The 63,190-nt window shown below is 33.1% G+C and overlaps 12 protein-coding genes and 2 pseudogenes across 12 annotated transcripts; 10 read left to right on the top strand and 4 right to left on the bottom strand.

Moving 5' to 3' along the window:
• Positions 1 to 560: 560 nt before the first annotated feature.
• LOC108818803 (BURP domain-containing protein BNM2A-like) lies at positions 561 to 1,827 on the top strand. Its single transcript, XM_018591736.2, has 2 exons — positions 561 to 635; positions 1,042 to 1,827. Exons 1-2 carry the CDS (start codon positions 576 to 578, stop codon positions 1,825 to 1,827), a joined length of 846 nt encoding a protein of 281 aa, XP_018447238.2. The 5' UTR covers positions 561 to 575.
• Positions 1,828 to 4,935: 3,108 nt separating this feature from the next.
• On the top strand, positions 4,936 to 5,601 carry LOC130499096 (ras-related protein RABG3e-like; the record flags this gene model as incomplete). Its single annotated transcript, XM_056992999.1, has 3 exons — positions 4,936 to 5,085; positions 5,168 to 5,394; positions 5,471 to 5,601. Coding segments are annotated over 3 exons (444 nt in total), but the record flags the coding sequence as incomplete, so codon positions are not given.
• Positions 5,602 to 9,204: 3,603 nt separating this feature from the next.
• On the bottom strand, positions 9,205 to 9,685 carry LOC108837570 (uncharacterized). Its single transcript, XM_018610602.2, has 2 exons — positions 9,585 to 9,685; positions 9,205 to 9,492 (listed from the first exon to the last, which is right to left on the bottom strand). Exons 1-2 carry the CDS (start codon positions 9,639 to 9,641, stop codon positions 9,304 to 9,306), a joined length of 246 nt encoding a protein of 81 aa, XP_018466104.1. The 5' UTR covers positions 9,642 to 9,685; the 3' UTR covers positions 9,205 to 9,303.
• A 1,493-nt stretch (positions 9,686 to 11,178) lies between these two features.
• On the top strand, positions 11,179 to 12,442 carry LOC108821785 (BURP domain-containing protein BNM2A). The gene is made up of 2 exons (XM_018594778.2): positions 11,179 to 11,253; positions 11,657 to 12,442. The coding sequence occupies exons 1-2, from the start codon at positions 11,194 to 11,196 to the stop codon at positions 12,440 to 12,442; spliced, it is 846 nt and encodes a 281-aa protein (XP_018450280.2). The 5' UTR covers positions 11,179 to 11,193.
• A 3,507-nt stretch (positions 12,443 to 15,949) lies between these two features.
• Positions 15,950 to 17,206, top strand: LOC108820344 (myosin tail region-interacting protein MTI1-like). The gene has a single exon (XM_018593298.2). It carries the CDS (start codon positions 16,093 to 16,095, stop codon positions 17,146 to 17,148), a length of 1,056 nt encoding a protein of 351 aa, XP_018448800.2. The 5' UTR covers positions 15,950 to 16,092; the 3' UTR covers positions 17,149 to 17,206.
• Positions 17,207 to 20,886: 3,680 nt separating this feature from the next.
• Positions 20,887 to 21,435, top strand: LOC130498663 (uncharacterized). Its single transcript, XM_056992211.1, has 3 exons — positions 20,887 to 21,003; positions 21,141 to 21,221; positions 21,309 to 21,435. The coding sequence occupies exons 1-3, from the start codon at positions 20,920 to 20,922 to the stop codon at positions 21,384 to 21,386; spliced, it is 243 nt and encodes an 80-aa protein (XP_056848191.1). The 5' UTR covers positions 20,887 to 20,919; the 3' UTR covers positions 21,387 to 21,435.
• Positions 21,436 to 25,149: 3,714 nt separating this feature from the next.
• On the bottom strand, positions 25,150 to 31,160 carry LOC108821984 (secretory carrier-associated membrane protein 4-like; annotated as a pseudogene).
• A 1,015-nt stretch (positions 31,161 to 32,175) lies between these two features.
• LOC108820345 (indole-3-acetic acid-amido synthetase GH3.15-like) lies at positions 32,176 to 34,523 on the top strand (annotated as a pseudogene).
• Positions 34,524 to 34,785: 262 nt separating this feature from the next.
• LOC108819287 (cytochrome c biogenesis protein CCS1, chloroplastic) lies at positions 34,786 to 37,306 on the top strand. The gene is made up of 8 exons (XM_018592295.2): positions 34,786 to 35,218; positions 35,293 to 35,512; positions 35,595 to 35,706; positions 35,792 to 36,064; positions 36,154 to 36,419; positions 36,511 to 36,667; positions 36,756 to 36,839; positions 36,914 to 37,306. The coding sequence occupies exons 1-8, from the start codon at positions 34,876 to 34,878 to the stop codon at positions 37,043 to 37,045; spliced, it is 1,587 nt and encodes a 528-aa protein (XP_018447797.2). The 5' UTR covers positions 34,786 to 34,875; the 3' UTR covers positions 37,046 to 37,306.
• A 599-nt stretch (positions 37,307 to 37,905) lies between these two features.
• LOC108819155 (uncharacterized) lies at positions 37,906 to 39,457 on the top strand. The gene is made up of 3 exons (XM_018592144.2): positions 37,906 to 38,515; positions 38,642 to 38,837; positions 39,086 to 39,457. The coding sequence occupies exons 1-2, from the start codon at positions 38,354 to 38,356 to the stop codon at positions 38,834 to 38,836; spliced, it is 357 nt and encodes a 118-aa protein (XP_018447646.1). The 5' UTR covers positions 37,906 to 38,353; the 3' UTR covers position 38,837; positions 39,086 to 39,457.
• A 28-nt stretch (positions 39,458 to 39,485) lies between these two features.
• On the bottom strand, positions 39,486 to 40,316 carry LOC108819154 (CASP-like protein 5C3). The gene is made up of 3 exons (XM_018592143.2): positions 40,062 to 40,316; positions 39,856 to 39,988; positions 39,486 to 39,784 (listed from the first exon to the last, which is right to left on the bottom strand). The coding sequence occupies exons 1-3, from the start codon at positions 40,190 to 40,192 to the stop codon at positions 39,593 to 39,595; spliced, it is 456 nt and encodes a 151-aa protein (XP_018447645.1). The 5' UTR covers positions 40,193 to 40,316; the 3' UTR covers positions 39,486 to 39,592.
• Positions 40,317 to 41,412: 1,096 nt separating this feature from the next.
• Positions 41,413 to 42,419, bottom strand: LOC108820840 (mitochondrial import receptor subunit TOM6 homolog). Its single transcript, XM_018593859.2, has 2 exons — positions 42,150 to 42,419; positions 41,413 to 41,569 (listed from the first exon to the last, which is right to left on the bottom strand). Exon 1 carries the CDS (start codon positions 42,327 to 42,329, stop codon positions 42,165 to 42,167), a length of 165 nt encoding a protein of 54 aa, XP_018449361.1. The 5' UTR covers positions 42,330 to 42,419; the 3' UTR covers positions 41,413 to 41,569; positions 42,150 to 42,164.
• A 1,050-nt stretch (positions 42,420 to 43,469) lies between these two features.
• On the top strand, positions 43,470 to 44,729 carry LOC108820346 (mitogen-activated protein kinase kinase kinase 20-like). The gene has a single exon (XM_018593299.2). The coding sequence runs from the start codon at positions 43,596 to 43,598 to the stop codon at positions 44,679 to 44,681; it is 1,086 nt and encodes a 361-aa protein (XP_018448801.1). The 5' UTR covers positions 43,470 to 43,595; the 3' UTR covers positions 44,682 to 44,729.
• Positions 44,730 to 60,384: 15,655 nt separating this feature from the next.
• On the top strand, positions 60,385 to 62,501 carry LOC108822973 (protein JINGUBANG). The gene has a single exon (XM_018596188.2). It carries the CDS (start codon positions 60,530 to 60,532, stop codon positions 61,934 to 61,936), a length of 1,407 nt encoding a protein of 468 aa, XP_018451690.2. The 5' UTR covers positions 60,385 to 60,529; the 3' UTR covers positions 61,937 to 62,501.
• Positions 62,502 to 63,190: the final 689 nt, after the last annotated feature.

A 63,190-nucleotide genomic window follows, 5' to 3' on the forward strand; every position in this document is an offset into this window, starting at 1 on the left:
TGACATATTTTCAATTTTATCAACATTCTACTTTTTCTTTTTTTTTCATAGGTAGTTTCTTTAGTCGGGTTAGATTGTGGAAAATACTCTTTTTTCATCGATTCAAGTTTCGTATATTAATCCCCATATTGTGGAACAGGTGAGAACAAAAAATGAATGGATCAATGCATCAGAGAACGAAAATGCAATTATTATTTTGTACAAAAGATGAAAACTTAGTTTTGGCTACACCTTATAAATATTTTCATTATTATTCAGAACTTTTAAATTTTTATTTTTAATATAAGAACTTGTATGTATAATTAATAGCTTGGATTCTAATTGAAATTATATTTCTCATTATTATTTTAATTTTTGAAATTGGTTTGTTTTTATCACTATTTAAAATAAAATTAAAACGTTAAAAGTCTAATTAATGTATAGGTATAAACTAATAAGTCAGTATAAACATAATTAAGTAGATTGATTATTATAAAAAAGTAGAATGATCATTATATATAGAGAGAGAACTGGGTGTGTGCATACTTCATTGGCATAAAGTAGAACTCATTACTCTCTGCAAAGAAAAATAAACTATGGCTTCTCTGCGATTCTCTGTCACCTTCCCCGCCCTCCTCTTCCTCCTCCTCTCTCTGGTATGTTTATGCACCTCTCTATGAGTATGTGTGTTTTATAAAAAAAAAAGCCTTTTTCGAAAGAATTATTCCTGGGCTGCTTAACCGGATAACAGTATATAAATTCTACACAATGACAAATCTTGCAACATATCAGATCATTCGCAATAAGTTTTTTCATGGCTCTTATATTGTTTTAAGAACTTTTTGTTTGCTCAATTGGAAAAAAAATAATCTAGATATAGTATAATAATCTTAGTATATATATATACATTCTGGGAAACATATTAGTATTAGAAATATTGTAAACCACCTTTTTCTTGAAAATTCTAGAAGATGATTTTTGAATTTTAATTGAAAGTAAAAATTTCAGTATTTTTCTTTTGAAGTTTTCGTCTCTAAATACCTTGAAATGGTTTTGTGTTAGTGGGTTGTGGAGGCACACACGTCAAGAAAGCTGATATCAAACAATGATCAAGAAGGTCAAAATATCAGCCATTTGTTTAAAGATGGTGTATTCGAGGATCCTACTATGTACATGTTTTTCAAAATCGATGACCTAAAATTAGGAACCAAGTTGCCCATTTACTTCGACAAAAACGATCTTCGAAAACTTCCTCCATTTCTCACAAGACAAGAAGCTGATCTGATCCCTTTCAGTGAGTCTAAGCTTGACTTCCTTCTCAACCACTTCTCTATCTCCAAAGACTCTCCTCAAGGGAAAGCCATGAAGGAGACTTTGCAACGTTGTGATTTCAAGGGTATTGAAGGAGAGTACAAGTTTTGTGGTATTTCTTTGGAGTCAATGCTTGATCTTGCCAAGAAAACAATAGCGTCTAATGCTGATATCAAGGTCATGACGACTAAAGTAACGGTGCCGGACCAAAACACAATAAGCTATGCTTTGCTAAACTACACATTTGCCGAGGCTCCTAAGGCGTTACATGGGATTAAGGTCTTGGGGTGTCATAGAATGCCATACCCTTATGTAGTTTACTATTGCCATGGTCATAAAAGTGGAACAAAAGTCTTTGAGGTTAATCTGATGAGTGAGGATGGGATACAACGAGTTGTGGGACCTGTTGTTTGCCACATGGACACGTCGATGTGGAACGCTGATCACGTGGCTTTTAAGGTGTTGAAGATAGAGCCAAGGTCCGCACCGGTTTGTCACTTCTTCCCTCTTGATAACATTGTGTGGGTAGCTAAGTAGCTCTAGTGGATATGAGTATTTTGTATTCAAATAAGTAATAACTATGGCTTTAAATAAAATAAAAGCCTTGTTGGCTTTGGTAATGCCTCTTTCGTGTGATTTGCATCTTCTAACGTTAAAATATTAGTTCGATAATTAATGTAAAAACACATGTAAATCTTGTGTCCAGATACACTAAACATCTAACTAATTTAGTAATGAACAATACTTAGGTTCACCCCTGGGGTGAACTTTTTAAATTCACCTCACTTCTATTAGCCAATTAAATTGCCACATAGGATTAATGACAAAAAATATTAAATACATTTTTTAAAAGCCAAAAAATCTTTTAAATGTCAATTTTAACAAAACTAATACCGCAAACTAAACTCTAAATCCAAACCGTAACCCTAAACCTAAACCCTATTCCCTAAACCCAAATCCTAAACCCTAAACCCAAATCATATACTCTAAACTCTAGACTCTATACCCTAAAATAAAATTCTATATCCTAAACCCCGGGGTTCGTCCCCGGTCAATATTAGATCAAACAAAACAAGCAATAGGGAGCGTAGCACTGACGCTCTAGTAACAAAGGTCAGGACTTCTCGCTTTTAGCAGTCTTCAAAACACTAAACCCAAACCCTATACCCTAAATCAAACCCTATACCCTAAGACGAAGCTCTAAACCCAAACCCAAACCCTTGGGTTTAGAATTTACAGTTTAGATTTAGAATTTAGCGTTTGATTTTTGGGTATAGAGTTTGGGTTTAGGATTTAGGGTTTGGGTTTAGGGTTTGGGTTTAGGGTATAGAATTTGGGTTCAGGATTATGGTTTGGATTTAGGGTTTAGTTTGTGGTATTAATTTTGTTTAAAATTGACATTTAAAGATTTTTTGGCTTTTTAAAAATGTATTTAATATTTTTTGTCACTAATCCTATGTGGCGATTTGATTGGTTAATAGAAGTGAGGTGAATTTAAAAAGTTCACCTCAGGGGTGAACCTAAGTATTGTTCGTTAGTAATATACTAATATATCGCTAAATTATCCAAAATATTTCTTAACCGAAAATTATAGTATTAGTTTATCAGATATTAATTTATACTATTTACAACCAAAACTATTAATTAAGCAGATATATTCTCTCTGTTTTAAAATAATATATAGTGTATGTTTTAGAATTTTCACACTTTTGAATAAAATATATTAATAAAACTTAGTTATAAATGCATAATTTTCTGTTATTCTATATTTCCTATATTTTTAAACCAATAAGACTTTATAAAATGCAATTAATGTTTTTAAATTTTACAAATTTTTATTAGTAGTTGTCAAAAATTGCATTGAAAATAAAATAAAATATATTCTTTAGAACATTCATCTTTTTTAAACAGATGGAATATGTTAATTTATTAAAGTTGTGAATATGGTTAATGATATTTATATCTGATCTAGAAGTTTTAAAATTTTGGGGTCGGGATTATTTTTGTGAGAGGAACTATTATAAATTACTCAATAAATGACATTTACCTGACGATCAAAGTTCCAACTACGACTTCTCATTTCTCGCATATTACTTCTCAGTGTATTGCTACTTTTCGTAAGAAGTTATCACAGTTAAACCGAAAAAAAGGTTACATCAAGATCCTTAACAACAATCTAGAGTAAAAAGTAACAATTCCAACCAGCACTTCCAATTTCATAGTATTGTTATTTCAGTTTGGCGTGTAATTGGTATATAATTAAGGCCAGACTAAGCCCACTCGCATGTTAGGACTCTCTTCTCTTAACTATTAGATGGGCTGAATCAGACTACCAGTTGACTTATCTTTGTTTTTGGTTTTTCCACCTTATTTAAAATTAAACAAATTTGAATGATCTAAACCAGATACCAATTTTTAATCCGAATTAATATGTTCAAGAAAATTTTCCTATAGTTAGGCTAATAAGAAAAATCGCTTTCAACTCAATTTTTCGTTTACAAGTTTTTAGTAAGAGTATTCATGATGGAGAATGAGTTTCTAAAACTTTTCGAGGTTTTCAAATTAATGAAAAAAGGTGACCATTTTATCCCTTTTTAGTACTTAGTTATCATTTCATTTTAAAATCTAAATTTATTTTAAAAAAACTCTTTCTCGTTTTACTATTCGTAATAGATTATACATTTTAATTTAATTATATTTAAATAATAAATTATTGATCAAACACTCAAAAATATCAAATCTATGTAAGTGGTACTCAGTGCCGTTCCTGGCCATTTAGTGGCCTAAAACAATTTTAAGATAATAGCCTTAATATTTGGTCAATTTAATATCTTATTTTATTATTTTACTTTTATTCTAATAAAAAAATATTTTTTCTGTAGGTTTTCATTTACATGATAATGATAGGAAAAAAGAAACCACACACTCATATATATATATATATATATATATATATATATATTATAACTATAATAATATGTTAATATATAAATAAAGTATGGTGTCAAAAAGATAAATATAAGTATATTTAATCAATTAAGTTAGATGAAAATGCTTCATATAAAGCAAAATTTTAAATATAGTTCTAGCACACAAAAAATATGAAAAGATTCAAAAGAAAAATAAATTTCCACAAAAGTAGTACCAAAAACATTTAAACAAAAATAAAAACAGATTTGTTGAAAACAAAACAAAAATCCCAGAAATGTAATTATTTAGGTTTCTTACGCATTGATCTATTACCAATCTTATTTGAATTATTTTGCTACACTAATATCAAAATTATAGTGTGCCCTAAAAAATAAAATATTTAGATGTGGCCTAAAGCTACTGTTTCACCTGCCTTATGGTCCGGACGGGCCTGGTGGTACTTGTAAAAGCATAAAGTTTCTCATAAAAGAATAGCATAATATCCATAGAATTGGATGAGACGTAGTCAACGACCTAAGTATTTTATAAGAAATATTGTTCAATAAGTTTCAAAAAAAAAGTGTGTGATTGATCAAAGTACAATTTACAACCATTGGGTTGAAAAAACTCTCAAAACTTAAGACAAAAGGTTCATTACTCTAATTATCATGGGTTAAAAATGAATATTTTTGAATGAAATAAGAAATACCGAGATACAATGTCTTGAATTTTTAACAGATATGGGACACGGCTGGTGAAGAAAGGTTCCAGAGCCTTGGAGTAGCTTTTTATCGCGGTGCTGATTGCTGTGTACTTGTCTATGATGTCAACTTCGCCAAATCATTTGAGGATCTCAATAACTGGAGGGAAGAGTTTCTGATCCAGGTATGTGTGTGTATACACAGATTCATGCTCCATTGTCTTTACTCAATGCAACTAATGCGTGGTTTATTGGGGTTTTTTGCAGGCGAGTCCATCTGATCCAGAGAACTTCCCCTTTGTTGTCATCGGTAACAAAATCGATGTGGATGGTGGAAACAGCCGTGTTGTTTCAGAGAAGAAGGCTCGAGCTTGGTGTGCTTCAAAAGGAAACATCCCATACTATGAAACTTCTGCTAAAGAAGGCACCAATGTTGAAGACGCATTCATGTGTATTACCAAGAATGCAATGAAGAGTGGAGAAGAGGATGAAATGTAAGTTTCAGTGCTTTGATGGATCAGTTGATTGTTTCTTACAACTTGTGTTGATTGTTTTGATGATTCGTCTTAGGTACTTGCCGGACACAATCGATGTCGGAACCAGCAACCCACAGAGGTCAGCAGGATGTGAATGCTAAAATGATTCTTTTACCTTTGCTCTCTGACCACCAGTTTATCTCTTCTCCGAGGTTTTTTACCTTCTTGTAAATCTGTTGTTCTGTGGTAAATTATTCAAATAAAAAAATAAACCCATAACGTTGTTTACCGCCGTTGTTGCTGTCTATCACATTTATGAAAATACTATGGTTTCATACATTTTAAATTATTTCATTACATATGATAGTACAGTCAAAAGTTCCATAATATTACGTAGTTTGAGTTTTCCACTCTACCCCTTTTTGCTAGATTATCAGCTATGTCATCTCACATTGGGGTACATCAACAAGGTTCAGAATGTTATCAATGTATGTCTGGTGGTGCATGAGTTGATCTTTGTGCTCATCCCCTTCCTGTTAGATAGGCAATCGTACAACATTGAGGAGTCTCCACAGAATATTACCTTGTTGAAACCCATTCTCTTGATCTGTACTACAGCCATGCGTAGTGCTTCAGCTTCTGTCTCTAATGCTGAGTTTATAGAATCGATTGCAGCCCTTCCTTGTACAAGGAGTTTGCAGTCTCTGTTGTAGAGTGCCCATCCAATCCCTGCTTTTTAAAATGAGGATGTCCATGAGTTATCTACAAAACAACAGAAGCTATTAGTTTGCTGGATTACATCCGAGGCAGTATTTGTTTTTACATTCACAGATAAACTATCATTCAGCTTTATATATATATTTCCTGTTTAAGCATTCCGTGTCTTTCCAAACATTAAAATCCACCAAAGATTTGCTTATAGTTTCTGGTAAAGACCATCTTTTTCCTTCAAATATAAGATCATTTCTCATCTTCCAAATTCTCCAACCATTGAAAGAGAAAATAACTTACATCCTCTCTTTGGCTTTTGGTTATGCACAACAGGGATTCAACATTGTCTCTGATCTCGTCATGGCTAATATGATTTGGTGCTGCATTGTAAATAGGCATTCAACATTGTTTCTGATCTCGTCATGGCTAATATGATTTGGTGCTGCATTGTAAATAGGCCCCATGTTTCATATTTTCCATGTTGACTCTACAATGGAAGAGGAGATGATTTACAGTTTCTGGATGGTCTTCACATCTTTGGCAGGTTGCATCAATCTTTATAACCACATTCACTCCATGATTTATGTTTCTGCGATGTCATTGTGAGTATCTTCACTCCATCATTTATAGATCATCAACGTTTCTTACTCGCATCCTAGAGAAACATGAGAGTTAAAAGAGAAGACAAACTGGCTTTAACAAAAATGAATCATTATTGGATCGATATATACAATCCAGCAAAAGAAAAGCCAAAACAAAATGATGGAGTATTCTCTACAACAAACGGAGTAGAACCAGGAGTCCTGCGTCCATAATCTGATTCTTTTTCTTATGTTTTTATTTAATATCTATTTTATTTTGTCGCCTTAGCTTGAAGAAATTCCATCTGTCAATAATTAAAGATATGCTACAGCTTTCAAAAGAAGGAAAGAAAACAAAAACTTAACACTCTACCTGGGGAAAAGAGTATTAGCAACTGGGTATTCGCAAATCTGTATGTTATGATCTGAGTGTTCCACAATTTTTAAAAAAATTATAATAGAGCATATCGAGTCTATTATATACAAGTTTAATCTTCTATTTTACCAAAAAAGGTTGAAAAAGAAAAGTTGAATATTCTAAATATATCGAGTCTATTATGTTTAGTTTCATTGTTTTTATTTTTCATTGTATCAGATCTAAGGAAATTTATATTTTAAAGAAGACTTATTTTCAAAAAATACAAATTTAACTGAATAGATCAAACATAATATTTTTGAACTACATTTATGCATGTTCGTATATATCTAAATGACAAGACTTGGGTTCACCCCCTATGGTGAACCTTCAAATTCACCACCTCCCTAATAACCAATCAAAATGCTAACTAGATTAATGTTTAAAAATATTAAATAATTTTTTCAAAAATTAAAATAATTTAAAAAAAATAGTGTCAATTTTAATAATGCTAATGTCACTATCTAATCCATAAACTCAAACTCTATACCCTAAATCCAAATTCTAAACCCTAAATTCTAAATTATAAACCCAAATTCTATGCCCTAAACCCAAATTCTATACCCTAAACCCAAACCATAAATCATAAACCCAAAAACTTGAACTCTAAACCCAAACATATACCCTAAACCCAAATCCTAGACTCTAAACCCAAAACGTAAATACAAAACCCAAACCCTATACCCTAAATATTTGGATTAATATTGATGTTGTTCTTTTGAAATTTAAGGTTAAGAATTAAATTTTGGATTTAGAGTTCATGGTTTGGGTTACAGTCTAGGGTTTGAGTTTAGGGTCTATGGTTTGGGTTTAGGGTTTATGGTTTGGTTTTAGAGTATAGGATTTGGGTTTAGAGTTTATATGGTTTGAGTTTAGGGTATAATTTTGGGTTTAAAGTTTAGATTTCTTGGTTTATGATTTATGGTTTGGGTTTAGGGTTTAAGATTTGGGTTTAGAGTATAGAGTTTTGATTTAGGGTATATAATTTGGGTTTAGGGTATAAATTTTGGGTTTATAATTTAAAATTTAGGATTTAGAATTTGGATTTAGGGTATATAATTTGAGTTTAGGGATTAAATAATGACATTAGAATTATTAAATATGATATTATTTATTTTTTTAATTATTTTATTATTAGTCTAGTTGACACTTTGATTGGTTATTAGAGAGGTGGTGAATTTGAAGATTCACCATAGGGGGTGAACCCAAGTCTTGTCCATATCTAAACTTTCTATGAAAATTGATTCCAGGTACTCTCTGAAAATCATAGTAATTTTTATAAGGCTTCAAACTCTTTGTCTGAATGCATCCACTTCTAATTTTAGATGCTGGCGTGTGTGACTAACAAAAATTTTCGTTTTAATGATGCAGGTGTGTGTTTGTGACTAACAAAATGTTTCGTTTTGATGAAAACAAAAATGAAACAACATTGGAATCGTATAACAAAAAGATCGTATAAGTGCAATCTTTCAAAAACAATTTTTTTTAAGTGCAAGCAAAATATGGTCCCGTGTATAACACTAGTTCAATTTGATTAAACTCTTTAGTATAATGATTAACCATTCCCAGTAAAAGGTTCGAACATCACATTAACACAATTTGCTTACTTTTTCTTTATGAATTTTTAATTCCCTTTTCTATATTCAATTATATAAGAGAAACAATTCAATTAAAATAAACAAATATCATTTTGTCTTTGGATACACTTGTAACGTTTCTTCAATTTCTTCTTATTCAATTCTTCTTTCTGAGTTTTAGTTGAAATCACCACCAGATTCTGTCCCTTATTGATTGCACTTTGTCTTTTTCCCCGTCTGTGTTCTTCTTTACTTGATTCAGAATTCAGAAAGAATTAGTAACCGTTGTTTTGTATTACATTGTAACCTCTGTATTTTTGTCTCATTAGGAGTGTAATTCATGCGCTTTAACTTTTTCATGGATTTTAAGACTCTTGTCCAGAAAATAAAATCAGAAATTGTCGATTACATTTTACATTATTTTGATTATATGCTTAGTGCAGTAATTTTTTGGTTATGGTTAAAGGGAATCATTTTTTAGTGTTAGCACTATATCTAGGCTAGGGTTAACCGTTAACGTTTCTTCACTGTGAATATATTGTAGAATAAGTCTATAACAACTCAAACAGATGTTATTATTTTATTTGCTTAAATAACACACACATAGACGTGCATGTATAACCCGATACATAGATTTAATCAGTTATACATTAGGATTGTGGTAGATGATGACGATAGATTTGGTGTTGAAATTCTTGGCGAACCTCTCGTTCCCTGTCCTGAATGGATTGTTAAGAACATCTTTGATTGGTTCAGGTAATGGCTCATTTTTCATCACGTTCTTCCAATATTCTTCTGCAACTCCTGGTCTTCCTTCACTCAGATTCACAAACTATATAAACAATATATAAAATTGGTTTTACATATACATCTATATATAAATCAGATCTTGATTAGTTAGGTTATAGTACATAGAAGCTTTACCAGGAGGAAGCTCAAAAGGACGAGGAAGAAGGCGACCAAGAAATGTTGTTGCTTCATGTCTTTTAACTTTTGAGTTATGATTTGTTTGAGGATTTTCTGGATCTGTGAATAAATCCTTGGGCGTTAAGTTTATATATATAGAGAGTGAGAGGGAGAGCCTTTTAGGAGGAAATTTAGATTGTGTTCAAAATTTCCTCGTAAATTTACCTAGTGTTTAAGAGTAAGACCTTCTCGAACGACACGGAGAAAAAATGAGCAAGTCATCAATTGAGTGGGGATCAGTCAAAGTAACGCATGCATTGGGTTTAATGTTTTTTCTTTGAGATTATCGATGGGAGTCAAAGAAAAATACTATTAATTCTGGTAAACAAAATGTCCTCGTAAATTTACCTTGTGTGTTATAAGAAAGACCTTTTCGAACGACATGTAGCAAGTCAGCAAGTGAGTGCAAATCAGTCAAAGTAATGCATGCACTGGTCTAATTTCTCTTCTTTGAGATTACCGATTCAGAGTAAATATGTTTTATGATTTCCGAAGTATCATTTGACTCCTCTACCATGCATGTAGTTCCGTTCCTCATTAATATCACAATTTTAAAAGCATCACACTAAACATTCGACAACTCCGATGATGCATGTAGTTTATTCATTACAATTAAGAAAATACTCAATTTCCAACGAGAAACAAAGGAATAAAATTCAAAGAAATTCTCGGGAATCTCTCAGAAATTTCTGACAAAGTGTCTTTTGTTAAAATCTATTAATTTTTTCGACGAAGTTTTGACAGAATAAATCTGTCGCAAATTTACCTACGATTACTAGTCGTCGAAGTTCTCGTGAGTTTCCAATAAAATGACAAATAAGACCAAATTCATTGAGAACTCTTGACACAATTTACAGCCACCATATAGCTGCTTGAAATTTTTTTAAAAATTCTGAAAAATGTTAGAATTAGTTTAAATATAAACACATTTTTTATTTTACATAGAGTATGATGAAAGATGGACAAATATGGTGAAACATGCAGTTCATATATTAATGTTTACTATGATAAAATATGGACAAATATGAATTGATTTGACTAGAGTGTGTTGCAGGTAACTGAAGACAAGCAAATCTGATTTGTTTATCAGTTCTGTTTGAAATATTTTTTGTTATTGTATAAGTAGATAACCGAAGTATTAAGGTCGTTTTGAATTAAGTAACTTTGTAAATATAAGAGATTTAAAGAGAAATAGGGGCATGGAAAGAGTTGACTCTAATAAATGGTTGAATTTAGAATAAAGCCCAAATTTAAATGAATATTTGACAGTAGATAAATATAAAACTCTAAATTAATAGCTTAGATTCTTTTGAAACTATATTTCTCATTATTTATTTAATTTTTGAAATTGGTTTATTTTATCACTCTTTCAAATAGAACTAAAACGTTAAAAGTCTAATTAATGTATAGGTATACACTAATATGTCAGTATAAACATAATTAAGTAGATTGATTATTATTAAAAAAAAAGGTAGAATGATCATTATATATAGAGAGAGAAATGGGTGTGTGCATACTTCATTGGCATAAAGTAGAACTCATTACTCTCTGCAAAGAAAAACAAACTATGGCTTCTCTGCGATTCTCTGTCACCTTCCCTGCCCTCCTCTTCCTCCTCCTCTCTCTGGTATGTTTATGTACCTCTCTATGAGTATGTGTGTTTTATAAAAAAAAAAGTCTTTTTCGAAAGAATTATTCCTGGGCTGCTTAACCGGATAACAGTATATAAATGCTACACGATGACAATCTTGCAACATATCAGATCATTCGCAATAAGTTTTTTCATGGCTCTTATATTGTTTTAAGAACTTTTTCTTTCCTCAATTGGATAAAAAGTAATCTAGATATAGTATAATAATCTTAGTGTATATTATACATTCTGAGAAACATATTGGTATTAGAAATATTGTAAACCACCTTTTTCTTGAAAATTCTAAAAGATGATTTTTGAATTTTAATTGAAAGTAAAAATTTCAGTATTTTTTTTTGAAGTTTTCGTCTCTAAATACCTTGAAATGGTTTTGTGTTAGTGGGTTGTGGAGGCACACACGTCAAGAAAGCTGATATCGAACAATGATCAAGAAGGTCAAAATATCAGCCATTTGTTTAAAGATGGTGTATTCGAGGATCCTACTATGTACATGTTTTTCAAAATCGATGACCTAAAATTAGGAACCAAGTTGCCCATTTACTTCGACAAAAACGATCTTCGAAAAGTTCCGCCATTTCTCACAAGACAAGAAGCTGATCTCATCCCTTTCAGTGAGTCTAAGCTTGACTTACTTCTCAACCACTTCTCTATCTCCAAAGACTCTCCTCAAGGGAAAGCCATGAAGGAGACTTTGCAACGTTGTGATTTCAAGGGTATTGAAGGAGAGTACAAGTTTTGTGGTACTTCTTTGGAGTCAATGCTTGATCTTGCCAAGAAAACAATAGCGTCTAATGCTGATATCAAGGTCATGACGACTAAAGTAACGGTGCCGGACCAAAACACAATAAGCTATGCTTTGCTAAACTACACATTTGCCGAGGCTCCTAAGGCGTTACATGGGATTAAGGTCTTGGGGTGTCATAGAATGCCATACCCTTATGTAGTTTACTATTGCCATGGTCATAAAAGTGGAACAAAAGTCTTTGAGGTTAATCTGATGAGTGAGGATGGGATACAACGAGTTGTGGGACCTGTTGTTTGCCACATGGACACGTCGATGTGGAACGCTGATCACGTGGCTTTTAAGGTGTTGAAGATAGAGCCAAGGTCCGCACCGGTTTGTCACTTCTTCCCTCTTGATAACATTGTGTGGGTAGCAAAGTAGCTCTAGTGGATAGGAGTTTGTATTCCAATAAGTAATAACTATGGCTTGAAATAAAACAAAAGTCTTGTTGGCTTTGGTAATGCCTTTTCGTGTGATTTGCATCTTCTAACTTGAAAATATTAGTACAATTAATGTAAAACACATGCAAGTCTTGCGTCCAGATACACTAAACGTCTAAATAATTTAGTAATATATTAATATATCGCAAAATTATCCAAAATATTTCTTAATCAAAAATTATAGTATTAGTTTATCAGATATTAATTTATATTATTTACGACCAAAACTATTAATTAAGCAGATTTATTCCCTCTGTTTCAAAATAATAGTATATGTTTTAGAATTTTTACATTTTTTAATAAAACATATTAGTAAATCTTAGTTATAAAATGCATAGTTTTCTGTAATTTTATATTTTCTATGTTTTTAAACCAATAAAACTTTATAAAATACAATTAATATTTGTGAATTTCATAATTTTTTATTATTAGCTGTCAAAAAGTTGCATTGGAAATTAAAAAAAAAAATTTAAACAAAATTTTTCTATAGAATATGCATCTTTTTATTTAAATAAATATGCATCTTTTTGAAACGAAAGAATATATTAATTTATTAAAGCTGTGAATTAATATGGTCAATCATATTTATATCTGATCTAGAAGTTTTAAAATTTTGGGTTCGAGATTATTTTTAGTGTGAGGAACTATTATAAATTACTCAATAAATGACATTTACCCGCCGATCAAAGTTCCAATTATGACTTCTCATTTCTCGCATAATACCTCTCAGTGTATTGCTACATTTTTTGAACAAAACTTAGCTTCACCCCCTAAGGTGAATTTCTACATTCACCCACCAATAGGAATTAGTTAATTAAGATTTGATATCTCTTAAAAAAGGAAACCAAGTAATAAGAATTTAATGAAATAAAATTATGTTTTTAGATAAATAAAAAAATAGTAGCAATTACAAAAAAAATAATTTTAATATTGATAAATCCGTCAGAAAATACTAAACCATAAACCCTAAACCCTAAATTCTAAATACTAAACCCTAAACCCTTGGGGAAAGCCTGAACCCTTGGGCAAATCCTATATCTTAAATCGTTAATCTTAAACCCTAAACCCTTAATCATAAACAATAATATTAAACCCTAAATTCTAAACGCGAAACCCTAAACCCTAAGCTCTTTGACAAATATTAAATCATAAACCCTTAATCCTAAACCATAAACTATTTTGGAATTTAGGATTTAGGGTTTAGTATTAGGGGTTATAATTTAGGGTTTAGGGATTAGGATTTAGTTTATGATTTAAAGTTTGGTTTAAATTTAAGGGTTTAGGGTATATGATTTGCCCAAGGGTTCAGGCTTTTCCCTAAGGTTTAGGGTTTAGTATTTAGAATTTAAGGTTTAGGGTTTAGAATTTAGGGTTTAGGGTTTAGTATTTTCTGACGGATTTATCAATATTAAAAAAAAATTTTTTTGGTAATTGCTACTATTTTTTATTTATCTAAAAACATAATTTTATTTCATTAAATTCTTATTAATTGGTTTCCTTTTTTTAAGAGATATCAAATCTCAATTAACTAAGGGGGATGTATTCAATTTAGCATTTGATGTGATTTGATTTTTAATGGAGTTTTAGATGATTTTAATAAGTTGCAGAGGTTTAGGTGATTTTTGTTAAACTACTCTAGAATATCACCTAAAACAATGGGATTTGAGTTTTATTTTTTTTAACTAAGAAACTCCACCCAAACACCCTAAAATCACCTCAAAACTTTAAAATCTCACAACTTAAAATATTTTCAATAACAGTGGATTTCAGAGTACTTTACGAAATGTCAAGTTCAATAACAGTGGATTTTAAATGAGTTTTTAAAATTCATGTTTGAATAACAGTGGATTTGTCATTTTAATGCAAATCACCTGAAACTCTCAGTTGAATACACCCCCCTAATTCTTATTGGTGGGTGAATATAGAGGTTCACCTTAGGGGGTGAAGTTAAGTTTTATTCTATTGTTATTCAGTTTGGCGTGTAATTGGTATATAATTAAGGCCAGATTAAGCCCTCTTGCATGTTGGACTCTCTTCTCTTAACTATTGGTTGGGCTGTATCAGACTATCAGTTGACTTATATTTGTTTTTGGTTTTAACACTTTGGTTAATAGCGCTCTTATCCACAGAACCCCACAGTGTTTTTTCAATTTTTTTTTTACTTTTTTTTTACTTTAAAAGAAAAAAAAATTAAAATTACACCAATCGCGGACTACCACGTGTCGTGGGATCCACGGAATGCTGACAGAAACACACAGAATCAGTTTCTCTATCTGGGCATTTTTCTCCTTTTCTTCTCCTTTTCTCTGACTTTCGTGGATCCCACCCCCCTTAAAACCCTTATGAGAGACTGCAATAAGAGTGCTCTAACTAAGTTAAACAAATTTGAATGATCTAAGCCAGGCACCAATTCAATCCGAATTAATATGTTCAAGAAAATTTCCTTGTAGTTAGGCTAATAAGAAAAAATCGCTTTCAACTCAATTTTTTTTCGTTTACAAGTTTTTTAGTAAGAGTATCCATGATGGAGAATGAGTTTCTAAAACATTTTCGAGGTTTTCAAATGAAAAGGGTGATCATTTCATTTCAAAATCTTCTAAATTTTTTTTAAAAAAAACTGTCCTGAGTATCATGGCCAGTAAAGATATCTTCCTTCCTACATCCAGGTTGCGAATTCAAATCCTAATGAAATGAACTATCTTATGATATATCTGGGCATCACATGAATATGAGTCCATGTTTTAAGGCTCATTTGCATACTTGGAGAGAGAGTATATCCGTGAGGTATACCCCCTTATGGAATAGTCTAGGTCTTTCCACGGCCTGTAATACCCCCAGATTAATAAAAAAAATTAAAAACTCGTTGTCATTTTGCTATTCGTGATAGATTATACATTTTTAATATAATTATATTTAAATAATAAATTATTGATCAAGCATTCAAAAATATCAAAACCTATGTACGGGGTACTTGTAATAGCATAAAGTTTCTCATAAAAGAATAGCATACTATGCATAGAATTGGATGAGACGTAGTCAATGACCTAAGTATCAATGACCTAAGTAAATAATATGTTCAATAAGTGTGTGATTGATCAAAGTAAAAATTTACAACCATTGAGTTAAAAAAAAACTCTCAAAACTTAAGACAAAAAGGTTCATTACTCCTAATTATCATGGGTTAAAAACGAATATTGTTGAATGAAATAAGAAATATCCTGATCAAAATCTAACAATAACATTCTCATAACAGTTTTCAAATCATAAAAGGAGGTAAGATTCTTACAAAATCTAAAAAGAAGCAATTTATATTATATAACATTGAAAAAGGTATTTAAAAATATTTTAAATCAAATTATAAACCTTATTTTATAAACTTTCTGTCCATAGATTAACGAGGCCGTAAGAAACGGGTATTGAGAGAAAATCAAGTTGGTTGCATAACAGAAAAGATCCTAATCCATCTGTCTCTTTGTACATTCTGGCCGTTTTCTTCTACCATTCACTTTTGTCTGCTTGTTGGGTACCGAAACCCTAATTAAGTTTCATTTGTTTATTTATTTACGTCGTTTCTTCTCCACTCCAAGAAACATGGACGACGAGAGCAGAAAAGGTTACTGGAGGAGAAGACCTCCTCAGATCAACTGGGAAGACGACCGGCCAACGAATAGACGTCGTCAAAATGAACCTCAAAACGACGACGTACAAGCTCCTGATCATGTCGAACGCCTTCCCCTTGAACTAAGCTTGGGCTCAACATCACACTCCTCTCATCAGATCCCGCCTATGCCCACGTCGACGTCGCTTCCTCTTGCACCACCTTTGCCTTTCACTCCGACTATAACAACGTCAACGCTTCCTCTAGCACAAGCATCGCCTTTCGCTCCACCTATGACGACGTGGCAGACACCTAGTTCTATAGCGCAGTACTTTGCTTCGTCACAGTACTGTCCCCCCTATCTTAGCAACTCTATCTACCAGACAAGACCGTCAACACCGATGCAGCCATCGTTCGGACAGTCGTTTAACGTCTTCCCATCGTCATCTTTCGCCTCTCAGACAAGACCAGCCATGAGACCGGTAGCTTCAGCGGCCGTGTCACGTCGTGGCTACAGATCGCAGTCCAGCGTTAACCGTAAGGACGATACGATCCCGCCGCCGTATCCATGGGCGACGAATAAACGAGGGTGGATACAAAGCCTGGAGAATCTCGCGTCGAAGCAGATCACTACCATCACCGGAGAGGTGCAATGCAAACACTGCGAGAAAGTGTATCAGGTGAGTTACAACCTGAGGGAGAAGTTCTCGGAGGTTGAGAATGTTTTCAGGATGGGCAAATGGGTTATGAGAGAACGAGCTCCTCCGATATGGAATAATCCAGAACCGGCGAGATGTGAGCTCTGTGGCCGTGACAAGGCGGTGAAGCCGGTGATTGCTGAACGGAAGAGTCAGATTAATTGGTTGTTTTTGCTTTTGGGACAGACGTTGGGTTTTTGTACGTTGGAGCAGCTCAAGAACTTCTGTAAGCATTCAAGGAGTCACCGGACCGGAGCAAAGAACCGTGTGCTGTACTTGACGTATCTAGGGCTTTGCAAGATGCTCGAGCCTAACCGTGAGCTCTTTCACCGTGAAAACGCTAGGCGGTGAGTAAGATCCTTTGAAGATTTGCTAGGGTTTGAGAAGATTTGCTAGGGTTTGAGAAGATTTGGACGGTTGCATTTAGGTGGGTTTTATTTGAATAATTGGGGTGAAAAATGCAAATGTTTTGCATGTATTATCGCATTGTCGTGTGTTTATCTGGACTTTGAATTAATATCTCATTAATATATGAAGTCTAAAATTGCATAGTTATGTTTGAAATTTTTAATTATCTAGCTCTTTTTTTTCAAAGCGTTTACACTAAATTTTGTTTATACGAAGTGCCGGTCTAACATTTTACACTGCCCTAATCCAACTTTTAAATTATGCCTTTCATTTTCTTATCCAAAATTACACACTAATATAAAAATAATTAAAGTTTTCATAAAACAATCAAATCACATTGAATTTTTATAGAGAAACAGTAAACAAACTAAAAATATAATTGCATTCTTCTTGAAAAAATCACTTATTAATTTAATAAATCTTTAATCATATCAGTCTTAGTTAATCTATTTAATCTCATGTATAACATAGTAAACCACAAATAAATATATATCAACTTTAGTCTCAGAAAATGTTTTAGCTATGATAATCGATATTAGAATAGTTAGCAATACACATTAAGCAAATTATGTGTTTGATAAAAATCTTCTATTTTTCAACAAAAGGTAGTTTACTAGGCTTTGTAATTTTTTGATATTGATTCATAAAAAATTAGTCTTGTAAGCATATTATCATCAATTATTTCTTAATGCATATTATTTTGAAGTTTTTTATTAACTTATCATTTTGAAGTTTTCAAGTTTAAAATTATGATTTCAAATTATTATAACTAAAATGTTAGTATTATATTAAGTTAAAAGCATATCAATTTTCTTTATTTATAAGCTTTAATAAGAAAATAAATTTGAAATATGCCCTTTTAAATCGGATGCCCCAATCGATGGCTTGGGTGGCTTCCCTTCTGGGCCGGCCCTGTTTATATTGAACTAGAAGAAAACCAGAAACTTTTCAAATGGATCCAAGTCTAACTGACTTTTTAGTGATATATCACAAGTTAAATTAATTTGTAGATAAATCTTTAAATTTAAATTATTTATCCAAAAATTACATAATAATATATATGGATAATACATTTTATTAAATAAATTTGTGGATAATCTACAATCTTAATTTAACTAATCCTACCTTTGATCCTTCCACGACATATCACATAATGAGATTAAATTGTTAACACAAAATTAATCGTATTTGACATAATAGATATCAGGAACTTAGAGTATTTCCAACAGCTTTATATAGACGAGTTTTTGCAAATAAAATAATAATATAAATCTAAAATTGCATGATTATGTTTGAAATTTTAACTTATCTAACTCTTTTTAAAGGCCTTACATTAAATTTTGTTTATATATGATTTGAATTAGAAGAAAATAAGAATCTTTTCAAATGGATCCAAGTCTAACGACTTTTTCGTAATATATCACAAGTTAAACTAATTTGTAGATAAATATTTAAATTTAAATTATTTATCCAAAAAGCTACACAATAATATATATGGGATAACATATTTTATTAAATAAATTTATGAATAATCTACAATCTTGAAGTAACTATCCTACCTTTGATCCTTCCATGACACATAACATAATGTGATTAAATTGTTAACACAAAAATAATTGTATTTGTTATGATTAAACAGTACATATCAGGAACTTAGAGTGTCTCCAACAGCTGTATATAGAAGAGTTTTTACAAAATAAATAAAAATATAAAGTATAAAATTGCATAGTTATGTTTGAAATTTTGACTTATCTAACTTTTTTAAAGCGCTTACAATAAATTTTGTTTATATGGGATTTGAATTAGAAAAAATCAGAATCTTTTCAAATGGATTAAAGTCTAATAACTTTTGGTAATATCACAAGTTAAATTAGTTTGTAGATAAATCTTTAAGTTTAAATTATTTATCAAAAAAATTACACAATAATATATATGGGATAATCTACTTTATTAAATACATTTGTGGATAATCTACAATCTTGAAGCAACTATACTACCTTTGATTCATCTATGACATATTCCATAATGTGATTAAATTGTTAACACAAAATTAATCAAATTTGAGATGATTAAACAGTAGATATCAGGAATTTAGAGTGTCTCCAACAGCAGTATATAGATGAGTTTTTGCAAATTAAATATAAAATTGAAACTTGCATGGTTATGTTTGAAATTTGCTCTTATCTAACTCTTTTTTTAAAGTGCTTACAATAAATTTTGTTTAAATGAGATTTGACCTAGAAGAAAATCAGAATCTTTTCAAATGGATCCAAGTATAACGACTTTTTGTAATATATCACAAGTTAAATTAATTTTTAGATAAATATTTAAATTATTCATCCAAACAATACTCAATAATATATATGGGATACCATATTTTAATAAATAAATTTGTGGATAGTCTACAATTTTGAAGTTACTGTCTTACTTTTGATCCATCCATAACATATCACATAATGTGATTAAATTGTTAACACAAAATTAATCGTATTTGATATGATTAAACGGTAAATATCAGGAACTTAAAGAAGTTTTCTTGGGTGGTATCTCAAATAGGGATTCTACCAGATAATATATATATATATTATATATATTGGGCTGCTTCTAGCCTCAGAACTGAAGCCAGTGGCTATGGCGTGGTAAGGCTAGTTTAAATCTTTTGTTGTTTAACAGGAAAAAATATATTTAAATGTGATCACTCACTAAGATTTATTTGCGTCCTTTAAGGTGTACTTTGCACGACTTATGCTTGCAGATATGAACAAAGAAATCAAGGGACTAAGGATTTTTTCTTGTTCATCTTGAATATATGTGCTCTTTGATGGGATTTTGTTAGTCACCAATCTCTTATCTACCGTTAATCAAATCAACAAGATACTATTGAACTTCATTTCAGATGTGTTGTGAGTGGTTGCGGTAAGATTGCGATGCATGTTGTTGAGAAGCTAATTGCTTGTGGTGCCCATCCGGTTACTGTCTCAGGTGATTCAATCACCTTATCATTTCAGAGTTGAAACAAGAGCATTTCTACCTTTTTATTGTTTTCCTTATCTCATGGTACTATAAAAGGTGACTCTTGGTTTAGGTTAGAGTCTATAGAAGATCTGATTTGCCAGATGAAACAGTTCGGAGTATCTTATTTTCTTCAAGGGCAGGCCTTAGAGGTCTCAAATGGAACCCCTAGTTCATTGACAGTGGATTAGTTAGGCCAATGTAAGAAACTTGTCTGTGTAGTATTGTTTTGTTTTGCTAATGCAATTTTTTTTTTTGCAGATTCAAAAGGATATTTGGTGGACGACGACGGATTTGATTATATGAAACTTGCATTCTTGAGAGATATAAAATCCCGACAGAGAAGTCTTAGGTATATTTATTTTCCCACGTTATTATGGCATTTTCACATTGCTAAAACTGTATTGATTCCATGCAACTGATATGCAGAGACTACTCAAAGACATATGCAAGGGGGGAATACTTTGATGAAGTTAAGCCGTGGAATGAAAGGTGTGATGTGGCGTTTCCTTGTGCTTCACAGAATGAAGTTGATCAAGCAGATGCTATTAATCTGGTCAATGCAGGCTGTGGCTTACTGGTAGAAGGTAAAGAGGTTTCTTATATTATTTAAGCAAATGAAAATTCTCAGAGCTTCCCTTTTTTTTTTGTGTGCACTTTAATCTTTAGTGTGGATGTGTGTTTTCTTCTGTAGGTTCGAACATGCCGTGTACAGCTGAAGCAGTTGATGTTTTCAGAAAGGCAAATGTTCTTATTGCTCCTGCCATTGCTGCTGGAGCTGGTGGAGTGAGTTCCCTCTTTAACTCTTCTTTCGTTAACCTTTGCGTTATTAGTATCTCTTACCATTAAGTACACAGAGTTCTTAGATCATCTGAATTCTGAATGATGACGATGATAGCTAAATGGTATAAGTTTATTTGAAGGTTGCCGCCGGAGAAATTGAAGTCCTCCGTGAATCTAATTCAATGCAATGGTCAGCAGAAGATTTTGAGTCTAGATTACAAGTACACATCCCTCACATTTGTTTTCGAATTTCGCAGTTTAGGCATGTGTTAATTGCCTGTTAAGAGGTTTTACTCTGCTATTAATAGGAAGCACTGAAGCAGACTTATGAGAAGGCTCTTAAAGCAGCAAATGATTTTGGTTATCCGAAAGAAAGTCCCGAGTGAGTGTTTCTCCTCATGATACTAAACCCATCAGTCAGTTTTACTATGCTGGTCTAAGATGCTCTGTATTAAGAAATGGTTTGGTTCTTCTTTTCCAGGTCACTTCTACACGGAGCAACGATTGCAGCATTCTTGAACATAGATCAAGCTATGACAGACCAAGGTTGTGTTTAGATGGATAATGGATTTAATGCATCTAAGAGTCCTTGGCGAGTTTCTGCCTTTAAAATCTAATGAAGAAGGCATATCGGACTCACTGTTACGTATTTAGATGCAATCCATGTTATTTAGTAACTATATACTTTGATAGCACTAATATTTATTTGCTATAAACATCATTGCTTTATATGTTCTCCAACTTCACAAGTAATAAAGCATTGAACATGCTGACTGACTGACAGCTTCAACAAGGGTTTCTACATAAATTTAGCTATTTGTCTTTTAATATTTGACTGAGAAATCTGATCTGCACTGATCCTAAACAGGAAATTATGTCATAAAAATACTTTAATTTTCAATGTATTTCAATATTCTTCTAAAATTATAAAATACCAAAACTTTTGATTTTGAAATACACTAGTATCATACCAAATATATTTTTGATCATCGTGTTAGCATATTTACAGAGTATGAGACATAAATCCATAATGTCATAATTGCTCACACATTCAAATTTAACAATAAAATTGAAGAGTAGTGTTGAATGAGTTTATATAAGTTGTGTGAGAGTGCTTTATCAAGGCTGTGACATAAGACAATGGTGGTGTGTCTTTGAAGCAAGAACCTGCATGCTACGTGAGTTGCTGAGACACGTAATAGAAGTTGCGGAAGGAAAGGCTGTATGGGCTTCTTATTTGATGAAATGCTTGTGGGCCTTGTGTTCGTAGTAAACCCGATAATAAGTTTAGGGTTTGGCATTGAGTATAAAAAGAAGAAGACGTGTGACAGAAGCAGTCACGGGTCTAGGGTTTATTGAAGATGCACATGGATGTGTGTGACGTCGTCCTACCAGTTGAGATATCTGGTAGTATTATTAGAGAGAACTATATTTGTCGGAAAAGACAAAGAGTACTAGTTGCTCTCATCATTGTAATTCTAGATAAGAGTGGTCGGCACAGATGTGTGCTGGTATCATATAGCAATTGTAGTTGCCAACTTTTCTAGTGAATTAATTCTGAACTTGGTCCAGGGGATGTAGGAAACGAACTTCGTTAACAAATTTATGTGTGTTCTTTACTATATGCACTTACATGCTTGCGCTCTAACATATTTGCATAAGAATACATAGACTAGCCACATATCATGTTTCAACAATTGGTATCAGAGCAGGTTCCCGCTAGAATTTGATCTTGTTTCGGGTAGATCGGGGATTTGTGGCTGGTTAGAGTGAAAGAAGCTTATGAACGTGACATAAGAGAACGAAGACGTATGCGGCTTCCGGCTTGTGTTTGTGGTGTCTGTGATTTGAAGACTAAAGAATATGATAAGCTATTACAAGAGGAGTTGGAAAAGTGATATTCGATCAGTCTTATCATACTGTTTGATGCAATCACAAGTCCGTTAATTAGTTCTAGTCAACTCGTAAGGACATGTAAAGGAAGAAAAGTGACATGGGCTGAGGTCAAGAGGAAATTCATCATAATGTGAAGTTGATTATGGTGATATTTTCAGAGTCAAGGTCTCGCAGAGGAGTACAATAAGATAATTGATTTGGAGAGATCCATAATGGAGAGGCTTGGCTTACTGGAAAAGCTTTGGAGGTGACGAATCATATAATTGATTTGTATCAGCTCTGCACAGGTTCTTCAACTGTGTTTGGTCTCGCTTTGGGTTGAACGCAGAGAGAAAATCTGGCTTGAGATTGGGATCAATTTAAAGAAATCCAGATATGGGTGATGTTGTTCAGGCATCACTGAGGTTTTATTTCCATGGTAATAAGTATGCAAGTCCTCGTGTTTGATCAAATGTTTAAGGTTAACAGTAATTGACTGATAGTCCGACTGCATGAATGAGAGACAGTTACATAAGTATGCCTAAAATCCAGAAATTCACGCAACAGAAACTTCCTCTGTTTTCTTACTTGTTTGGCGTTGACGATAAAGCAGAAGGGACAGTGCTTGTTGCGTAAACAACTCATGGGGGTTTTGTACGTACGCGGGAAGAGGCCTGTGAAATATTCGTATTCACACTGAGCATTTTCAGAAAGGCCGTTTCTCAGAGGAGCTAGGCACCACGTAGATGAGACTGTTGGGATAAAAGAAGGCGTTGATGTTCTTGATGTGAAGAAAGAAGCTTCTCGAACCAATGAGTTGGTTCCAGCCAGGAGTGTGATCGAAGACTAAAGAGAGTTGTTGCTGTCATGGATAACAGTCCTTGAATGATTAACAAGAAAGTGGTCAACTAAGGAGATGGTTATGAAGTCGAAGGCGCAACTGTTCTTGTTGGAATAACTTTTCACTAATGAAGTCTGGTTCGGTATTCAAAGATTGTCTAGAGGAGCAACCAGGAGCCAAAGAGACGCCGAGATACTGATTGGATGGGTGTTTTTAGTACGAGGTTGAAGAAACTAGTTGACTACTTGAGTGATTTTGTGAGCTCTATGTTGCATCGGATAAGAGATTTTCAGATGAAACTCATTCATAAACAAGACGAGGATATCGTTGAGCTCCATCCTCTGCAAGCCGTAAGATCGTAAGAAAGGAATTACACTAGTGAAGAGGAGTCTCAAATAGAAACTGAGGGTCTTTGGTCTTGTGTGTGCAAAATTTCTGTGGAAGATTTTGATGAAAGATCCATGGCAATCTCAGGCTCTTGAATAAATACAAGTTCTACAGTGTTATAAGAAAAGATAAAAGCTTGAGAGCAGTCAGATTCAGGACAAGAACAAGATGTAGATTTCAGAAATTAATTCAAGCTTGTGGCATTTCGAGTTTACGTCTCCAGTGGTCAGTGTTCTTACATCAACCGAAGGTTTTATACATTCATGTGTTAGACATAGAAGTGAGAGGTCTGTGGATTATGATTGTTGTCTGTTATGGGTCTCTACAGAGGTCAAATTAATGTCAAAGCAGGAAGCCAAGTGTATTAATAATTATCTACAAGAATCTAGCCTTCATGCTACACCTTAAGTTTCAGATTATATGCTGCAAAGTCTCTGAAGAATGTACGTTTTTGGAAGAACTGTTTACTTTCTCTTCAATGTAAAAGACTTCTGCTGAGTAAGTCACTCAACAATGGTCATTTATTTACAGAGATGTCTGAGATTCACTAATGAGAAGCAATGACAAGTTTTGAGTTCACAATTGCGGTATACTAGCGGGAAGAACATGTTATAGAGGAAGCCTTCTGTTTGGATGTTAAAGGGAATGAGAACGATATTTTCTATGATCTGAGACACATTAAGCATCATGGGCGTGACTACCAAAGAGAAAAAAAGGTCAGAGGTTTGTTCTCGTGATCAGAATCTATCACAGGGTTCTCTATCAGAATCGCATGCAATTAGTAGATGACACTAATTGCAGAGAGTATAATTGAAGAAGTCTCAGATGATGAGCTTGCTTATATTGGTATTGGTTGAGATCACCAAGCAACAATGTTTTCCGTTCAGTGGTTGGATGTTGGGAAGATCCGTGAACTGTCTCTGTTTGGATATATATTAAAGAGATTTACAAGGCAGAGAGCATGTGAATGGTGAGACCGTTGCTGTAAAGAATATTCTCCAGAAAGATGATCTCATATTGAGAAAAAAAAATGGGCTTCAACAGAGAAGTTAAGATGATGTGTTTTGAAGATCAAAAGAGTGTGATATTTTCTCAGTCAGTCCAAAGCTTGGAGATGCTCTGTATCTACTACAGATCACAATGACTGTTGCAGAAATAAGTTCTGAGATGGGTTTCCATGGCAACGGTTGGGGGATTCAAAAGTAACTTGATCGAGCTGAAATTTGGTTTGCCACTTCATGATGATGCAGTTTTGAGATTCAACGGTGGGATTGATATTTCAACGGTTGGTTTAAGTTTTGTCTGAGCTTCTTCAACTCCCTCCAGAGACTTTCTAGACATGTAGAGATGGATTTCAACAGAAGGAATTTGTTGCAGAGACCTATGTCTTGGTTGATTGATGGAGCGCCAGAACAGCTGATTAAGAGTCTGCAGTCATGTTTTACCAATGGTTCTTGCACGTGACTCAAGTGGAAGTGAATGTTTTTGATAAATAAAAGAAAAGCAGCTTGTGGAATCATGGTCAAAGGCAAGCTCAGACCTCTAAATTGCAAAGAGCTACTAAACTAAAAAAAAGGGCTTCAGAGTCTGAAGGATGAAGCAATATTCTGATTCTGTGAAGAGAGGGATCATCGTAAGGCTAAGATGCAGATTTCCACCATCAAAATCTTAGGCTATTGTAGCGATAAAGGTCATCAAGAGATCTCAAGGTGTCAGTGAGTGGTTGCTTGAAGTGATATTCAGTCTCAGGAAGATATTTGTTCATCTTTTCACTCAAGAGTTCAGAGGTTGAGAGTTTGAAATCCAAAGGTGCTCAGTGTGGTCTTGAAACTAATGCAAGAAGATGACTGTGAAGTGAAGTTAGAAGGCTCATGTGGCTACCTCAAAGGATAACAACGAAATCAGAGAAATCACTGGTCTTTAAGGTGAAATGAACAATAGAAATTAGAAAGTCATTGTGTCTGATGCATAAGGAATGATGCTCTCGGGGTTTTATAAATTATAGTTAAATGTGCGAGCTAGTGCTCTTAGGATGCCTTCGCTGGGACGAGATCAGAGTGCTATGTTCTTACTGTTACGTGTGAACCGCTTAGTCAGCAATCTAAAAGGGGTCAAACTCATCGGAACACAAGAATTTATTGCAGAATCAGTCTGGTGTCTTGTGATGATTGTTCCTTGGTGCAGTTTTAAGATGGAACACAAGATTTTCTTGTCAGTGTTGAGAGAAGAGTTGTTCAAGGTGCCTTTCTGATAATGGAACAACTTCCTTTGAGTTTCTTCACTGTGTTTTCAAGAACATGATGCATAATGCAGAAGTGTATATGATATGATGCAGAATGTGCATACACCAACCGAAGTTTATGCATGATGTAAAATGTATGACGCTCATACAACAATAAAAATAATTTATATATAAAATTACAAGAATGTCATAATTGCTCAAACATCCAAACTTAACGATAAGACTGCAAGACATGATGCATAATGCATTGTAAAATGCAAAATGGAAACATGTATAAGGTGATGCAGATGACACATACAACAACCAAAAATTGATGCATAATGTAAAATGCAAGACGCTCTCATACAACAACCAAAGTTTAATTATAAAGCTGCAAAGAGGAAATCAAAAGATTAAATGGATAACCCTGCAGAGTGCCGAGTTAAAGTAAATAAAAACTATAAACTACATGAGACTCAACTGATTACAAAGAGGAGAGGTTTGAAAAGTTACCTGTCAGCAGAAGTCTGATACACTTGAAATCTTCTCAGAATCTCTAACGATTTGAACACACCTTCTGAAGCACAAATCTGAGGAAATCAAAAATAAAGTTAGTCTTTAGATCAAGTAATATGCCGCTTGCTTGCCTCTGTTCCTTCTCAGATCATGAATTAGTCTTTGTCTTCATGACATAAGTGGTACAGTCAAGACTTGTTTTCAGTTTAAAATCTTAGACTTTCTTGTCGTTAAACTCTATCTTAAAGAGTCAAGCTGTAGGTAGTTTCAAGTCTTTTGTCTTCAAGATCATAAGAGTCGTGTGGTGTTATTTGTCATTGTCTTTTGCCTATTATGTCTCCATCCAACAACAAGTCTTTTAATCGATCCATTGTCTACTTTTGTAAGCCGTGGGTGTAGTGTATAGGCAAGCAATCTGTTTTCAGTTCTTATTAGTCTTTTTTTTTAGGACTTTCTCAAACCCCTGTCGTTAAACTCCATCTCACTCAAGTAACTGAAAACAGATTTGAGTCAAGCCGAGTCTTTTGTGACTTTTTAAACCGTAAGAGTAGTGTGGGTGTCATTTGCCATGCTCAAATGACATATTCTAAGCAGATGGTGTTTTAAGCGATCTGTTGTCTACTTTTTGTAAGCCGTGGGTGTAAGGTAAGAAATCTGTTTTCAGTTTGTTTTCTTTGTCTTTAAGACTCTCAAACCGTGTTTGTATGTAACTCCATTCCCTTCTAATATATCTGAAAACAGATCTAAGTCAAGCCGTGGGTAAAATTAAAGTCTTTCTAAGACTACAGAGCCGTCTGGGTGTTTATCTGCCATCCTCCAATGACTTGGTTTTAAGAAGCTATTCCTTTATCCCAGCAAACAAGCTTCCAAACTGCTCCCATTGTCTTTGAATCTGTCTAAAGAATCTTAACCGATAGGTGACTTTTGTCTTTAGATTCTTATAAGACGGGGGGGGGGGGTGGGGTAAGTACTTGCTTTCAAGAATCTGTTTTTAGTTCTTAGTCTTTGTCTTAAGACTTACTTAGACCGGCTGTGGGGCTGTCGTTAAGCTCCATCTCACATTCAAGTAACTGAAAAACATATTCGAGTCAAGCCGTGGGTAAGTAATTGTCTTTAAGACCACAAGGGTCTCTTGCCATCATCCCCGTAATGACTTGTTCTAAGAAGCTGGTCGTTAATCCAGTCTTGAAACTGCCCCATTGTCAATATCTTTACGATCATGTTTCCATCCAACAAAACTTTTAACCAATCCATGATCAACTTTTTTTAAGACGTGGTGGGTAAGATGAGCAAGCAATCTGTTTTCAGCTCTTAGTCTTTGTCTTGAGACTTTCTCGTGTCGTTAAACAGATTCGGGGCAAGCCGTGGGTAAGTAAATTCTTTTCTTTTGTCTCTAAGACCACAGAGTCGTGTGATTATTATTTGTCAATGAACTTGTCTAATGACATGTTCTAAGCAGCTGGTCGTTAATATTCATCCAGTCTTAAAACTGTCCACACTGTCATTGTATTTCCTATAATGTTTCCATCCAAAAGAGGTCTTTTCACCGATCCATTGTCTACTTTTATAAGTCAGCCGTGGGTGATACAGTCAAAGAATCTGTTTTCAGTTTGTTAGACTTTCTCAAACCGTTAGTCTTTAACTCCATTCCCTTCTAATACACAATCAAGAGGGTTTCAGTTTGTGCTTACGAGTTTCTCAAACCGAACCGAGTTGGTTCTCCGTTCTATCTGAAAACAGACTTTGAGTCAAGCCGTGGGTGAGTGAAGTCTTTATGAACTACTGAGACGTATGGACTTTGAAGACTTTCTCAAACCGTCAGAGCTGTGGAAACGTTTCGTACAGTCTGTTGTCTTTAAGACTATTGAGTCGTGTGTTTTTGTTTGCCAACGTCCAATGAATTTCTCTTAGAATCGGACAAGCCTCCAAACTGTCCCATTGTCATTGAATCTGTCTTAAAGACAGAGAATTTATAAGCCGTGGGTACTGGGTAGTACACAATCAAGAATCTGTTTTCAGTTTTTGTAGTCTTATTTTATTGTCTTTAAGACTATCTAAAGCCGTTGGGTCTCCCTTCTAACATCTGAAAACAGATTTTTGAGTCAAGCCGTGGGTAAGTAACGACTCTTGTCTTTAAGACCTATAGAGACAGTGTGGACTTTTAAGACTTTTCTCAAACCGTCAAAGTCTTTTAACCCAATTCTCTTTCTAATATCTGAAAACAGATTCTGTCCCATTGTCATTGAATCTGTCTAAAGACAAATAATTTATAAGCCGTGGGTAGTACACAATCAAGAATTTGTTTTCAGTTGGTAGTCTTATTGTCTTTAAGACTTTCTCAAACCGTAGGGTCTCTCCCTTCTAACATCTGAAAACAGATTTTGTGAGTCAAGCCGTGGGTAAGTAAAGTCTTTTAATCTTTAAAGACCATAGAGCCGTGTGGGTCTTATTTGCCATCCCCTAACATCTTTCCTGCACTACCAATCTTACTAGGGGATGGTCTTATAGAGGCAGCAACGGGACAATGTTCCTAATCAAGAATCTGTTTTCAGTTTGTAGTCTTATTGTCTTTAAGACTTTCTCAAACCGTAGGGTCTCCCTTCTAACATCTGAAAACAGATTTTTGAGTCAAGCCGTGGGTAAGTAAAGTCTTTAAAGACCATAGAGAGCCGTGTGGGTCTTATTTGCTATCATCCCCTAACATCTTTCCTTATCAATCTTACTAGGGGGATGGTCTTATAGAGGCAGCAACGGGACAATGTTCCCAAATAAGAATCTGGCACAACACTATTAGATTAGTGTGTACCTATCGATCTTTTTGGGGTTTTAAGTGAAAAACAAAAACATCAAAACAAAACCAAAAAAAGAAAACAATGTTTGATTTGAAAATACCCCAAGACATGTAACAAAGCATCTCAAAACGAAAACCTGAATAAAATCTCAAAAGGAAACACTTAACTAAGATTCTTAGCTTTTCTAGCTCTCTTCATAGTTACAGCTTGGCATTTCAAATCAATCAACACAACTTAAAACTTCCTAAGTGAAGCCCTTGCATGAAGCATTGCAAAGCTCGAGAACGAGAAAGACAAAAGGAGCAACGATTAGAAGAAGACTTACGTTAATGACAAGCCGCGGAAAAAGATCAGAGGAGCAATGGCGGCAAATATGCAGAAGCCAATGTGAATCTGTTAAGAGCAAAGTTGAATTACACAGAAAATAAAAAGTATACATGCATAAAGTGAAGATCCAGTGTGAATATGTGAGTTCTTTTCAGTAGACTTACCAGGTTAAAGAAGAAAAACCAATCGAACTTCAGAGCGCTGTCAGTCCTGAAAGATGATCATAAAACAATTCAGTTATATGCACAAGTGCCAGTATGATCCAGTCTAGGGTCTGATAAGCAAGGCATCACCTCATAGCTCGGTAGAGAGGCCTATACCATAATAGATATGAAATTGGACATCCAAGCAGCGCATAGATCGTGGCAAGAAAAAAGATTTTGACACCTGCCATTAGGATTTTACAATCACACAACTTCATACTCTAGTTCCCTTCGTAAGGTAAATCTGTTATAATGAAAAGAGCTCACCTCTGCCTTTAATCCAGCAGACTATCACTGCAATGACATTGAATACGAGACACAAAACTATACCTAAAAATTCAAACTCAAACAGTAACAAGCCAATATCAGTTCACTGCTGCAGACTTTACGCAATTCCTAAACAAATGAAACATACCCAACCAACTAGCAAACGCCAGATATTGCAGTTTCTGTGCATGAACTGGTATCTCATTAGCAATGTCGTGGTGTATAATATAGGGAAAAAAGGTGGCCAATTTTTATCGCTTGTCTTCATTAGCAACGGAATCATCACACAATATTCAAAAACAAATGAAAAAGTAGAGTGGGTCATCATAAAGTCAAACTCCTGTTGACTTACTTACATTTAGCAACCGCATCTTCTCTTCTTTTAATATCCTGGGTGAGTCGAGAAGGATTAAAGAGTTTCATGAAAAAAAAGCCAAGAAACTATTTATAGCAGGTGTTTACTAGACTGAGTCAAACTAACGTTATGTTAGGAACCAACTCTTATATGTTCATCTATTTCCTTAAAAAAAAAGCTTTCTATTGTAACTGTTTTTGTTTCATAGATGAGTGATACTAACCATTTCTCTCTTCTTAAGCTCAGATTCCCAATCAGAAAGCTCTCTCTGTTTCTTTGAAGAGTCCTGCCACCCAATTCACACATCAAGAGCAATGAAAGTGAGGAATATGCACGATACTAAAGTGCTCTATTACATTCAAGGTAGCATCAACGTTAAATGGCCTAGATGCCATCTACATAACCAGCACGTCATCTGAAGGCAAAGCTCATCTAGAAATAGAAAGGAGATAGAGAGAAAGTTACCGAGAAGGGATTGACGATTTCGTCTTCTTCTTCTTCATCGAAGGGATTGGGATCGTGATGACGATTCATTTTTCGATTCGGATCCGCAACTCTAGCCAAAAAAGTAACCAAGATATGATGAACAACTGGAAACCCTAAAAGCAAAATCGCGAAACCCTAAAATAAACTAAGACGATGACGAGCGAGAAACTAAAACCAGTCGGATTGTTACGAGAGAAAAAGAAACTCCGATCAATACAACAAATAAACCCGATTAGACAGACAAACTTTGAAGCCCTAGAAACCAATTCGCAAATCAAAAATCTCACGGGCGACTTAGAAATCTTGATACAAATTCACGATTTACAGCGATTGAAACAATTTTTTAAAAATCTGAGGACGTGAAGTTTCGAGACGACGATTGATAAGACTATTCAAAGAAAAAAGAAGAGGACAGAGCCAATACCACAAAAAAAAAACGTTTGATCGAGTGGGGGTGGGTTATATAGAGTCTGCTTCGATCGAGAACATTCTTGGGGAAACAAAAGGGAAAGAAAGAAGTGCTTCGATAACACGCGTTTCTCTAACGGTCATATTTTAATTTTGAGTCGGTTTATTTTGCAATCGAACCGGTCCTAAATTCTTACTATAACAACCTAAACCGAACCGGTTCCTTTTTTTAACTAACTATTTTATTTATATAATAAAATGTAACACTACAGATCAAATAATATAAATACAACCAAATGTAAATTTAAAAGAAAATATAACATAATTAAAATAAAACCGTTTTTTTTAATCAAAAATAAAACCGGTTCTTTATACGTGTGTCTAAACACGATGTAGCTTTTGTGCCTGTTATTTGGTAATTTCTATTTTTTTGGGTTCTCAAAGATCGACGCATGAAAAATAAAAACTAGTCACATATTTTCCCTCTTTGATAAAATATGGTTGGTCCGGTAAAGACATCTTTATTGCATGGTTTTTAGAGTGGAGTTCTTTTTTTTTTTGATAACTCTAGTATCTGGACAGCCACATTCCCAACTATCTTTCGAAAGAGGTCCAGCGCCCCAACGGAAAGGATGTTAAATTCGTTGTGGCCAAGACTCGACACCGGGTGGCGGGCAGTACAGTTGTACCTCCTTTACCACCAAGCTACGAGCGCTTGGTTTAGAGTGGAGTTCTTAAAGTAATACGACCTTCGTTTCTAAAAATGGGATTTTCTAGATTTTATTTTTGTTCCACAAAATAGATTTTATATATTTTTAAGGTATTTTTAGATATTTTTAAGATACATTAATTGAAAACATTTGAATTGACTAAATATTATTGGTTCATATTTATAGGAAAATGTATAATAAATATAAATAAAAAGTTTAATTGAAAACATTGATTTTTTTCTTAATATGCGCGAATTATCTAAAAAATCTTATTTTTCAGGAACGGAGGTAGTATATTTAAGAGACAATTATTAGTTTTTGTTAGTTAAAGTTAAAGTTAAAGTTAAAGAGATAACTTTTATATCACGATAAGAATTCCATCCTAAGAACCCTGCAATATATTTGACCTAACTGTTAGGATTCTAATGCTATCTTCTCTATTAAAAGATTGTCAACAACAATAGAAAAATATGGATTTATTATCTTTCAAAATATTGATAGTAAACAATAAAAAAAAACAATAATGAGAAAACAATAAAAGCCCTTGCATGTAAACAGTAAACAGAAACAGTATTTTTTACTGTTTACATGCAAGGGCTTTTAGTGTTTTCTCGTTATTGTTATCTTTTTTACTGTTTACTATTAATATTTTGAAATTAAAAAAAATTAAAGGATATTATTCATTTCAATAAATTACTATAAATTAATAAGTAGACTAATGTCAAAAGTTTGGGTGGATTAAAAATAAAATATAAATATTTATGGATCATTATACTTTTTATTAATTGATTTGGTTAAAATGTTAACAAAATAAAAATTTTAGGAAGATTAAATAATTTAAAAATCTATGTTTATGCGTAAGATTTTTAGAATACTTCTTGAAAAGAGAAAAGAGACTATATTCTCCTTTATTGATATAGATAGATACTTACAAATGTATGTATCTAAATAGTGTATGTGATTGTAGGATCTACTAAATAGTGTAGAACCTTACCCAAAAATTCTAAAACATCATGGAAGGCTATAGTGAAGAGACTATGGCAAATGCAAAATGCATAGAAGTCGTTGTCACCGGGTCTATGTCACAGTATATACCAATGCTAGAGTTCTATGGTGGTGGTCTTCCTGTGATTTCATTATTTTACGGAAGCTCTGAATGTTTATTTTGGTCTCAATATAAATCCTCTGAGCAAGCCTTGTAATGTGTCTTACACCACCGTCCCAAGTATGGCTTACTTCGAGTTCTTAGAGGTCAAGAAAGATCAAGAAGCTGGTCATGATCCCTTAGTGAACCATGTGGTCGTCGATCTAGTAGATGTTAAAGTCGGCCATGACTATGAACATGTTGTCACAACTTTTTCAGGTATTTGCATTTAAATTATTTATTAGCGTGTGTCACAAGTTTATATGGTTTTTCATAAGATGTGTATTTAATGTACATGTTTGTATAGGTACTGTTTGGGAGATGTTTTACGAGTAACGGGTTTCTACAACAACGCGCCACAATTTCATTTCGTGGAAAGAAATAATGTTGTTCTGAGCATCGACATGGACAAGACCTACGAGGAGAGAATATCTCAAGTTACAAACGCGAAGCTCCTCCTCGAGCCGCATGACTTAGTGCTCATCGATTTCACTAGCCGTGTGGACTTCTCCTCGTATCGAGGACACTACGTGCTATATTGGGAACTCGGGAGTAAATTCAAAGACAAGAAGCTGGAGCCCAAGCGGGAAGTTATGGAGGAATGCTGCTTCACCGTTGAAGAGTCTCTACACTCGGTTTACAGAAAAAGACGTAAGAATGATAAGATCATTGGACCACTTGAGATTAAGGTTGTAAGGAGAGGTGCATTTGATGAGCTCATGAACTTCTTTGTGTCTCGAGGCACTTGAGTGAGTCAGTACAAGACGCCGAGATCGGTGAAGAATGAAGAAGCCTTGAAGATATTGGAGGCGGCCGTTATTTCCAAGTCTTGTAGCAAGAAAATTTCCGTCTTGAGAGCTACACGAACTGCAGACAAGTCGATAAAATCGCGTATAAATATCATATTTGAAATATGTAAAAGACAAGAAATCCATATTTTTCTATTGTTGTTGACAATATTTTAATAGAGAAGATAGCATTAGAATCCTAACAGTTAATCGTGTTCAGAGTGTTGGAAACAAGCTTGGACGACGGAGGAAATGCAAACACACCATCACTTCCGCCGGAATATTCCATCTCTTAGGTGTATTGTATACTTGTATTTATATGTAAATGTTTTCTTTGTTACTATGTAGTGAACCGAGAAAATAAACCGGGAATTAGATATTTATTATACCCGGTTTACCATAATCCGGTTCAAATAAAAAATATCTCATCTTCTTCTTCAAAAGAAAAACACAAGATAACAGAAGTGCCACCAAAGCTCAAATTTCATCCCCACACACAGCACATTACTTCAGGAATGTGGAGGAGGTTGAGCTAAAACCCCCAAATTCAAAAAAATGATCGTAACCCTAAACCCTAAGATTCTCCACTTCTCCAAACTCAATCCACAATCTCCTCTCTCCCGTCCTTCTCCACGCTTCTACAGAGCTCGCACCATCTCCCTAACCACCAATTGCAAGCTTCAGAATCCTCAAGATGGCCTCACCAAAACAATCTCCCTTTCCGATTCCGCCCCGCCGGTTACTGAAGAGAGTTCCGGTGGTAACGGCGGAGGAGGAGGAGGAGGAGGAGGAGGAGGAGGGTTTCTGAAGAGGCTACCGAGAAAGGTGTTGTCAGTTTTATCCAATCTCCCTCTTGCAATCACAGAGATGGCCACCATTGCTGCTCTCATGGCTCTCGGTAAGCTTTGAGAATTCACTTGGAGGGTTTGTTCCATTTAACTTTGGAAACTGATAAAGTTTCATCCTTTTTAGGGACTGTGATTGAACAAGGTGAAACCCCTGAGTTCTATTTCGAGAAGTATCCAGAGGATAACCCTGTGTTGGGGTTCTTTACTTGGAGATGGATCTTCGCACTTGGGTTGGATCATATGTACTCTGCTCCTATTTTTCTTGGCATGTTGGCTCTTTTAGCAGCTTCTCTTATGGCTTGTACTTATACCACTCAGATTCCTCTTGTTAAGGTTGCAAGAAGGTCTGTCTTTTTTTTTATCTCTTCCTTTTGTATAGTTTCTGTTTAGTGGCTATTTTGCTAAAGGAAAGACATGAACTTTCAGATGGAGTTTTATGAAGTCAGATGAGGCTATCAAGAAGCAGGACTTTGCTGATACTCTTCCAAGAGCTTCTGTTCAAGACTTGGGTGTGATTCTGATGGGTGATGGATATGAGGTCAGAGGCATTATTAGTTCTATCTTTTTTTTTCAAGTGTTTGATTGTCTTGTTCTCAGTTTGTTTGTTTGTTTGTTTTCTGTAGGTGTTTATGAAGGGTCCTTCATTGTATGCTTTCAAGGGTTTGGCTGGTAGATTTGCGCCTATTGGAGTACATATAGCAATGCTTTTGATCATGGTTGGTGGAACACTTAGTGCCACCGGGAGCTTTAGAGGCTCTGTCACTGTCCCTCAAGGGCTTAATTTTGTCATGGGAGATGTCTTGGCTCCAATTGGATTTCTCTCTGTTCCAACTGATTCTTTTAATACCGAAGTTCATGTTAACAGATTCACCATGGACTATTACGATAGTGGAGAGGTGAGTTTTGTTCTGTTATGCTTTCTCTGATTATGTCTTGTGACCATTCATAGTAAGGTATAACTCTTTGTTTCATTGATTTATTGTAGGTGTCACAGTTTCATTCTGATCTTTCACTGCGTGACCTTAACGGGAAAGAGGTTCTGAGAAAGACAATTAGTGTCAATGATCCTTTGAGATACGGTGGGGTCACTATATACCAGACAGATTGGAGTTTCTCGGCGTTGCAGGTGACTAAAGATGGTGAAGGACCATTCAACTTGGCTATGGCACCTCTTAAGATCAATGGAGACAAGAAGTTATATGGGACCTTCTTACCAGTTGGTGATACTAATGCTCCCAATGTCAAAGGAATGTAAGAACCACTCTTTACAACTAAGTCAGTACAAGTTACATTGTGGTCAGGCTTTAGCTTTACACCACTTGAGTTTTTTTTTTTCTTGCAGATCGATGCTTGCTCGGGATCTACAATCGATTGTTGTGTATGATTTGGAAGGGAAGTTCGCAGGAATAAGGAGACCGAACTCTAAGCTTCCAATTGAGATAGATGGTATGAAGATCGTGATTGAGGATGCAATAGGAAGCACTGGTCTTGAGTTAAAGGTACAAAGCTTGGTCTTGGTCTTGGTCTTAGTCTCGGCTTGAGTTAAAGGTATAACATGTTTTCATGTTCTTTGTCTTGTTTGCTCAGACTGATCCAGGAGTACCAGTGGTGTATGCTGGTTTTGGTGCTCTAATGCTCACAACCTGTATCAGTTACTTATCTCATTCACAGGTAACAACAGTAACAAATATCTTTTTTTATTCTATTTTGTTCCATTGGCATTTAAGTTCAAACATCATATGAAGATATGGGCACTGCAAAACGGAACAACATTGGTGGTGGGGGGAAGAACCAACAGAGCCAAGAACGAGTTCCCTGATGACATGAATCGTTTGCTCGATCAAGTTCCAGAGCTAATCAAGACTTCAGTTGATTAGTCTGAAGATAGACCAGTAAAGCTTTGTACAGAAAGGTATATAATTTTCAAGTAATGCACTTGAAGACTTGAGAGCGCATTCTACACATGTTGCTGATCATATGGGAAGAGGGGAGCTTTTGAAACTTGAAACTTCAGAATTGATTTGTCTGTAGACTTTTGTACGAAGGTTTCTGATTCTACACAGTAAAGTTTAGAATGTATAGGGTGGATACTATTTTGTTATTTCATTTGTGGATAAGGCTGTTTGTTCGTCAAGTTATATGATCTCACTTAACTACATGATAACACAGTTTCTGAAACCTAATGATCAACTTCATCATCAAAAGATCAAATGCATGATCAGCGGATTGCGTCTAATGATCTTGTTTATAAAGAGAAGTCGGTATCTTCTCCTTTTGACCTTGGTCGCTGCACCACCCCAATGAGACTTTTCTACATCTGGCCTAAGAAACAGTAGCAATTTTGGTAGAAGTTTAGGTCATCAACAACAAAGATTGCAATAAGTATCCAGATTGTTCTCTATTACTGTTCTTTATAGCAACCTCAGTGGAATGTGCGAAGCCATCAAATAACATATGAATATGTTTTTGTGGATTCTCCAGAAATCATCAATTTCACAAAATCTGAAGGTTATTGCAGGTTTGGTTTCCATTTGAAGATTAGGTGAGAGAGTTGAGGATGAAAAGAAAAATCAAAGCTTAGAGTAAAAAAAAGAAAGCTTAGCTTCAGACCGTGTGTAACTTAAGATGAAAGCAAAACGGCGCCGTACAAGTTAAATGTTTTTAGCTCAAAGTCCCACATCGGAAAAACAAAACGTTTGCTTGTTGCATATATAAGTTTAGCTCACCTACATTGTACGTCGAGCTTGGTAACGCGGGCTTGTAATCCATGTGGAGACTATAAGGTGATGGGACATTGGGCCGATCTCTTTGGGCCGGGTTCGGTTAGGCTATCTACTGGCCTGCCCGTTCCAAGTCGGGAGTTGACTGTTCGTACTCGAGCGAAGGCTTGCGGTTCGGACAGTCCTTAGAGCGGAGGAGACTGCGTGAGGCTGGTTTCACAGAGCAGCGTCCACCTCCCGCTTTCGACGGTGGAAGGATTACGGGCCGGTGCCTACTGAGCCCACTATGACCCAATAAGCCGACTCCAATCGGACCATCACTTTTTTTTTTTGTAAGCCCATCATTACAAAACCCTAGACAAGACAAGAATCATTCCTTTCTTCTCCTCCGATCTCTATTGATTGTCAAGTACAATTTTTTTTTTTTGTGTTCTGTTCATTGGTTGGGTTGATATTCGAGTAAGAATGAAACCAGTGATAGGCACAGTGGTATCGAACAAGATGCAGAAATCAGTAGTCGTAGCCGTGGACAGACTGTTCCACAACAAGCTCTACAACCGCTACGTCAAGCGCACTTCCAAGTTCATGGCTCACGACGAGAAAGACTCCTGCAACATCGGCGATCGAGTAAATCCTCACTCCTCTTCCTAGTGTCTTTGATTGTTAAAAAATCGAAACTTCTTTTAAGTATTGGTTCATACATTAGGCTAAGAAGATTTGAAAAATGGGAACTTTGGTTTGGTTTTTGTGTAGGTAAAGTTAGATCCTTCGAGGCCATTGAGCAAAAATAAGCATTGGGTTGTTGCTGAGATCATCAAGAAAGCTCGCATCTATTCTCCTCAAGCTGTCGCCGCTGCTATTGCTGCTTCTGCATCAACTTCCTCAGCCTCCGTTGCTGATTCTACTGCTCAGTCTCAGGCTCCTCCATCTTCTTCTACTTCTTCTTAATGTGATTGAGATTACTCCTTTGCTCTTACTCTTAACTGTTTCAAACCTCTGCTGCTGGATTTTCCTTAGAGAAATGATATATAATCATGAGCTGGTTTTTACTTGGAAGCTTAGTTTTGTCTTGTCTTTCTTTTTAGACATCTTTTGGATCTTAGTTCGATTGATACGTCAGTACATTTTAGCTTATTTGTCTTCCCTTCTTCTGAGCTTTACTGGCTATTTGAGATTTACATTATCTTCCCTTTCCAGCTTGCTTGCAGTTTTGTTAGGAGTCCGCACATGCATAGAGAAGGGAGATGTGTGTCTTGGCTACTGTATTTCATGAGCTACTAAGGAAGACAGCTTTGTACCGATCTAAGTTGATTTTTTCAGGATGATGTCTACGATATTTTGGTTTTCCTGGGATGATTACGAGTCATTTGATGGTACTAATAGATAATGTAGTGAAAAATTCATGAATAAGACTGTTAGTAAACTCTCACTTGGTGAGCTTTTAATATCTTGTTATGCCATTTTGGTACCATATGTGCATGATGTAATGCTTCTTTATTCTACAAATGCACATAACTCTTCACATGTGTGTGGCCATTTCAATTTTGACCAAGTCAAGTTGCAACATAAGCTTTTTCACTCTCATTTTTGGTGTGTCTATATCGAGTGTCAGTACAAAGATTTGAGTTTCTACTGACATTTTTGTGTCTTGCTGCTAACCTATCTATTTTTAGTCGTCTTTGTCATCTAATCTTGTTTTTTAGATCAGAGAGAAGGAAGTAACCAGAGGTTGAAGAGAGAAGAAGAAAGAGACAAGAACCAAGTCAAGAAAGCTAATGTGGCTGCAAATTGGTATCTGTTGCAGACTGTTGGTGGGCAAACTGATTCGTCTGAACGAAGAAGATCTACAACACTAGCTGCTGATGAAGCTGAAGCCAGCGCTAGCACAGACACCACCTGCAAAACATAAAACATAATAGTCAAGACTCCTCTCTCAAAATAGCATTAGAAAATGTAAGTGCGTTTACCCAATCACCAACTGAGATGGCGAGAAGGATTCGTGGCTTTTGAAATGGTTGGTTGAGGAAAATACAATAGATATCTACCATTGCTAGTGTCAGGTTCCATGGTATAGTTAAAGCCATGATCGTCACCAAGTAGCTGAAGATAAAAGTTATTAGGGTTCATTCATAGGAGAAAATATAGAATCTGGAGTTAAGGATCTATATATTACCAGATAGCTGTGAATTGGTAGAATCGAACACCGATAGTCATGAAGAGAAGAGCGCCAAATGCTAACAATGTTTGACCTAATCTCAAGGAAAGGCTTGCACTTGTGCCCATAGAACCAGGAACCTCCACCATCTTCACCACCTTTGCTTGTGAATCACGTAAGTTAGCAAGTGAATTTAAAGCTCAAAAAAGATTGGAACTTTTGACATGATCATGTAGGGTTTTTAATGTTTTGTGGTTGAATCAAAGATATGATGAAGATCGTGATCATGACGGAGAAGAAAGGAGGATTAAAAGGACAATTTGATGAGAGTTTCTGGTTCGCACGTTTGTTTGTAAGAGTTACGAATGGTGGAAAAGAGAAGACTGTTCATGTTGAGGAGAGTTGTGGTCTGTATTCATCAGACAAAGCAGAGTAAATGTCGGAGCAAACACTTTTTATTCCTTTCTTCCTTCATTTCCCAACCCCCTCCCCTTATTTTATTCTTCTTTTCTTTGATAATTTTTCCATTTAATACCAAAAAGTTGACTGGAATATATATACGATCATATACGGTTTTGTGTAGAAACCAGCGATACCTACTATAATTAATTAAAATATGGTAGTATAGTTATATGTAAATTATATAATACAACTGATCATATTTTATTAATATAATCTTCTTCTTTTTAACACCAATTGATCTTCATTTATATGAACTTCAAACATTGCTTGGTCAAGCAAATATCAATATTTAACCACCAGGAGGAACTACTCCTATTTTCTTTTACATGACGTTCTAACACATTAAGGCATTTGATATAATGTTTTTCTATCTTTCATCATCTCTCTGTCGAATTTGTTTAGAAATAATAATATGAGGGTAAATGAAGTCATCATATGTTATGATATTATGCATAGTTTTTTGTATACTTGAAGTATAATGAGACAAAAAAGAGTCTAAAACGTCTTTTTAAAAGAAAACGGAGGGTGTTACTAAAAAAAACGGAAGAAGTATCATTTTGTGATGAATGAAGAAGTATTTGTGATTGGCTTAATTTTTTTTTTGACAACGATTATAATATTTTATTTAAAAGCAAATTATATCGACATTTTATATGTAAGATACTCCGATGCGAACCTGTTACAGTTATGTTCTTGGAACTATCGCGTTTTTACTAGATTAAAATGCTTTAAATATAAGTTGGAGCTCAATAGCAGAATGCAGCAGAAAAGAAGAGATTTTGCAGATTCAAGACAATTTTGGAAGAAAATGGTAAGCACGTTGTTTGTAGATAGCCTAAGATGATTTATACCGACAACACTCATAATACTCTTTTCAATAAAGCAGAAGAGAAGAAAGGATATGAGAGATAAGAAACCAAAGTGACAAACGAATAGCAAAAGTAAACACTATAATAACTTTGTCTCACAGCTTGGTTATTTCAAGTCCTTTAGAAAATAGCAAATACGCCAAAAACAATGTCTTCCATTGCCTCACAGTGCATCTAAATATCACCGCTTCAACACTGCACAAAGAGATGAAAGAAGAAGTCGGCTTTTTAGCAAGCTTAAGAGTCAAAGTTTGAAATGTGCAGAAAAATGCTGAATCGATAGCATGGTTGGTGATCACAATATATATATATATATATAAAAGACATAATCATACCCATATATCAATGATTGGTGAACAAGACTTATGAAACTAAGCTAATAACAGAGAAGCGATGATGCATTTAACAGTCCCTCAATCTCCAGGGGACTAATTTGCTACAAATACAAGATAGCTTCATAATGTATCTAAGTCATAAGCTGAAGCATATCATACTTTAATGATTCGTGGACAAAATCACATGAACAAGTCTTGTGAAACCTAGCTAAGAACAGCCAAGAGATATGTCCTAAAAGATCAAACATAAATAAAAATTGAAACTTTCTTGTTTGATCAAGCTCAAGTAAGTACCAAAACTCAATCCTAGACCAATCGCTCAAACCATAATTCAATCAGATTAGATCTTGCTTACAAATTACAGAATCTAGAAAGCAGAATCATATCAATCGAAGACAAAAATTTGATAGGAATCGTTTCGAATCAAGTTTAAAACCGACCTGAAAATTCGAGACTTAGAAGTCGAGCTTGAGCTCATCCTTGGAATCGGAGAAATACGAGAGGACGTACGGAACAGCGCGGATAGCGACAACCCAGCCGCCGAACAGAGCGACATGTGTTCGCAGCTGCTTCAAAGCCGCGGCTTTGTCTGGCTTCTCCATGAACATCCCTGGAAACATGGCTGCTGTTTCTTCTTTCTTCTTCTTCTTCCTCTCTTTTCCGGAAACAAGCTTCTCTGAGATTCTAAAACCCTAACCCTCGATTGATTGGCCGTCTCTATTTTGTAAGGTAATAATAGATAGGTAGGCCGACTTTTTGATATGGGCCGTTAAGTTGGGCTCTTTTAGTCCAGCTATTTTTCCGGTTTGTTTTGATCACTCAATTCGGTTAAAGTAGAAACTTGAAAATCAAAAAAAAAAAAAAAAGAAACTTGAAAATCATAATGTATAATTTTTTGACAAAAAAAAAATCATGACATAATCTTTTTTTCAGCGCGGTTACCATTTTTGTAGGAAATGGAAAAGATCAAACCAAACCGGTCAAATAAATTTCTTCAGTTTAGTATAAATTTGAGTTATTTTTTGGTTTGGTTTTGTTTAAATTGTTTAAACCTAAAAGTTGAATGTATAACTGATAACGAATCTGTTAAAACATTTTTAATAAGTAAAATTTAGGATTCTAATTTTGTCAAGACGACTCTAATCCTCAAGAAAAATAATATCATAGTTTACTAAAAACTGTGATATTTCATTTATGTATTTGTGACGTAAATAGTCTTATTTATCTAGTTTTATAATTTTAGTAATATGATTGAAATATGGTAATAATTTATTTATTAAAACTCAATAACCTAATTCTATAGATTTATATATTTTATATAAAAAATCGTAAACTTATTTATTTTAAAATTAAGTATAAATATATTATTACGGATACAAATACAAAAGCAAAACAGTATTATAAAGTATGAAAATATCATACATAAGTAAGTGGTTGAAAATATAAAAAAACAATTAATAAAAAGTTTAAACTACTAAATTTCTTCTGATGACAAGAACGGCTAATAAATTTGTTTGTTTACTGTGACGCTAACGTTCAAATTGTTTAAACCGTCAGATTCGTTCAGACTTTTATTTTCTCTACGCGCTTCTAATTTCCTTTTTTTTTTTTGAGTAACTCAGAAAAGGAAATTATCTACTCTAATTTCCTTTTTACCGTGTATGTGGGTTAGTCACCGACTTAACTGAACCAAACTCTATAAAAGACTCTCATACCTCTCTCTCCTTCGCTCACACTTTCTTTTTGCTTCTCTTCAACTATTTCCTTTACGTTTTTGTTTTCTCCACTGCGATTCAATTCTCGAAACCCTAATTTTTCTTTTTGCAATTTCTTTTTCTGAGCGATTCTTTTCAGAAACCCTAGGAAACCAACTCCGATTGAAAAAGATGCAGCAGTCAAACGAAGAATTCGTCAAGTTTCTTGGAGAAGGCGCTTACGGTTACGTTAACCTAGTCCGCTACACTAATCCCGACGACGGCTCTTCTTTCCTCTCCGCCGTCAAGAACTCTTACGACGCAGACTACGACAGTCTCCGAAGAGAGTTAGAGATTCTTCTCAAACTCAGGGGATGTCCCAGTATCGTTACGTGTCTCGGAGACTCTCTTCAACAAGGTCTCAGCAGTTACGGTAACAAAGTTCACAAGCTGCAACTCGAGTACGCTTCTGAAGGTAGCTTGAACGCTTTCATGAACCGTTACGCCGACAGAAAGTTACCTGAACCGTTGATTAAAGATTTCACACGGATGATTCTTGAAGGTTTGGTCTCGATTCACAGACATGGTTATGTTCATTGCGACCTCAAACCAGATAACTTGCTTGTCTTCCCTTCTTCGAGACAAGATTCATCGTACGAGATCAAGATTTCTGATTTTGGCAACTCGCTTGAGGTAGGAGAGGTTCCTCTTTTCTGGGAAACTGATTATCCGTGGGTGGGGACTCCCATCTACATGCCTCCTGAGTCTGTCCGTGATGGCGTGGCCAACAAGTCTCTTGATTTGTGGTCGTTGGGGTGTTTGGTGCGGGAGATGTACACGGGTGTGTTTCCGTGGGAAGGCATTGAACTAGATGATATCGCTACTCTTCTCATCTGTGGTGAAGCTCCATGGATACCTGAGTTTTTACCTTCCGATGCTAAGGCTTTTATCCAAACGTGCTTCTCAAGTGACCCTGAGGACAGAGGAAGCGCTTACGAGTTGTTGTCTCATCCGTTTTTGCCTCGTCCTGAAGTTGAAGAAGAGGAGAAGAAAACGGTGGACAAGACAAGAAGCTCGTTTCTATTAAAGCTGTTGAAGTTGAGAATCAGACGAACAAGTTTCAAGAAGAAACCAACTAAGGATGCTCTTGCTGTTTCAGACAAGAAGCCTCTGAAGTTGAGGTTTTTTCCAACAAAGGCCCAACAGTTCAAGAGAACTCTGAACAAAGTCTTGAGGTTGAAGAACTCTAACGGCTTCAGTTTAGTGTCTGTTCATTAAGTTTTAGTACCTAGTTTCCTGTTGATTAAGTCTGTAATATTCTGTTGATTAAGGTTTAGTAGGTAGTTTCTTAACTTTAGTATATCTCTTGTTTAGTTTGTAGATCAAAGTTTACATGTACCTCAAGGTCTCATTAACAAATTAACTTCTTTTCAATCTGAATTGCTCACTAAACAAAGTTCTCTTCTCTGCAAAATCTCAATCCTTTTACTGTCGTTAGCAATCCAAAAGCATGTTTTTTTTTAACTCTGGGAACACCTGAAAAGAAACGATTTAATGAATGCTCATTAGCTTTTTAACTCTGGGAACACTAGATTCTGTAGCTCCTTAAAGCGTAGAGGAATGTCTTAGGCTAACACAAGAGTTCCGGAGACTACCAAAAGACCACAGATTCAACAAAGATTATTAGTTAGAGCTCCATTCTGACAAGTGAATCAACTTGAGAATCATTGCCTTTGATTCTTAACAGTTACAGATGTAACCATTTGTGTCAACTGTGTGAAGAGTGTCAAAGCTATAAAAAGAAAACAGGGAACCAGTGGCTGAATCTTCCAATTGCAGAGAAAAACAAACAGAGCCAAAACCATCCCAACAAGGAGAGAAACACTAGAATAACGGTGTAGAATCTCCACAAAGATAGCTACTATTAATGTTAAACCTGAGCCATTATCATTATAGCTTCAAAGAGAACACATAGCTATAGTAAGCTACTCAACACAAAAGTTTTCCATGTCTCGCAAACATAAAAGATGTTGGAAGAGACTTTGAAACTGTTATCTAGCCAATCAATCATCACTTCTCAAATCAAAAGCCATGTGACAAAGAGAAATGTTTCATCAGAAATAAATAACAAGCAGAAGAGTGGATCAGACTATACACCTATCATTTGATATTTTGTGAATATCTTTCTATCAAATGTCTATAAATGGCTTTAATTATGTAGTTTCAGTATTTGTAATCAGTTTCTTCTTATTCTCAGGTCTGGACTTTGGTTTAGATGATTCTGTTGGACTCTACTTCTCTTTCTTGCTCCTCGGTGTTTTACTTGTTGAAGGATCATAAGCCATAAGGAAGAAGTTTGAGTGAGTTTTTTTACAAAGGGGATGTTCAATATGTTATCCATACACGACTTCTAGAAACATAAACTAGATGCAAAATAAAACTGGATGAGTTTGAACTTTGAACTGAGAGTTTAGATGCGTCAAAAGTGCATTTTGAATTAAGAATTTCTAGAATATTTTTACTTATAATCATAAGTTAAGGGGGGTTTAGTGGGACTTACATTTACATAGAACTAGATCATGACCCGCGCGACCGCGCGGATTTGTTTTTTATTTTTAACACATAACATATATTCTATAATAGTTAATATAATTTGAAGTTTGTCCTTTTCACATAATATGGTTTTATATAATTTCGAGTTTTCTCATTGTTTAAGAAAAATGTTAAAACTGTTTTTCTATTAATAGTTTTTCATTTGTGTATTAGAGATATAACTGTATGGTGAAAACACTAACATAATATCAAACAATATGATTTGGTTTTGATATTGTGCTTTTTGGGAGTTTTTTCTGAATGGTTTGTGAATGTCCAATGATAAATACGAAGGCAAGTACTTGTACACACATTTTAAGTGGGAGGAATTGAATATTTTCTAACCTATTAAGTTAGATATAATAAATACAAAATCTATTGACACCGAGATTTTAGGTATAGTAGAATAAACTTGGAGAAGAGGGTTTTCCATATTCATGATTTTTCAAATCTGGCAATTTGATTGTGAATATTTGATTGTAACCGAGATTTTAGGTATAGTAGACTCAATTTGGTGAAGAGGTTTTTCAATAATCAATTTTTTTTAAAAGTATAAATTGATGTTTTTGAAATAAGAATATACGTTAGTATATTCTATTCAGTGTATATTCAAAGTAAACCTCGATTATTTGAGAATCAAAAAATATATTCTGATATCTTTAGTATTGAGTTTTAAAAGTTATGTATCAAGCTATTTAAAAATTTAAAGACTCATCAGTATTTGATGCCAAATAATTGTTTTTTAAATCCGATATTGTAGGTTGAGAGTTATTTGGTTAATTGAATCAATTCGTGTAATGACTGGCTAAAGTATAAATTGATGTTTTTTGAAATAAGAATATATGTTAGTATATTCTATTCAGTGTATATTCAAAGTAAACCTCGATTATTTGAGAATCAAAAAATATATTCTGATATCTTTAGTATTGAGTTTTAAAAGTTATGTATCAAGCTATTTAAAAATTTAAAGATTCATCAGTATTTGATGCCAAATAATTGTTTTTTAAATCCGATATTGTAGGTTGAGAGTTATTTGGTTAATTGAATCATTTGGTTTAGTTGTATAATGACTGGCTAAAGATTCGTGTAATTTTGTAATTTTTTGTCAACCTACTCGTGTAATAATATTTATATTTTTAATAACATGTGTAATATTTATTTTTATTTCTATCTATTTATATTTTTATTTTTAATAACTCAACTCGTGTAAATATTGGAGACATTTATCGTATTCATTTGACTATAATAAAAGAGAGGTTTATTGTATTCATTTGACTATAATAAAAGAGAAGGATTGTTATATTTGTACTATGATATAATATAAATATGATAATGTGAGTATACTCTAAAGAAAAGAATAGATATTTTGTTTAATAGATGTATATAATGTAAGACATAGATCTTATTGTGGAGTTAATTAATAGATGGTTGATATCTAACTCTTTAAGGAAATATTTAAATGAAAGGTTAGACTAAAAATAATAATGTGATGTCCAACTTAAAAATCCACCTAGAAGAAGTTATAATGTTTCTGTTTTAATAAGATAGATTTGTTGATTCTAAAAGTTGAGATATTTGTTAAATTTGGAAAGAATTGTAGAGAATTTTGTATATTGTGAAAATCTATGAGAATAAATTAATGTAATTGATTTTAAGAATTCAAGGGAAACATAAAGTATTCTCAAAATCCTGTTTTATGAGTTAAAATATAAAGAATTCAACTCCAATAACACTTACTTTATTAGATTTGTAGAATCATTAAAATATGAACTTTTTGAATAAAAAATTATTTTCTATAGGATTAGATAATCAATAAACCAATAACACAAGATTTTAATGAGAATGTGAGAATCTATAAACCAATAACACTAGACTTGAAAATTCTAAGAATCATTAAACTATTCAGGGAAACTCTGTTAGTCCAGTGGTTTAATTAAATGTTCATTATTGGTTCTACATCCGGAGATCTGGGGTTTGAATACAAAATTATGCTTATTATGGAAAAATAGGTTACAAGAGATCTTCGTCTTGGTGAAAGGCGTACCATCGAAATGGATATCATAGGACGGTTCTGAGAGGTGCAGTCAGGAGTGAATTCTCATAAATGTGGTAGAATTATCGGCTATAAAATCGTCTATGTAATATTCCATTCCTTGCAATAGAATAGTTAATTAGACTTAAAAAAAAGTTCAAACTATTTTTGGAAAATTTTTTTTAAGCCAAAAAAACTGATAACTATGTCCCATTAGATTAATTATTTTCAAAATAAAAAAACATGCCTTTAAATTTTTAATTTTAAATTTGTAAATACAATTAATAAATCAAATTTTTAATATTAAATTCGTAATTACAGTTTAAATCATTATAATGTAACTAGAAATAATGAAAATGACTAATAATATAAAATAAAAAAAAATTTAAATTCATAATTAAAATAAATAATATTTTTTTATTTGTAATGACAATTAATAATGTTTTTTAAATCAATTTTTCATTCTAAATATTTTCTTCCCGTAATTTTTGAAACTGATTATTCTTATCCATAGAATACATTAAATCTGTAGAACTAGGTTTCTATGGGTTTTTAGATTTATAGTAATGTGTAGATTTTAATTTCTACAAATATTTAGATTTTTAATAACGTGTAGATTCCGGTTTCTACAGATTTTAGAGGGATCAGTTAAACACATAATGTGTATTCTAAATATTTTAGAGTAATATTACCTACGTAGATCACATATTATAAACATAGTAGATTTAATGTAAAAATAGATTTCTTTTTCTATTTCATAGAAAGCTAATTGTACTTTCTGTAAACAAAATCTGAAATTATGATTTAAATATTTTCAAGAAAAAGTACCACTAAGTTGATATACATATTTCATCACTAGTTACTATTTTCTAATTTTTTTGTTTGTAAAATTATTTATTTAATTTATTTTTAAAAATACTAAAGAACATTAGAAACAAAAATAATACAAACTATAAATTAGTCGAATGGAACATAATTACCATTTTTATCTAGAAAATAATTTTAATAGACATTTATTATTCTTGGAAAACAACAAATTTTACAAAAACAAAATTGTGATTTTCTAACACAACTCAAAATAACGATTTCTGTAGAAATCACAAAATACGTGTACAACCGAATTCGCAAAAAACATTTCTCCATGAAAAATTTAAATTACATTTTCGCACTAAAACCATAAAATTATATTTTTTTTATATTACTATCACATTTTCCGAAAAAATATTGTCATCATTGTAAAACCTTATTGTAACCAAAATCACAAAATTATATTTTTCTATCAGAACCGCAAAATTTTCAATTTTTATCAAAATCAGGAAATTTTTGTTTTTCTACATTAATTAACTATTATAATATATTAAATATTTATTTAAAATGAAATATAAAATAATAATATTTTTTACTAATATAGTTTAAATATATTTACTAAAATACATATAGTTACTTTATTATTAATACTATGAATTATTTATTTTTAGTATTTTTAACTAATAGTATTCAAATGTTACTATAAATAAAAATGAACAACTTAGCATTCAAATATTATCAATTTTTTGACAGGCATATCAAATATTATATCTAATGTAAATATTAAATACAGAACATTTGGTTATGTCATTTAACTATTATATTCATATGTTATATCTAGATACTAGGATAAGACATGCGCCTTGCGCAGAGTGAATTTTATGATAAATATTTAAAAATATATAATATTGACAAATGATGTCAAATCAGCAATTTCTCGGTTTTATTAGGGTAAATATGTCGGTTTAACTACATGTTTAGATTTTGTTAAAAAAAACTACGGAAGGTTCGATTTGGTTTATTAAAGTCTAAGAGACCCTTAACCAAAGTCAATTCAAATTAGTTTAGTTAATTTGTGTTCGGTTTTATTTCGATTTCGATTGTGTTCGATTCAGTTTAATTTTAGTTTGGTTTGTGTTTAATTCGTTTTATTTTGGTTTTGTTTGTGTTTGTTTAATTCAATCGAATTGATTTTTCTAGTATTGTTTTAGTTACAAAAATATAATTTATAAGAACATAAACAAATCATCATTTGACACTAAGACATTATTTGCTTCATTAATATTAGTATATATTTTTAGTGGAACCTTCGAATAATTAAGATATTGATAAATTAATTGCATGATTTTAAATTTTAATTATTTTATACCTTCTTCGCTTATTCACCAATCTTTCTAATTAATACAAACATTCTTTTTACTGAACTTATGAAAATTATATATTACATATATCAATTGCACGCATCATATTGTGTAATATTTTATATTTACTACTTATTTTCTACTTTTTCTGCAAATTATAAAATTATAAAATAATAATTATATATATTAAATAACTAAGAAATCAATTACTATATGTAATAAATTGGTGTGTGCATATAAATCAAACGGTCACTCTTGTTTTTTGCAATCATTTTAGAGTAAATAAATCAAAACAATCACTTTTATTTGTCGTATATAATATGTAATTAAATTTAAACGATATTAACATAGATATTACTTTTAACATTGATTTTATTTAATGAGGTTTCTCCTCATATGGTTTTATGATTATTTGCATATTTGTAAAACAAAATTTTATACCAACGATTTTTTTAATGTGGATATTTAGTAGTTTCAATGATTTATAATCATTTAAAAAAAAACAATGAAGATTTCAAAATTAAAATATTAACTTTTCAATATATGTTCAATGCAAATATCAAAATATTAGTATGTATTTTCATACGACGTATAATTTAATTTAAACGATATAAAATATATATATATATATATATATATATATAAAACCTATTAAAATGAAATTATTTATTCATACGGTCTTATAATCATTGTATTCTAATATAAAAAAATTAAACCTTGATCACAAAAGTTTATATAAGATTTTTAACAGTTTTAGTAATTTATACTCGTTTTGAAAAATTCAAAATACAACATATACAAAAAAAATCTAATTTTTTATTATATCACTAATGTAATTGTGTAATTTATTTTAATAATAAAGAATTAAACAAAAATGATAGAAAGTATACAAATTGTTCTCAAATATTTATTATTTAAGATTATTAATTGTCGTAATATATTTTAATCACATTAGGTAATTCCGTAGGTTTTATTTAAGGAAAGATATATGCGATCAATGTAATGTTAAAGAGTATAATATTTAGACTATAGTTTATATAAGGTGCTTTAGAATTCTTTTGAAATAGGATTTGGAATGCATATACAAGTGCCATATAGGATGGAGTCCTTTTTAATTCTTACAAAACTAAGATTCATACTTTTTAAATGATTCTCAAATAATATATAGGGGATACCGTAACACTAAAAAACATTTTTTTTCTTCAAAATAACACATGTAAAATGTTATTCTATTAAAATAAATTAAGTAAAAATAAAATAAGCATAGACAATAATGATTTTTTTGTAAATTATTTTTCTATGTAGAATTTTGTATAACCCGTAGAACCGTGCATGTGAGTTTTATATTGAAACAAACGTAAAATAGTATATAGTGTGAACGCATTTGTGTAGAGTTTGGCCGAGAGCCTTCTGCACGTGACACGTAAGCGTATTTATTCTCAAATCACTGTGAAGCTGCCACGTGGTAAATGTAATGTGAATGCATTAAATGACAATGCATCTTTTTAATATACACGAGATTATATTCAAATGCAAAAACTAACACGGATTAAATCTACAAGCTACTTGAAATCTGAAGCATATTAAAAGAAAAAAAATCTGATGCATACTTATGTTTCGCGAACGACAAGTGTCCATGGCTGGAATCCATAATTTGACAAATTCAAAATATTATTCTCAATAAGAAAACAGATGATTAGAAATAGGTATCGTGTGTTGCACATATCTCCACGTGGTTGTATACAGTAATTCTTTAATCCCGCAACGCAACTTAAATCATGATTACTTCAGCTAAACATAAAAATTAATAAATTAAGATTATTGCCATGTTTCAATCCGTCGAACAAGGCCAGATGTGTTGGATTATCTCAACACAATGCTACTAAACAAAATATATTATTACGAAACAGAGGAAATATATAAATATTTTAAGTTTTAATTTAGCTAAAACGAGTAATACTAGTGCAACAGTCCACGAACTAAGCTTATATATGAGTTTTCTTGTTTGATTAAAGTTCCAGCCGAATCTGTCTGCATGTGTATGCGGTTTTTGAATGATATTCATGCACTAAACGTTTATTTTCTATCTGCTTTTAATGAAAACATATGAGGTTTTTTAAGAACAAAATTTGGGTTCACCCCCTGTGCTGAACTCTCAAATTCACCTCAATTGTTAGCACCAATCAAAGTGCCATGTAAGATTAATAAAAAAAGGAAACAAAATTAAAAAAAAGGAAACAAATAAAAAAAACGTAGACTAATTTTTTTAACGCCATCCATGGCTTTTTCTTCATCACCTACACAAAATATTGAAAACTTATTTATCATCCACACAGAATATTGAAAGCTTTATTTGTCAAATTGGTAAACCCAAAACACTAAACCCTAAATCCTTGGGTAAATTCTAAAAACTAAACCCTAAACCCTTGGATAAACCCTACACCCTTGGGTAAACTCTAAACCTTTGGAATATCTCTTTACCCAAAGATTTAGGGTTTACCCAAGGGTTTAAGGTTTACCCAAGGGTTTAGGGTTTAGTATTTTGGGTTTAGATTTAAGATATAAGGGAAGAGGATTGTAGACACCAATTTGACAAATAAAACTTTCAATATTCTGTGTAGATGATAAAAAAACTTTTAAAATTATGTGTTGGTGACGAAGAAGAAGCCATATATAGCGTTACAAAAATTAGTCGACGTATTTTTCACTTCTTTCCCTTTTTTTTTATTTTTAATTTTGTTTCCTTTTTTTACTAATCCTACATGGCACTTTGATTGGTGCTAACAATTGAGGTGAATTTGAGAATTTACCATAGGGGGTGAACCCAAGTCTTGTCCGTTTTTTAACAATGTGTACTATTATAAAAACACAAAAATAGATTTGAGTTCAGAACATAGTAGTGTATATCTTTTCAAAAAAAAACATAGTAGTGTATGAATATGTGATATAAATGTATATACCACAAATACATGTAACTTTCTTTGTTTTGTTCAGAAATTTTCAAACTGTAAATTAGATTCAAAATCAAGATTTTTATAGTAAACAAAAAAGATATTTCTGAGTAAATGAGGTAATTTTGATTTATATTGGGTTTATTAATTATATTTTTAATTATACAGAATATCATGATATCTATCAGAGTAAATCCAGATTAACCATATATTAATAGTCTATGTTTTCGATCTATGTGTTGGTACTCAGTTCCCGACGACACCGAAATTTTAGTTTTTCAGTGGCTGGAACTCGAATTCTAATGGTTTCGCATATAGTTTCGTTTGTGCAATTGGCCTATTTGATTAGTCTAATCACCTAGATTGTATATTTATGAACAGAAAGTGGTAACGTGTATATGTTAGATGAACTGAAATATCTTTATAGATATTTTTGGGACTTTATATACTTTACAGATATACAAGGCATAACTATAAACTAATAGTTTGTGGAACTGCAAATAAATAAATAATCTGGTCACGATCGAGGCCAACACATACATGATACATCAAAGTCAACGGGATCTTTGCTAACGTTTCGAAACCTACCATATCAAGATAATAATAAGTTAATTGATTATGCAGTGACCATAAGACGCTAACTTTTCTTACTATTTTGGTACGTTAAATAATAGTTTTTTTTCCTTTGAACACACTTTTTCTGGGAAAAACCTTTTTTTTCATAGAGAAATAGATGAACTCAAAAAAAAAAAAGTAGATGAACTTGCGACGGAGTGCAAATTTTTTTTTTTTGGTAATCATGTTAAAAAGTGCAAATTTTATATTAATCTATACGTAACATTTTTCCAATAATATTTTGTTTTCATGATATACAGCCTTTTTCTTATGATATGATGAACAACACCTATCGTAACAACTTATATAACATGTGCACTATTATGTCAGAGCATCTCAAATGTATATCTCTATATTTTCCTCTAAAATAGAAATTTCTGTTATAGAGGTGAATTTGCTCCAATGTATACCTTTATAATAGAGTTTCTCTATTTTAGAGGAAATATAGAGGATTTCCTACCTTTTGCTTCTATAATAGAAATCTCTATTTTAGAAGAAAATATAGAGATGTACATTGGAGATGTTCTGACATAATAGTGCACATGTTATATAAGTTGTTACGATAGGTGTTGTTCATCATATCATAAGAAAAAGGCCGTATATTTAGAGATAGAAATAACATATCTCTATGTTTTCCTCTATAAATAGAGGAAATCTATTATAGAGGCATACATTGGAGTAAATCCACCTCTATAATAAAATTTCTCTATTTTAGAGGAAAATATAGAGATTAAAATAGAGGTGAGTTGGAGAGGGTCTCAGAGTAAAGCTTACATGATAAATTGATAATCAATCATTTGGGCTATTTCAGCAAATAATGGAACGTATTATTATTTCATTTTAATAATATTTGTATTTGTATGTAATGTTGCTTTGTGATTAATTTTCTTTTTGTCGAGTTGGGCTTGACCCCAGCGCAGTCAAATATTTTTCTGTTTCAAAATATTATTAATTATATATGTACATAAATTTAATAATAAGTAAAAAAAAACATTTTTACTTCTAGAATAAATTCAATTTATATTTTGACTAATTTTCTTAATATATATAGCTTCTTTGACTAATAGTTAATATATATACATATTTCGAATAAAACCTCTAATATTTAAAGACCATTTTTGTCATCTATAAAACTCATCATATTAATGGGCTATTTCTGAAATAACAAAAAATAAAATAAAATTAGTTTATAAGAGAAAGAATAGAGATAGATAAGAAGAGAAGAGAGGAGAGAAAATGGAATTTTGGTTATTTTGGTTATTTTGTTAATTTTGTTTTTTTTTCTTAGTTACTGGATGCAATTTCTCTTGAATCAAACAGAGATCAAATATAAAGTAATAAACTGAGGCATTTCCCGTGGTTATTATAAAACTTTTCCTTAAGATGATGTAAAATGAGTTTAAGTTTTGCTATAATAGTTATTTTATTTTTCTCTTCAAAATACAATATTCCAAATATATTTATTATTAATTTTAAAATTTGTTTTTTTTATAACCGTGGTATGATCCCAAATACTTTTTAGGCCTAAGGATTAATCACCCCGAAATCTGTAAGATCCACATTTTTAACCACTTAAAATATTTTTGATGGCCAAAGAAATCGAATTCAGGACGGTACTCACAGCTGTGAGCCCTTTACCAATATACCAAGATTATTTTGGTTGAAAAATCACAAATACCTGACTATAATTTTTATAAATAAATTTAGTTTCTAAAAAAAATAGACAATGATTTATATGAACTTATGATTGTATTAATTAAAATATTATTAATTTTATAAAGTATAAAACACAAAAATTTAACCATTTAGTTTTAAAATATAACTATATAGTACAGCTGTACTGTCCGCCACGCGGATTCAAGTTTTGGCCACAACGGATTTAACATCCTTTACGTTGGGGCGCTGGACCCTTTTCAGGGGATAGTTGAAAATGTGGCTGCCCAAATATCAGAGTTATCAAAAAAAAATATATAAGTTCCAGCGCCGTGCGAGAACATTGAGAGGCCTAAGGCAATTTTTTTAAAGAAAATAAATTTTACAGTTAAAAATGAATTTATAAGTTATATTTAAATGGTACAGTTTTTAACAAATAGATAAAATCTAAATGCTAAAAACAATTTTTACAAAATATTTTCTTTACAGACAGAATTTTTTTATGGATTAAAAACATATATAAATCATAGAAAAAATAATGTGGTATACAAACAAAGATTGAAGGCAGCTCATAAATAACACTATTCTTCTTTAAACTATTAGAACTTCAGATAATATAATAAATTTAATTAGAAAAATACTCTATGCAAAACTGAGCTTGAGGGTTGAACACACGTTGACACACCACTACCAAAGAATATTAACCATTGCACTATGAAGGAGCTAGTGAAACCGGGGCCCTAAAATATTTATATTTGGGGGGGACCTGAGGCAAATGCCTTTCCAATTTCATTGTAAGCACGGCAACTATATAACACGATGGTAGCTAGAAGTACCTGAAGTGGATTGTGCATCGTTTGGTAAACTACGATCTGTCTTTGTACAATAGTCCGTTTATGATGATGAAAGTATTTATACAAGGAATCGTTGTCCGACGCGTGCTGGTCCTTTCCTCATGGCCGACAGTTGCTTCGGTTTGTTATTTTGCATTATATTCGATGAATTTAGATAATTGTGTAGGTGAGTAGTTGGGTAGTAGAAAATCTCCCACGTAAAAACGTATTTACATCATGTGTTTTTCAGTTGAGCTTTAAATTATTTAATCATATCTAAAGCCTAAGATTTGACAGTTTTTTTAATTTTCTTTCTAAAACACCTTTTGGAGGCTGAAATTATCAGATTAAAAATCTTTAAACTACAATAACAACTAGCATCTACAGACTAAATTCTAAACTAGCCCATCATTCATCCCACACATAATTCTACAAAGGAACATAAAATAATAAAATTAATAGTTACGTAAAAGTGAACAAATCACAAAAAGTCTTAATATTTATATTTATAAATTTATTATAAATAATATATATATATATATATATATATGTTTAGAGGTAAACGCAATACTAACAGTTAAGGTCTTAAACTAAGTTTTGTTCCGTCTAGATTAAAATATATATTGTGAAAACGTCTGTTTATGCAAAAAAAAAAGTTAGATGTATTTTTTATGAAGATGCTAAGATTGTAAACAAAATCAAGTTACTAACTAATAAAACTTAAAATTTGCAAGAGAAATCTGGGCATAATTTTCAGTTTTAATAATTAGTTTTTTTTTAATAATTAGTTGAGGAATAGAAATTCATACATTATATATACAATTATAATTGAAAAATCGATATATATATATATTGCCTACTTTTTTAAAGAAGAAAATATGGATTAAAGAAGAACACCCGACTTGCCCATATAGACCATTTACATGACCTACTAACATCATTTGATTAAGGTAATATCAGCAAATTTTGTGGCCAGATTTTTTTTACTCTCTCCGTTGCATTTTGTTTTAAGAAGATACTAGATTTTGACCCGCCTTTAAAAGGGCGGGTATATTTTTCGTATATATTTTTCGTATACATTTTTCCCTAAAAATTTAATTTTTATATTTGTGTTTTAAACTTTATTTTTTTTTCATTTTCTGTGATAGAATCTGAGTTCCTAAGTTAAACTTCGGGTTAATGCTATACATTATGCTTGAAACATACTAATAGAACAAAATTAATTTACAAAAAAAAAGAACATAACTAATTGTAAAATTATGACTGATGTCCATGTGTATACTGATTCGTTTCTAGTTTATTTCAGAAGAGTTTAAAGACATTGCTTGAGATAGACTCCTAAAAAAGAAATGATGGCTGTAGGTTGTATGAGCATTGTTGAAAATACGGATCAACAATATTAAGTTGATTTTTAACTAATGGATTTAGATGCATTAGTTTATACAACAAACACATATTTTGTATGATATGATTATTTTTATTGATTGCTTTGCAGCTCCCAACATTTCTAATGAAAGTAAAGGAAAAAAGAACGTACAGAGATTCACTTCTTTGGCGTTCTATTCGTCTCTGTTCCTCTTGAACTATCAATAACAGTAAGATAAGACGCTTATTCATGTTCTGATAATATTGGTGATATATCTCCAACCTGTTTTGAAAAGTTTGACATCAGACATATTATTGATTTTTATGATAGTAAATGTCATAAATTCGTTAACCTAGAGATGGATGATATAAAGTGAGACAGATATGCAGTGTAGATGGGAGTTAAGCTGGCTTCAAGTAGCCTCAAGCTCAAAATATTAGATAATGTAGATGGTAGTATTTATAGTAGAATGAAAAGTCAGTGACAGTAGGGATATTCTGAAGGAATATATCCTCGCTAATGATATATTATAGGAGCATATCGCTTGAAAAATATTTGGTTTAAGATTCGAAAACATTTTGGTTTAAGATTCGAAAACATTTTGGTTATCGACTGGAACATAACTTTGCGATCTCGCGTGATCTTCTGTGATTGAAGTCGAGAATATCTCGAGTAAACTGGGTATCAATTAATTGTTAAGCAATAAACTGGACCTTATTTAAAACAAATACATAGCTTTTTAGAGTTTGGACCCATTAAAAAGATTAGCATGCGTTATGTAATTCAAAATTTGTCGTATATCAATACTAACATATAAATATAATGACTTAAGAGGCATGGATGTATATTTAAATTGTTCAGAACAGTATGCTTGGCTTATATCAATTATATAGTTTCGTATTTTAGTGTTGATAGCATTGAAATAATCTATCAAATTTTCATTACACCAATAGGCAATAGGTGAGACTAATATGAATAAGGGTCCATTAATATTGGTTTAACAGATTCACGTAGAAATAGGTGACGTATATATAAATGATAAGCTAGATATTAGGTAGTTTAGGTGGTCCTTAATTCATTTCCTAAACTACCCTTAATAAGTTTTAATTTTTAAGACAAATCTGATGGCACAAAAAGTAATATGTCAGGGAAGAGTAGGGGTAATTTCATAAAAGGGTTCCTGAATTAATAGTATTGATTTGTTTATAAAAGATACCTTTTACTTTTTATTGTATTATTTGTTAAGTAATAATGGTAAATTATAAATTTTAACAAAGTTAATTGTGTTTACTAAATTTATATTGTCTAAAATTTGTGAGAAATAATTAATCACAAAAATAAAATATTTATAATTAAAATTTAATATTTTATTAATATTTTTGGAAACTTTAAAACATATATCTCTTAAAATAGAAAGAATAATTTTTTAAACTGCCCAAAGAATTATTTTTTTTTGGTCTGGCTTAAGGTCATCTCTGCATATAACAATATGAACTGTATAATCTTATGTCTGAAAAAAAAGTATGTCCATTATTTATAGTGTCTTTGATAAAACAAAAGGTTAAATTCAGATCTATTAAAGACACAGACCTAACCCCCGAGTGGGGGTATAATCCACGGATCTTTTAATTCTTTCAAGCGCCACTAGACCATCACGACCGATTTCCATTATTTATTATTATAGTTAAATTACCTAAATTCCAAAGCTTCTAATGGGAACATGTATATAACAGCCTAGTATAAAATTGACCATCGACTTCAAGTCTTTAACATAGTCCCTAATAAACACAGATTTATCCAACATAAACCTTTTCTTTTGAAAAATACATTTCTTTGTTTTTTCACATTTCATATTTACGTCAAAAGCGAAACAGAAACGGAAAGTTATTCATAATTCAGTCGTGTTTTCGTCAAAAAACAGAACGGGAGTACATGACCAATACAAATCTAAAGGGAAAAAGGTTGTTAAAAAAATTAGAGATTATCTAAAGCTAAAATATTCTAATTAAATTTTCTCTAACGCTTCGAGAAATACCTTTTCTGCGTTTGTTCCCGATTACGTAATGTTATAGTATGATGCTGCAACGTGTAAAGAGGAAGAGCCAACAGCACAGCCACAAACAATCACATACCTTATCTTACTGTATTGGCCAACCAACCGAAAACAAAACAAAGCCATTCTTTTGTCAACTGATACAAGTCTGATTAGTGGTTTCTTATCATGGTACTGTTTTTACAATCACCAGCCAAGAATGCAATAATAAATAGCATACCGAAAAATAACATTCTCATCTTTCGAATCTCATCTTTCCTATACAGCCATATTTTTACCGTAACTTCTCACTTTTTCTATTTTACTATTTTCTGCTAATTGAAAATCACAGTTACATTAAACATTTATGAAAAGGTGATTCAACACATTCACATCTCTTGCTGGTGAAAAGTATCTTCATATTTGATCAACAAAAACGTACTTAATTAATATAGTAATATTACTACTTCAGAAATTTTAAGTGAACGAATCATTTATGTAAAGAAAATTCATCACTTTACATATTTAAGGGTTTATTTATTAAACAAACAGAAAAATACTAGTTTATATTTTACTTTATTCAGAAAATAATGTTTATGTCTGCATACTTTCCAATTAATCTGGCACAACCGGTGTCTGGTCTTCGACTCACGTCTTCTCCAGCACGTGTCGGTCTTACACGTCTTAAGTTTTCCTACCTTTCTGCATACGATTCTGTATATATACCCCCACCCATCTCCTTCTACAATATCTCTCAATTCTCATTAACGTTTCAAGTTTGTTACACCACTACTATTCACACGCGAAAAAAAAAAAATCGAACTTTCTCTTTTCTGTCCAACATAAATAATCAATCAATTGTTTCTGTAATCTCGAAGAAAAGTATGGCTATTCAAGATAACAGAAGTCACAACGATCATTACAGGAGGCTCACTTTCGCCTCTTTCTTGAAATCAGATTCCCTCGACGCCGGCGAAGAAGCTTACCACACCGACGGCGAACACAACCACAGAGATAACAAAGACGCGATTAGCACCAACAGCGATTCTCAGCGTCCAAGCAACGCCTCAACCAGCGATTCATCATCCCCAATCTACCCACTCTCTCCATGGAACCAAACGTACTATCCACACAACGATAATACGTCGGCGTTTCCCTCTACTAATCAGTCACCCTGGAACCAATCTTGCTCTCCGTACCACAAATCGCCGTGGATTTACCAAACCAGAAACAGCGATTTCGAGGATGATCCAGACAACGGTTTGGTCGGTACGATCGTGAGGCAAGAAGGACACGTGTACTCCCTTGCTGCTTCAGGGGATCTTCTCTTCACAGGATCCGACTCCAAGAACATTCGGGTCTGGAAAGATCTGAAAGATTTCTCCGGGTTTAAATCCACAAGCGGTTTTGTTAAAGCGATTGTGATAACCGGAGATAACCGGGTTTTCACCGGTCATCAAGACGGTAAGATCCGGGTCTGGAGAGGCTCCAAGAGAAACCCTGAGAGGTACTCAAGAGTCGGAAGCTTACCGACTCTGAAAGAGTTTCTCACCAAATCGGTAAACCCGAAAAACTACGTCGAAACTCGTCGCCGGAAAAACAAACTGAAGATCCGACATTTCGACGCCGTGTCTTGTCTGAGCGTAAACGAAGACCTCGGTTTGATATACTCCGGTTCGTGGGACAAGACTCTTAAAGTGTGGAGATTATCAGATTCGAAATGTCTAGAATCGATCGAGGCTCACGACGATGCGGTCAACACGGTGGTCGTCGGATTTGACGATTTGGTATTCACTGGGTCAGCCGACGGAACGTTGAAAGTTTGGAAACGTGAGCTCCAAGGAAAAGAGACCAAGCATGTTTTGGTCCACGTGTTGATGAAACAAGAGAGCGCTGTAACGGCGTTAGCCGTTAATTTAAACGACGCTGTGGTTTACTGCGGATCATCTGACGGTTCCGTTAACTTCTGGGAACGGAAAAAATATTTAACTCACGGCGGGACTATTCACGGCCACAGAATGGCGGTGCTATGTCTCACCTCCGCCGGGAGTTTGTTGTTGAGCGGCGGAGCTGATAAGAATATCTGCGTTTGGAGGAGAAACGGCGACGGAACGCACACGTGTCTTTCTGTTTTGATGGATCACGACGGACCTGTTAAGTGTTTAACGGCGGTGGAAGAAGCAGAGGACGAGGTTGACGACGGTGATAAAGCAGATAAACGGTGGATAGTGTACAGTGGGAGTTTAGACAAATCGGTGAAAGTGTGGCGCGTGACGGATTACGCGTCTTAATTATTGACCGTTTAGGTCAACAGCAGCGCGTAAAGGTTTGGAGAGCGTGATGGAATGTTTAGGCAGCGCATTCCCATGTGATTATTGCTCTTTGTCGTAAACTGGAATTGATTGGGAGGCAAATAGGTATATCTTGGTACAAGTGATGGGCCAATAATAAACTGACACGTCAAATGAATTTGTCTTTTCTTGTGAAGTTTGATAAAGTCGTGTCCCCTTTTGTTGTCTAGATTCTTTCTCTGTAGTATGTACATATTTAAATCATGTGTTACCACAAGAAGAAAGAAGGTAGAGAAAGAAAGGAAAGAAAGATTCCGATACAATTAAAAAATAGAAAAAAATAAATATAACTTGTTTGTATATATTTATTGGATCATATGTTTGTGTATGGTTGGTTCCCATTGTTGAATGAATTCCACCTTTTTATACTTGTTTTCTTTATTTTATTTTGGAAACTGTAATATGACACTGCAACTGGAGATTTTGTAATACTTAAGGTCGATATGTTAGTTCGGATTGCTGAAAATGAGTGACCTTTTTGTGTAAAATATGACATTTTATTGTCGATGAACATACGTAACGCAACCGTTAACTGTCTAGCCTTTTTAATTTTTATATGATTCATGCATATATATCTAATATCTTGTTTGTTTTGACTGGATTTTATTGTTCAAGCATTGGTTTCTTCTCTAATTAGAATAATTACGAGATATGGTCTAAGAATCATTTGTATGACTATTGTCTTTGTATGTGATTGTTCTTATTTATTGGCATTTTTGTATGATTAAAAATCTTGTAAAATTATAAGGAAACATTTTCTTTTGTCTGCAGTTTTGCCGAATATCTCTGAAATATCTAAAGTAAATTTGATAATCTCCTCCCTATATATTAATTCTGTTTCTTAAATTTTGTTCACTTTTCGCAAACATCACATGTTTTCCTCGGAACACACACGAGTGTCAAATACTAACTTCACCAAAACTGATCCTAAACATGTACATACTAAATAAATAAATAACAATAAATCCAAGTTTTCTGTTAGAAAAATTTGGATATCCTTATCATGACATACAACCACTCTAGTTTGGATGGAGCTACTATATTCATTTGGGGTTAGTACTTCTGCAATTCTCTTGCTTAAACTAGATTAGTACAACTGCTTGTTAAATGGAATAAGATTTGACCAATATTTTAAGAACCGGACCGGCCTGTCCGACCAGTCGGACCGCGACATGCTCTTCTAACAGGTTATGG

This window comes from Raphanus sativus, chromosome 8 (genome assembly GCF_000801105.2).
Source record: "Raphanus sativus cultivar WK10039 chromosome 8, ASM80110v3, whole genome shotgun sequence".
Taxonomy (NCBI): Eukaryota; Viridiplantae; Streptophyta; class Magnoliopsida; order Brassicales; family Brassicaceae; genus Raphanus; species Raphanus sativus.

What these genes read in the sequence shown, in the direction of transcription:
- LOC130498663 (XM_056992211.1), top strand. Translation starts at nt 20,920, where the DNA reads ATGCCGTGTACAGCTGAAGCAGTTGATGTTTTCAGAAAGGCAAATGTT. An exon ending in TTGCTGCTGGAGCTGGTGGA is followed by an intron (nt 21,004 to 21,140) that starts GTGAGTTCCCTC and finishes GTTTATTTGAAG; the next exon opens with GTTGCCGCCGGAGAAATTGA. An exon ending in ATTTTGAGTCTAGATTACAA is followed by an intron (nt 21,222 to 21,308) that starts GTACACATCCCT and finishes TGCTATTAATAG; the next exon opens with GAAGCACTGAAGCAGACTTA.
- LOC108820346 (XM_018593299.2), top strand. Translation starts at nt 43,596, where the DNA reads ATGCAGCAGTCAAACGAAGAATTCGTCAAGTTTCTTGGAGAAGGCGCT.
- LOC108819154 (XM_018592143.2), bottom strand. Translation starts at nt 40,192, where the DNA reads ATGGTGGAGGTTCCTGGTTCTATGGGCACAAGTGCAAGCCTTTCCTTG. An exon ending in TACCAATTCACAGCTATCTG is followed by an intron (nt 39,989 to 40,061) that starts GTAATATATAGA and finishes TTTTATCTTCAG; the next exon opens with CTACTTGGTGACGATCATGG. An exon ending in CCATCTCAGTTGGTGATTGG is followed by an intron (nt 39,785 to 39,855) that starts GTAAACGCACTT and finishes TATGTTTTGCAG; the next exon opens with GTGGTGTCTGTGCTAGCGCT.
- LOC108837570 (XM_018610602.2), bottom strand. Translation starts at nt 9,641, where the DNA reads ATGAAGCAACAACATTTCTTGGTCGCCTTCTTCCTCGTCCTTTTGAGC. An exon ending in TCCTTTTGAGCTTCCTCCTG is followed by an intron (nt 9,493 to 9,584) that starts GTAAAGCTTCTA and finishes TTGTTTATATAG; the next exon opens with TTTGTGAATCTGAGTGAAGG.
- LOC108821785 (XM_018594778.2), top strand. Translation starts at nt 11,194, where the DNA reads ATGGCTTCTCTGCGATTCTCTGTCACCTTCCCTGCCCTCCTCTTCCTC. An exon ending in TCTTCCTCCTCCTCTCTCTG is followed by an intron (nt 11,254 to 11,656) that starts GTATGTTTATGT and finishes GTTTTGTGTTAG; the next exon opens with TGGGTTGTGGAGGCACACAC.
- LOC108820840 (XM_018593859.2), bottom strand. Translation starts at nt 42,329, where the DNA reads ATGTTTCCAGGGATGTTCATGGAGAAGCCAGACAAAGCCGCGGCTTTG.
- LOC108822973 (XM_018596188.2), top strand. Translation starts at nt 60,530, where the DNA reads ATGGCTATTCAAGATAACAGAAGTCACAACGATCATTACAGGAGGCTC.
- LOC108818803 (XM_018591736.2), top strand. Translation starts at nt 576, where the DNA reads ATGGCTTCTCTGCGATTCTCTGTCACCTTCCCCGCCCTCCTCTTCCTC. An exon ending in TCTTCCTCCTCCTCTCTCTG is followed by an intron (nt 636 to 1,041) that starts GTATGTTTATGC and finishes GTTTTGTGTTAG; the next exon opens with TGGGTTGTGGAGGCACACAC.
- LOC108819155 (XM_018592144.2), top strand. Translation starts at nt 38,354, where the DNA reads ATGAAACCAGTGATAGGCACAGTGGTATCGAACAAGATGCAGAAATCA. An exon ending in CCTGCAACATCGGCGATCGA is followed by an intron (nt 38,516 to 38,641) that starts GTAAATCCTCAC and finishes GTTTTTGTGTAG; the next exon opens with GTAAAGTTAGATCCTTCGAG.
- LOC108819287 (XM_018592295.2), top strand. Translation starts at nt 34,876, where the DNA reads ATGATCGTAACCCTAAACCCTAAGATTCTCCACTTCTCCAAACTCAAT. An exon ending in TGCTGCTCTCATGGCTCTCG is followed by an intron (nt 35,219 to 35,292) that starts GTAAGCTTTGAG and finishes CATCCTTTTTAG; the next exon opens with GGACTGTGATTGAACAAGGT. An exon ending in GCACTGGTCTTGAGTTAAAG is followed by an intron (nt 36,668 to 36,755) that starts GTACAAAGCTTG and finishes TTGTTTGCTCAG; the next exon opens with ACTGATCCAGGAGTACCAGT.
- LOC108820344 (XM_018593298.2), top strand. Translation starts at nt 16,093, where the DNA reads ATGGACGACGAGAGCAGAAAAGGTTACTGGAGGAGAAGACCTCCTCAG.